Raw genomic sequence first — 60,948 nt, 5'->3', positions numbered from 1 at the left:
GGGTTAGCTGACAACGTCACGAAAACTATGAACGCGTTTCAGTGGGGCAGAAGTGTGTGTGCTGTGATTCTAGATGACCAGATAGCTAGCAACAATGACAAGAAGTAAGTGACTCGTTTCAGCTAGTTTTATTTTTGTTCTTGATACTGTGCCATGTTTTGACTGATGTAATGTCTATGCTAATATATGAGAGAGAGAGAGAGAGAGAGAAGCAGAGAGAGAGAGGCAGAGAGAGAGAGAGAGAAGCAGAGAGAGAGAGGCAGAGAGAGAGGCAGAGAGAGAGAGAGAAGCAGAGAGAGAGAGAGGCAGAGAGAGAGAGAAGCAGAGAGGAAGAGGGAGAGAGGCAGAGAGAGAGAGAAGCAGAGAGGGAGAGAGAGAGGCAGAGAGAGAGAGAAGCAGAGAGGGAGAGAGAGAGAGAGGCAGAGAGAGAGAGAGAGGCAGGGACAGAGATGTGGGTGGTGAGGGAGGTGTAGGGAGCTCATTCATGAGATGGGTGGGCAGAATGGCCATGGCACAGACAGAAGTTTGTCCACTATGCTCTGTCTCTCCAGAATCCTGCTTTTCGATTGACCAAGAAAATGGAATTGACTGATTGAGCGCCAAGGATTTTATCCGTTTACTGCACTAACTGGACATTAGAATTGTGGAGAAACTCAATGCATTGGAAAGTCTTGTAGATGATGGGGAAGAGGGAACCCTGATGCGATTTCACTTGAAGGATTGTACTTATGAAAGGTAACGCAGATGTAATGAGCTAACGAGAGGAGGAAAAGTTTTGATAATGGTTGTTGATGAGTTGATCAATGAATCTGATCAATGATCTGTTTTGCTACGCTTTATGTTGTGTATATTTAGAAATGAACAGTAAAATAGTAGTGACATTACATGATAACAATGTGTGTATTTCATTGGGATTCAAATAAATCTATACAGCAACTAACAAGAGCTTTATAATGTAGTCCTGTGGAGGCTGGTTTTTCAGAATGGCTTGAGACTGGAGTTGAGTCCTGGCCATGTGTTGGTAGGTGGATCTATTGTGCGACAAAGAGACCCTGTCAGAGAATGTGCCAGTGCTGACTTTTGAGTGGGACAGAAATGAAATATTGCTGTTTGGAAACTAAATATTATTTCATTTTATTTGGTTGTTTTGTGCTGGAAAATATTGTCTTAGAAAACATTTGGTCCTATAAATGTCACAATATTTAATTTAATTTGATTTCATGAAACAGTTTAATTGCTTAATCGGTGACTTATAAAACAGTTTATAGATAGTTCAACAGGATCTCTGGAGGCCATTCACTGTAGAGATGAGGACACTGGTCAGATCAACTCTATTACTGCTATTACTGCTGTTATGGCAACGGCTGACTGCCATCGATGTCCCACTGGAAAGTAAGTCAACACAACCTATTGTGGCCCTGCTAGAAGGTGATATACTGTAACAGTGTACAGTGCTGTATATTTAAGCAATAAGGCACGAGGGGGTGTGGTATATGGCCAATGTCAATTAGAAACTGGGTGATTTGAGCCCTGAATTATGATTGGCTGAAAGCCGTGGTACTGTATATCAGACCGTATACCACGGGTATGACAAAAAATTACTTTTTACTATTTTAATTATGTTGGTATCTAGTTTATAATAGTAATAAGGCACCTCGGGGGTTTGTGGTATGTGGCCAATATACCACGGCTAAGGGCTGTGTCCAGGCACTCTGCGTTGCGTCGTGCTAAGAACAGCCCTTAGAAGTGGTTTGTTGTCCATATACAGTGCATTCGGAAAGTATTCAGACCCCTTGACTTTTTCCACATTTTATTACGTTACAGCCTTATTCTAAAATGTATTACATTAAAACAAATCCTCATCAATCTACACACAATACCCCAAAATGACAAAGCGAAAACAGGTTTTTAGATTTTTTTGCAAATGTAAAAAAAAAAACAGAAACACTTTATTTACATAAATATTTAGACTTGAAATTGAGCTCAGGTGCATCCTGTTTCCATTGACCATCGTTGAGATTGTCGTGGAAATTCTACACAGGGACACTCAAAGTCAATCTTAAATGAATCATTGTTTATTAACAGCATGCTAGAGAGGTCAGAGTCAAACTTAGATGCATAAAGTACCGGTCTGAAGTGAGCTCCACCGGGGTAGTCCCGTTACTTCTCTTGTACTGTATAATGTTTACACAGACAAGTTATATTTGCATGATTTAGCTTATTCATCATTCTGAGATATCCTTTTTGTTCCCAAACAAGGTTCTGGGCATTCTGCCAAATTGCTCACTGATAGTGAGGATTCCTCCCAGGTACGTTCAATCAGTCACATGCATGAACACAGAAATTGGTTATTAAAAAAGCACAAACATAGAATGTTCCATCACCAGATGTTTCTACAACTTGATTGGAGTCCACCTGTGGTAAATTCAATGGATTGGACATGATTTGGAAAGGCACACACCTGTCTATATAAGGTCCCATAGTTGACAGTACATGTCAGAGCAAAAACCAAGCCATGAGGTCGAAGGAATTGTCCTTAGAGCTCCGAGACAGGATTGTGTCGAGGCACAGATCTGGGGAAGGGTACCAAACATTTATGCAGCATTGAAGGTCCCCAAGAACACAGTGGCCTCCATCATTCTTAAATGAAGTAAATTTGGAACCACCAAGACCCTTCTTAGAGCTGGCCGCCTGGCCAAACTGTGCAATCGGGAAAGAAGGGCCTTGGTCAGGGAGGTGACCAAGAACCCGATGGTCACTCTGACAGAGCTCCAGAGTTCCTTTATGGAGATGGGAGAACCTTCCAGATGGGCAACCATCTCTGCAGCACTCCACCAATCAGGCCTTTATGATAGAGTGGCCAGACGGAAGCCACTCCTCAGTAAAATGCACATGACAGCCCGCTTGGAGTTTGCCAAAGGCACCTCAAGGACTCTCAGACCATGAGAAACAAGGTTCTCTGGTCTGATAAAACCAAGATTGAACTCTTTGGCCTGGTTGCCAAGCGTCACGTCTGGAGGAAACCTGTCGTCATCCCTATGGTGGTGGCAACATCATGCTGTGTGGATGTTTTTCAGCGGCAGGAACAAGGAGACTAGTCAGGATCGAGAGAAAGATGAACAGAGCAAAGTACAGAGAGATCCTTGATGAAAACCTGCTCCAGAGCACTCAGGAACTCAGACTGGGGAGAAGGTTCACCTTCCAATAGGACAATGATCCTAAGCACACAGTCTCAATGTCCTTGAGTGGTCCAGCCAGAGCCCGGACTTGAACTCGATTGAACATCTCTGGAGAGACCTGGAAATAGCTGTGCAGCGACACTCCCCATCCAACCTGACAGAGTTTGAGAAGATCTGCAGAGAAGAATGGGAGAAACTCCCCAAATACAGGTGTGCCAAGCTTGTAGCATCATACCTAAGAAGACTCAAGTCTGTAATTGCTGCCAAAGGTGCTACAACAAAGTACTGAGTAAAGGGTCTAAATACTTATGTAAATGTGAAATTTCCACTTTTTTAATGAATTTGCAAATATTTTTAAAAACATGTTTTTGCTTTGTCATTATGGGGCATTGTGTGTAGATTGATGAGGAAAAAAACAATTGAATCCATTTTAAAATAAGGCTGTAATGTAACAAAATCAAAAAAGTCAAGGGGGTCTGAATACTTTCCGAATGCACATACCACACCACCTCATGCCTTATTGCTTAAAAACAGTATCTCAATTAATGTACAATCCTAATGTAATCAGGTCTTTAATTTTGACTTGTCCACCTACAGTCAGACAGCCCCCCACCATTATAAAACAGTCGTTGAAGGAACATGTTGTGGACCCCAGAGACAATATGGTTGTGGAGTGTGAAGCCAAAGGCACCCCCCACCCAATGTAAGAACTGACACATCCAAAACACTTTCTTTATAGTTCAAAACCATGTACAAATTGTGAGCAGCTGTAGTAGAACACTTTTAATTACCTGATCCAAAAGACTTGCCTTTATTCCTAAGTTTCTCATGGAGGCGTAATGGGAAGTACTTCAACGTGGCAAAGGACCCTCAGGCCTCAATGAGGAGACGTTCGGGGACGCTGGACATCTATGCCTGGACTGACCCAGGGGCCTATGAGGGGGAGTACCAGTGTGTTGCCACCAACGAGTATGGCACTGCATACTCAAACAAGATCAACCTACACATCTCTAGTAAGCTGCCCTCCATTCAGACTTTTGAATCCATTGTCACAGAGTACATTTGAAAAGCCAGTGCCTCAAACCATTATAATGCTAAACGTTTGTGGTAGAACCAAGCAAAGCCTAAAGGGACAAATCTCTCCAAAGTCCAATTCTGTCAGCTGTTTTCAGACCTAGTTCTAACGTTAAGACAAGTCCATGTCCCAGCAAGATTCTGCTCCCTGTGTTAAATGTATGTTACATCATCCTCTTATCCCAATATAAACAAATGACCCCTATGTGCCCATGTCAGAGGCCACTCTGTGGCCCAGAGAGGTGTTGGAGCCAGTAACAGTAAGTGTTGGTCTCCCTCTGGTCCTGGACTGCAGCCCTCCTCCAGGCCCTCCCAAACCTGAGATCTACTGGATGAGCAAGTGTGAGTAGGCCTACCTCCTTTTCTCAAATCAGTAGTTTATTTAACTAGGAAAGTCAGTTAATAACAAATTCTTATTTACAATGGAACAGTGGGTTAACTTCCTTGTTCAGAGGCAGAACAACAGATTTTTACCATGTCATCTTGGGGATTCGATCTAGCAACCTTTCAGTTACTGGCCCAACACTCTAACCACTTGGCTACCTGCCACCCCAGGAATGAAATGTTATATTTTATAACTAATGACAACCACCTGTCTCTCTTTCTGAACTGATGAGCTTCTTTTTTAAACGTATTTTTGTATTCTGATACTTATCCCAAACATATTGACTCAAGATGACCTTACCAGGAAATGCATACATAACTTAATATTCAATTTCAGGTTCATCTGGTAGACCTTTCAACTGGCCTCACCAGCCCCACCCCCCAGTCATGCTGCCTATCAAACAGGACCGTAGAGTGTCTATGGGGGTGAATGGAGATCTCTACTTCTCTCATGTCTATGTCAATGACTCTGCCACCGATTACTGCTGCAATGCACGTTTCCCCTACAAAAACATTATCCAGCAGAAGATGCCTATTACCGTCAGAGTCCTTACAAGTTAGTATTGGTTACTGCATAACATGCATCAACAGTATGTGGCACAAGGGTCCCACCATTTTATTTACTACTACCATGTACTAACTTACCTACCTCACTAAACAGTTGCCCCCCCCCCCCTTGGCTCACTGCTGTACGATTTAAGTTGTATTGTTGAGCACACTTACAGATTCCACATTGTTAATTTCAGATTCCACATTGTTAATCACCTAAAATGATTTACAGTTCTCCTCTGATCTAACTGCTCTGCTTTATGTTGTTAATTTAACATTTTTTATATACAATCAGAAATGAACAATCTCCTCGTCTTAACACGATATAACATTCTAGAGCATTCTTCTATAACATTGACATGTCTTGAAATAGAGATCAGACAGTGTTGTTGTGGAGTGAAAATAGCAAAAACATTGCATTTACTCCCAGTGTGGTCCCAATAGTCAATCCACAGCCGTAGTCCCTGCTGTCATGATATCTGACAGTGGGAAAAGTCTTCACTCCTGGATAATTAAATCATCAGGCGTGTTCCCTCCTCAGCACGCATGGTGTCTGAGGCCGCCCCCACCTTCTTGTCTCCGGCCGGAAGGTCTAGCTTCCAGACTGTCCTGCAGGGGGAGGAGCTGCTCCTCGAGTGCATCGCTGCTGGAGTGTGAGTGATCCTCTCAATCACAAACATGAATGTTCATCAAGTGTTTATCAAATGTTACCATTGGGGTTAGTCATTGTATTACTATTACCCAGTGTACTGTTTGTGAATGTAGTGTCAGGTTTCAAATTAAACTAGATGGTCATTTTACATGAAGTAAAATTGTGTTTCTTGCTTTGGCTCTTTAAAAGTATTTTTGTGGTAGTGGAAAAAGTGTTCTGATTTCAGATTTAAGTAGCAGAGAAGTAGACAAAGATTTCATAATCTCTAACCTTTTGACTAAATTGTTTGGAAAGTGGTCAAAGTAGCTGATTTTGTGTCAGAAAGTGACTTTGTTTACAGTGAATAGAATAGAATGTTGGAAGTCATGATGTCACAGTGAGCCCTTAAGAATGTTGAGGAAATCCCATGAAAGTGTATGGAGGACAGAAAAAAGGACAAAACATTTTATAGTTTAAAAATTATAAAAGATATCAAAAAGTTGTATGGAAGCAAACTATTCCAGACCTGTCTACACATTTTAAAGTGATTGGCGTTTCTAGCTTAAATTGTTTAAGAGGAGTAGCATTCCAAAGAATAATAATAAAACGTCTGAAATAATTTGGACAATATTTAGTGTGTCTGCTTTCACAAGCCACAGTAATAAATCACTTCATGAAATTTCTAACTTCGCCACTATGTATGTTTTTTTGCTCAGGGTGTTCACTTTTATAAGAACCCTCGAAAATCACTCTGAATTGACCTATTTCTTTTTACCATATTTGACCATAGTCCAACCCCTGTCATCACATGGACCAAAGATGGAGATGAACTGGACACAACCAACATTAAAGTGAAGAACTACAACAAGTTGTTGCAGATCCCCAAGGTCTCATTTGAGGATGCTGGTGAATACACCTGCACAGCTACTAACAAGATTGGATACCTGGAACACACCATCACTGTCCAGATCAAAGGTCAGACAACATCTTCATACCTACAGTGCCCTCCACTATTGGCACTCTTGGTATGAGCAAAATGGGCTTTGAAAAAAATGTCTTTGCTGTTTATCCTCTTGGATAATATTCACAAAAATCGAACTTTTAATTGAAGTAAAATGATTGAAAAAAAGAATTGTGAAATAAATCTTTTTCTCCGAATCATGTGTGCCAGAACTATTGGCACCCCTACAAATTCTTATGAGTAAAATCGGACAAAAGTATATTCATATTTTACGTTTTTATGTTCACCTGAGTAATTAGGAACACTTAAGTGGTAAGCCATGACTTCCTGTTTCACTGGGGTATAAGTATGTGGTGACCAGTGGTAATTTTAGCATGTAAATCTTGGTGGGGCAAAATAAATAATAATGTGGGATGTATGCCAGCAAAGCCACAACACAACACTAAACAATACATTAATAGCACTATAACGGTGACAAACAGTACCCACAAACTGTTAGGGCCTACATAAAGCTGTCCCAACATCTTACCACTGCTACACCTGGCTATCAGTGGAGCCTTGTCTGGCAGCGAAACAGTTCATTCAGCTTCATTTACTGCCTTTTAAAAAAACATAGCTGATATGGCTGACTTGTTTAAACAAATGTGGTTTCTAATGACCATTGAGATTTACAAACTATGGCATAAGGGGACAACAAGCTGATAAAAGGCAATCCGTAATTTCGATTAAGACATTAATGAGCGAGCTAGGACGGACGTAGTCAATATAACTATTTGTTTAGCACTTTTGAAATGTACAGCGACAGAATTCAGAACATGGACTGTTCTTATAGTATTCTCCCTGTTCACCAAGTCAGAACCGTAGGATAAATTAAGGGGACATATAAGTAGACAATGAAAGCTCTTACAAAATTAAATGATTACATTTCTCTAAAACAGGTTATAGGCTACATGTGCACCACCAAGTCAGAACAGTAGGCAAAATTAAGAGGGGTAAATAGACCAAATTATTAGTGTGAGGCACATTGGCTACTAATAACACTACACAACATACACTTAGTATTATTTTCTTAGCTACAGTATACATATCTCCCTGGCATATTACATAATTTATGCAGCAGCATACAAGACATTTTTGGACTTGTTGTTCTGTGCTCACTTGACCAGGAAGTGGCACGGCGGTCCTTCATGGGCAAATTTAGTCATCAAAGTCTGGCATTCTCTGGATTTATGGTGGTTTCAAGACAACTGGGAACTCTGAAAAAACAAGGTCGAATTATGATGACGTCATTGATCTTCAGGTCGTAGCTCTAGAAAGAGGCCCGAGTTTCCGATTTACTATTCCGAGTTGGATGACCGTTCAAAACGCATTTCGCAGTCGGAGCTCGTTTTTTCCTGGAATTCCCCGTTATCTTGAACTCACTGAAGTCAAGTTTTCGCAGTTCCGAGTTAACAGTTGTTTTGAGTGCGGCACAAATCATGCTTCATTGACACCATGGCCAATGTTGAATGTTTATCATTTTAAACTTGGAAAAGAGACACTTAATACCAGATTTGGGACCACACAACTACTCCACTGAATAGTAGGCTAGTGATTGCTTTGCAATGCTTGCCACAGCCACTGTCACTGATTCCTTCCAAACCACTCATTGTTGAATTTGCAATTTCCAACTTGTTGTGTAATGTTTATGTCGAATGGCCGATGAGCACCGATACCTTTTATCTATAATTTCTCTTTATTATTTATCTTCATAAGACAAGAATTTAAAAGGATTTTCCAGTAGATTGTCGACTTGATTCATGATGATGACTGCTAGCTAAAATTTTGAAAGTATGATGTTGACATGATCAGTCCAATCAAAGCTACTGTAGATATAACATGATTTGATGTAATTTTATCTGTAGCCAATGACCTTGAGCCTTGTTGGATGGTCACTTATAATGTAACTCTATGGCAGCACCAAAGGGGCTTGAATTTTCAAGGTCTACCCTAAGACTTGGCGGTGACGTACTGTCCCCACGAGTGACAGAACACTGAGCTAATCATGGTACAACTAGAGAACATTACCAACACCTACGCTCAGTATTTTCCGCTGGCTGCCCCACCCCCACAGAAAGCACTGAGCTAGGCTGAAACACCTGTATTTTGGAGGCCAAAAAGATCATCAAGGACAACAACCACCCGAGCCACTGCCTGTTCTCCCCACTACTATCCAGAAGGCGAGGTCAGTACAGGTGCATCAAAGCAGGGACCGAGAGACTGAAAAACAGCTTCTATCTCAAGGCCATCAGACTGCTAAACAGCAATCACTAACTCAGAGAGGCTGCTGCCTACATACAGACTCACTAGTCACTTTAATGCCACTTTAATAATGTTTCATATTACATTACTCATCTCATATGTATATACTGCATCTTATACCATCTATTGCATCTTGCCTATGACGCTCGACCATCACTCATCCATATACAGGATATGTACATATTCTTATTCCATCCCTTTAGATTTTTGTGTTTTAGGTAGTTGTTGGGGAATTGTTAGATTGCTTGTTAGATATTACTGCACTGTCGGAACTAGAAGCACAAGCTTTTCGCTATACTCACATTAACATCTGCTAACCATGTGTATGTGACCAATAAAATTTGATTTGATATTAATGACATACTTGACACATTTTTTTTTATTGCTAAAATGAATGACGGGTCGCCACTGGAGGTGACACACAGGCCAAGTTCCCATAGTCATCCATCACTATGGGAAAGACCCGAAAATACATTAATGATGTGTAACAAAAGGTTGTTGACCTGCACAAATCAGGAAATTGCTATAAGAAAATAGCTCAACGGTTGACAATGCCCATTTCTACTATCAGGGCAATAATGAAGAAGTTTAAAGCAACTGGAGATGTTAACAATGGGCCTGGAAGAGGACGTGTGCCTATATTAACCCCACGCATACTGAGGAGGATGGTTTGAGTGGCCCAAAAATGTCCAAGAACCACAGCTGGAGAATGAAAGACGTTAGTTGGGTCTTGGTAAGAAAGTCTCCAAAACTACAATCAGACATCACCTACATTGTTTGGGAGGGTTGCCATAAAAAAGGAGGGTTGCCATAAAAAAGCCTTTACTGTCGTCAAACAACAAACTAAAGCGCCTACAGTTTGCCAATCGTTAGTGGAACTTTCAATGGGACCGGGTTCTATGGTCAGATTCGACCAAAATATAGCTTTTGGAAACAAACACCAGAGGTGGGTTTGGCGTAGACAGAAAGGTAGCAATGCAGAAAAGTACCTCATCCCCACTGTGATGTTTGATGTTGTGGGGCTGTTTTTCTTCCAAAGGCCATGGGCAACTTGTTAGGATACATTGTATCATGAACTCCATCAAGTACCAGCAGATATTAAATCAAAACCTGACTGTCTCTGCTAGGAAGCTCAAACTGGGCTGCGGTTGGATCTTCCAGCAGGACAATGATCCAAAGCACACCTCAAAATCAACACAAAAATGGTTCACTGACCACAGAATCAAGGTTTTGCCATGGCCATCCCAGTCCCCTGGCCTAAACCCTATAGAAAACCCGTGGGATGAGCTGAAGAGGACAGTCCACAAGCTTGGACCTCGGAATCTGAAGGATCTGGAGAGATTCTGTATGGAGGAATGTTCTCAGATCCCTTGCCATGTGTTCTCCAACCTCATTGCGCATTATAGGAGAAGACTCAGAGCTGTTATCTTGGCAAAGAGAGGTTGCACAAAGTATTGAATGAAGGGGTGCCAATAATTATGGTACACTTATATTTGAGAAAAATATTTGCTTTATGATAAGAATGAATTTTTTCTTTCAGTTATTTTACTTCAAGTAAAGGTTCGATTTTTGTGAATATTTTGAATGAAAGACCAAGAGCATGAACAATGAAGAAAAAAAATTCACAGCCCGTTTTGCTCATATTAGCAAGGGTGTCAATATTAGTGGAGGGCACTGTATTCTCCATCACACCAACACACAGATACAGGGATATTTTTATGATATTAACTCTCCCATTGATCTTTCACATCATCTTTACATTTCACTAGGCAGGTTTCCATTGGCCCAGGTTTCTTCAGCCAAAGCAATGTAGATTTTTTTTCATTTGCGACGTGTTATGGAAACGGCAGATATAGGAGACATTTTATAAAGATATAAAACAGTTCAGTTCAATAGGGATGGATTTTTCTCTTGTCAAACTTTCTTTAGTGTGACAAATGATGATGGAAACTGTGTTTTTCGAGAAAAAAAATGGTTGCGGAATAGTTTTGAAGATACGCAGGGCACGTGATGTCTCTGCCGAGTCCCCAACAACCAGATGTTCCAGTTTTCAGGGGAAAGGGAAAGAGATCATGTGACACGACTTCTTCTTTTGGACGTTAACATGGCGACGCTCCATCTTAACTCCTCCTCCACATTTACTGGATTGGTTGAATAGTGCAGAGGAGAACTTCTGACGACAGTTTTTTTTCTTCTTATCAAGACCAGTATGTAAGGGATGCAGTTTCAGGCATTTCTTTTGCGCTTGCTACGTTAGGTTAGTTAAATGGAAACAGACCCAAGCAGGCAATTGACGCATCTATTTTCTATGCCAACTTTCTGAATGTTGACAAAAAAATCACTGGACAAGTTAATGGAAACATAGCTACTGTTTGATTTACTATGGGAGGAAATAGCCCATTTGGTAACACTTTCTATGAACCACTCATATAGTAAATATTCACTGATGTAGCTTCGATATTTTTTTTTTCTAAAATTCTGACCTGAGCCGTGTACTTAACAGCGGCTCCATTCTGGTTGGAGAAACCCAGTAACCTGGTTCTGGCCCCAGAGGAGAATGCACGTTTAGTGTGCCGCTCTGACGGCATCCCTCGGCCCAGTATCCGCTGGTTTATCAACGGAGATTCAATCGAAGGTAAGCACAGCCACCTACCCTAAGAATCCAAGTGCACTGTTGCAAATGACTGCAGGAGATTACACTCAAATTGCTCAATTACACGTTTTATGTATAAAATCTGCTGTTTTTTTCACTTAACTGAAAAGACTGTATAGTAAAGTAACAAACTGTTCTATAACTGCAAGGACACAGTATTTTACTTACTTACTGTACTATATGCTTGTTCCAGATGCCTCTCTGGTCCCAAACAGGCAGGTGTCAGGTGATACAATTACCTTCCATTCAGTCACTGTGGCGAACACTGGTGTTTACCAATGCAATGCCTCCAACCAGTATGGCTACCTGTTTGCCAATGCCTACATCAATGTACTGCGTAAGATACCATATTAATTTGCAGAAAATAACCATAATCCTCTCTGTTTGTTGAAATACGTGTAAACGTTAACATAGAAATTACAGTAGATCATCATGGAAGCATTGGTACGGTCATATGTTCTGTTTCTGTAGATGCAAAACCACGTATCCTCAGGCCCAGGACTGCCCTGGTGAAGGTCATTGAGGGCAGCCGCGCCTGGCTAGACTGCCGCTATTTTGGCTCGCCCGTGCCCGATCTGAGCTGGTGAGAACATGTTTATGATGCTCTTCTTTCAGGTGTGTGTGTGCATGCATGTGTGTAACTGCCTACCTCTTTTTGCACAGGTCTAAGTATGGACTTGGAAATCTAGAGGGAAATCGCTTTAAAGTACACAGCAACGGGACCCTGCAGATCAGAGGCACCCGTATGGACGACCAGGGGACATACCTGTGTACTGTCAGCAACGTCGCCGGACGTGATGAAAACCAGGTCAAATTAGAGGTCAAAGGTGAATACCCAATAATAGCCTAACTGTAACGCTTCTTCATGTGGTTCAATCTACACTGTACATTGCAGGTGTTCTCATGATCCGTATCCTCTTTTTCTCCAGAGTCCACCAAAATCCTCAAACGGCCAGATAATATGAGAGTCCTCCGGGGGACTGATGTCCGGTTGGAGTGTAAGGCCGAACATGACCCCACGCTCACCATCACCACCACCTGGATGAAGAACAAACAGTTTCTCATCATAAGCTGGAGGTGGGCCTGAATATGACTACTCGTCCTTGTAACCATTGAAACCATAGGGTTTCTGTTGCCACCCTAACGTCCTAGTTATGGTTATAGCTAACTTCAAACTAACAGAGTTATAGTCTATACATGAGTATAACTAAAGGTAAATGGTGAATTGTTCAACTGAATTTGTCAAGATGACTTCCTAATGTCATCAGCATTGTGTCCTATTAATTATCTACAGGCTGTCTCTGGATGATTCAACTCTGGTCATCACAAACGTCAACAGACGAGACGAAGGCAATTACACCTGTATCATCAAGACTGAGATAGACAAGACCACTGTCTCCGCCCGCCTGGTGGTGATGGGTAGGACTCTAACGTGACGCTTAGTAAACATACACACAGTGCTTTCAGAAAGTATTCATACCCCTTGACTTATTCCACATTTTGTTGTGTTACAGCCTGAATTCAAAATGTATTAAATAAATACAAATCTCAGCCATATACACACAATGCGCCATAATGGCAAAGTGAAAACATGTTTTTAGAAATGTTTGCAAATGTATTGAAAATGAAATAGAGAAATATGTCATTTACATAAGTATTCACACTTCTGAGTCAATACATGTTAGAATCACCATTGGCAGCGACTAAAGCTGTGAGTCTTTCTAGGTAAGTCTCTAAGAGCTTGACATACCTGGATTGAACAAAATTCTTCAAGCTCTGTCAAGTTGTTTGTTGATCATTGCAAGACAGCCATCTTGCCATAGATTTTCAAGCCGATTTATGTCAAAACTGTAACTATGTCACTCAGGAACATTCAATGTTGTCTTGGTAAGCAACTCCAGTGTAGATTTGGCCTTGTGTTTTAGGTTATTGTCCTGCTGAAAGGTGAATTAATCTCCCAGTGTCTGGTGGAAAGCAGGCTGAACTAGGATTGCTGCTAGGATTTTGACTATGCCAAGCTTAATACCAATAACCTGATGCAGCCACCACTATGCTTGAAAATATGGAGAGTGATACTCAGTAATTTGTTGTATTGGATTTGACCCAAACATTACACTTTGCAGTATTCATTTGTGACTTGCTGCAAACAGGATGCATGTTTTGGAACATTTTTATTCTGTAAAGGCTTCCTTCTTTTCACTCTGTCAATTAGGTTAGTATTGTGGAGTAGCTACAGTGTTGTTGATCCATCCTCAGTTTTCTCCTATCACAGCCATTAAACACTGCAACTGTTTTAAAGTCACCATTCGCCTCATGGTGAAATCCCTGAGAAGATTCCTTCCTCTCAAAATCAAATGAAATTCAATTTTATTGGTCGCACACACATGTTTAACAGATGTTATTGCAGGTGTAGCGAAATTGTTGTGCTTCTAGTTCCGACAGTGCAGCAATATCTAATGAGTAATATCTAAGAATTTCACAACATATACCCAATACACACAAATCTAAGTAAAGGAATGGAATTAAGAATATATAAATATATGGACATTACATGTTATGGAATGTTAATTAATGTTAATTACATTGTATTGTGTGATAGTAGTAGATAGACAGCATGTGGATGCTGTATATATTTGGAATTTGCCACAACAGTTTCCTTCCCTTCCTCCCAGATCGTCCAGACCCTCCTACAAACTTGAAGTTGTCGGACTCCTTCGAGCGCAGTGTCAGGCTTTCCTGGACCCCTGGAGATAGCAATCACAGCCCTATCAAAGGTAACAACTCTGCCTTACACTCTACACCTCAGGAGCAGAACACCCAGAGTAAACATAGTCCTGATGTCATGCTACATGTGCACCAGAGTTTCTTTGAAATGGTCAGAGTTAACCAAAATCAACTGAAGTAATCAGTGTTTTTTTCTGGGCTTTACCTCCAGAATACCTGGTGCAGTATGATGATGACGACTGGTTACCTTACAACTGGAGAAACCTTTCCACGTACCCTGGAAACCTCAACTCTGTCATTCTGCAACTGTCACCATTCATTATCTATGAGTTTAGGGTCATTGCTATCAATGATATTGGAATGAGTAAACCCAGTCGCTCGTCCGCCAACTTCCAGACTGGTGGAGCGCGTGAGTATTTCATGCTTGATGCGTGTGATGATGTGTTATGAATAAGGGATATCTATTGTCTTCATTAATTGTATTGAACAGGAATACAGCTGACAACAATTATCTTCCATATTCAAACCATTGGAAAATGAGCTTTCAAAATCATTTGTATACTTGCTATGCTTCTCAGCCCCAGACACCATCCCTAAAAACATCAAAGGAGTGGGCACATGGAGAAACAACATGGAGATCAGCTGGGAGGTGATACATTCAAATATACACCACCGTTCAAAAGTTTGGGGTCACTTAGAAATGTCCTTGTTTTTGAAAGAAAATAATTTTTTTGGTCTATTAAAATAACATCAAATTGATCATAAATACAGTGTAGACATTGTGAATGTTGTAAATGACTATTGTAGCTGGAAACGGCTGATTTTTAATGGAATATCTACATAGGCGTACAGAGGCCCATTATCAGCAGCCATCACTCCAGTGTTCCAATGGCATTTCTTGCATGGAGTAGACTTCATTTCTCAGAACAAGAATAGACTGATGAGTTTCAGAAGAAAGTCCTTTGTTTCTGGCCATTTTGAGCCTGTAATCGAACCCACATATGCTGATGCTCCAGATACTCAACTAGTCTAAAGAAGGCCAGTTTTATTGCTTCTTTAATCAGGACAACAGTTTTCAGCTGTGCTAACATAATTGCAAAAGGGTTTTCTAATGATCAATTAGCCTTTTAAAATGATAAACTTGACTTAGCTAACACAACGTGCCATTGGAACACAGAAGTGATGGTTGCTGATAATGCGCCTCTGTACGTCTATGTAGATATTCCATAAAAAATCTGACGTTTCCAGCTACAATAGTCATTTACAACATTAACAATGTCTACACTGTATTTATGATCAATTGTATGTTATTTTAATGGACAAAAAATGTGCTTTTCATTCAAAAACAATGACATTTCTAAGTGACCTCAAACTTTTGAACGGTAGTGTATATATACTGATCAAAAAAATAAAGGGAACACTTAAACAGCACATCCTAGATCTGAATGAAAGAAATAATCTTATTAAATACTTTTTTCTTTACATAGTTGAATGTGCTGACAACAAAATCACACAAAAAGAATCAATGGAAATCCAATTTATCAACCCATGGAGGTCTGGATTTGGAGTCACACTCAAAATTAAAGTGGAAAACCACACTACAGGCTGATCCAACTTTGATGTAATGTCCTTAAAACAAGTCAAAATAAGGCTCAGTAGTGTGTGTGGCCTCCACGTGCCTGTATGACCTCCCTACAACGCCTGGGCATGCTCCTGATGAGGTGGTGGGTGATCTCCTGAGGGATCTCCTCCCAGACCTGGACTAAAGCATCCGCCAACTCCTGGACAGTCTGTGGTGCAATGTGGCGTTGGTGGATGGAGCGAGACATGATGTCCCAGATGTGCTCAATTGGATTCAGGTCTGGGGAACGGGCGGGCCAGTCCATAGCATCAATGCCTTCCTCTTGCAGGAACTGCTAACACTCCAGCCACATGAGGTCTAGCATTGTCTTGCATTAGGAGGAACCCAGGGCCAACCGCACCAGCATATGGTCTCACAAGGGGTCTGAGGATCTCATCTCGGTACCTAATGGCAGTCAGGCTACCTCTGGCGAGCACATGGAGGGCTGTGCGGCCCCCCAAAGAAATGCCACCCCACACCATGACTGACCCACCGCCAAACCAGTCATGCTGGAGGATGTTGCAGGCAGCAGAACGTTCTCCACGGCATCTCCAGACTCTGTCACGTCTGTCACGTGCTCAGTGTGAACCTGCTTTCATCTGTGAAGAGCACAGGGCACCAGTGGCGAATTTGCCAATCTTGGTGTTCTCTGGCAAATGCCAAACGTCCTGCAGTGTTGGGCTGTAAGCACAACCCCCACCTGTTGACATCGGGCCCTCATACCACCCTCATGGAGTCTGTTTCTGACCGTTTGAGCAGACACATGCACATTTGTGGCCTGCTGGAGGTCATTTTGCAGGGCTCTGGCAGTGCTTCTCCTGCTTTGATTTCACAGAAGTGTGATTGACTTGGAGTTACATTGTGTTGTTTAAGTGTTCCCTTTATTTTTTTGAGCAGTGTATATAAAAAGAATTGAACTCAACGTTTATTCAATGAAGAATAACAACTTTTATTCTGTACAATTGAACTTCCTTGTCTGGTATGGGGAGAAGGCACTGAACAACAGAGAGTGGAATGGGCCCCACCTGAAGTACTTGGTGTGGTGGAAACGGAGGGATTCCAGGGAGGAGTGGAAAAACGCTACCACTTGGTGGTGTAAATACTACATCTACGACACAGACATTTTCACACCATACGAGATAAAGGTCCAAGCTGTCAATGACTTTGGGCTGGGCCCAGAGTCCCCTGTCATCATAGGCTACTCTGGAGAAGACCGTGAGTATCACCACACAATTCCTTCCTGCAGACACACAGAGACCGTTTTTATACCCATTTACGGGTAAATATAGACCATCCCTACTTGACACCTGGCAGTCAGCCACGCCATAATGAATTGCAACTTCCTCTTGGTGTTTCCCAGGTCCCACTGCTGCCCCCGTCAAACTGCGTGTGTCCAGGATAGAGGCCACTAAGGTCACCGTGCACTGGGACCCTGTGGCTCGCAACAGCATCATGGGTGAACTGAAGGAGTACAAGGTCAGACTACTGGGAATAAGTGGCTTGTTCAGTTTCTGGTTTTCAATTCCAAGTGTAACAAACTGTTATGAGATCCAGGCTACATTTGGTATACATCAGGAAAGCAGTGGATGGAAAGCTCTTCACACATCGGCTGAATGAATGAACAAATGAGGGACTGAGGAACTGAATGAGGGAACATACATACAAATGAACGCATGTGCTGTGTCCCCCTATCCCAGGTGTACTTTTGGCGAGACAGTAGCCAGCTGAGGTGGCTGAGTGTGAGCAGGGCCGTGAAGTCTAAAGCCTTTCCAGCCAGTGGGCCGCGTCTCTCTGGTGTCCTGCCGGGACTCATCCCTTACAGCAACTACAAAATGTACATAGTGGTGGCCAACAACCGATACGAGGGACCTCCCAGTAACACCATAGAGTTCTCCACTCCAGAGGGAAGTAAGGAAAAACATTGTGATGCTGTATTAGATGTGCCACTTTTTCTGTCAGCTCTTTTCCTAATCATGTATTTTCCTTTGTTTATTCTCAGACTTGACCTTTGATCTATGTCACTCGCCTGTTCTCTTCCATACTGCAGTGATAGAATGGCGCTGGAGGGAATAGTGGTTGTTTTACGAGCTCCTGACCAATTGTGTTATTTTGGGTATTATTTTGACTGAAAATTACAGCTATCACTAACCTTAATTTGGACTTCAATGAGTCGGAGGCAAAATACATATTGATTATCCCGGACCAAGCCCAAATCCCGGACAATCGAAGGACGCTTATAAGAAATCCTGCTATGCCCTCCAACAAACTATCAAACAGGCAAACCATCTATACAGATTAAAACCTACAACACTGGCTCTGATGCTCGTCGGATGCGGCAAGGCTTGCAAACTATCATGGATTACAAAGGGAAACACAGTCGCGAGCTGTCCAGTGACACAAGCCTACCAGATGAGCTAAATACCTTCTATGCTCGCTTTGAGACTAGCAACACTGAACCAAGCATGAGAGCACCAGCTGTTCCGGACGACTGTGTGATCATGCTCTCATTAGCCGATGTGAGGGTCCTTTAAACAGGTTAACATTCACAGGGCCAGACAGATTGCCAGGACAGGTACTCTGAGCATGGGCTGACACCTGGCAAGTGTCTTCACTGAAATGTTCGACCTCTTCCTGACCCAGTCTGTAATACCAACATGTTTCAAGCAGACCACCATGGTCTCTGTGCCCAAGAACACCAAGGTAACCTGTCTAAATGACTATCGCCCCATAGCACTCACGTCTGTAGCTATGAAATTCTTTGAAAGGCTGGTCATGGCTTACATCAACACCGTCATCCCAGACACTCTGGACCCACTCCAATTCGCATACCGCCCCAATAGATCCACAGATGACACAATCTCTTTTGCACTCCACACTGCCCTTTCCCACATGGACAAAAGGAACACATACGTGAGAATGCTGTTCATTGACTACAGATCAGCGTTCAACACAATTGTGCCCTCCAAGCTCATCACTAAGCTAATGACCCTGCAATTAAACACCTCCCTCTGCAACTGGATCCTGGACTTCCTGACGGGCCACCCCTAGGTGGTGAGGGTAGGCAACAACACATTCACCACACTGACCCTCAATTAGAGGGCCCCTAATGGGTGAGTGCTTAGTCCCCTCCTGTACTCCCTGTTCACCCATGACTGCGTGGCCACACATGACCCCAACACCATCATTAAGTTTGCAGACGACACAACGGTGGTAGGCCTGATCATGGACGACGATGAGACAGCCTACAGGGAGGAGGTCAGAGACCTGGCAGTGTGGTGCAAGGACAACAACCTCTCCCTCAATGTCAGCAAGACAAAGGAGCTGATAGTGGACTACAGGAAACAGCGGGCCCGAGCACGACCCATACACATCGACAGGGCTGTAGTGGAGCAGATTGAAAGCTTCATGTTCACTAAGGAATGATCATGATCCACAGACACCAACACATTCGTGAAGAGGAAACGACAATGCCTCTTTCCCCTCAGGAGGCTGAAAATATTTGGCATGGGCCCTCAGATCCTCAAAGTTCTACAGCTGCACCATTGAGAGCATCTTGACTGGCTGCATCCGACCGCAAGGCGCTACAGAGGGCAGTGTGTACGGCCCAGTATATCACTTGGGCCGAGCTCCCTACTACCCAGGACCTCTATACCAGGCGGTGTCAGAGTAAGGCCCTATAATTGTCAAAGACTTCAGCCACTCAAGTCATAGACTGTTCTCTGCTACCGCACAACAAACAGTACAGATGTACCAAGTTTAGAACCAACAGGACACTAAACAGCTTCTACCCCCAAGCCATGAGACTGATTAACACTAGAACCATCATAGGGCAATGGCCACTGATGTTTGATTTTGTAAATTTAAAAAATCTGCAAAAAAAAGCATTGTCCTGCTCCTTCACCGACTTTTCCTAAATGTTTGGATTTTACCATACTCATTTGTCAGCGTTCTGAAATCACAAACAGAAAAGTATTGAGCCTTTTACCAGTTTTTTCACACCTATTCCCAACTTAACCCTCCAAGACAATGTGTTGTAGGATGTTGGTACCCAGCCAGGTGCTAATGCGTCTGTCAGAAGGTGGGTGTAGCTGGTGCATAAAGTCAGGCGCAGGAGAGCAGAATGAGTGAGCAACGTACTTTACTCAAAATAAGGGCACAAGGTAACAATACACTTGACCAACAATAAACGGTAATCAATTACGCACGGGTGAAAACAGCACCCGTCGACGTGCCCACCCTGCGCACCAGGGACACATGCTCGGCGCGTACAGCGAAGTATATCATGATGTCATCAATATACACCAATACACCCTGCCCGGGCAGGTCCCTGAAAATCTCGTCTACAAAGGCCTGGAAGACTGATGGAGCATTCATCAACCCGTACGGCATGATGAGGTACTCATAGTGCCCTGAGGTGCTACTGAAAGCCGTCTTCCACTCGTCTCCCTCCCGGATACGCACCAGGATGTAAGCACTCTGAGATCCAATTTGGTGAAGAAGCGCGCCCCGTGCATTGACTCAATCACACTGGCTATGAGAGGTAGCGGGTAACTGTACCTAACAGTGATCTGGTTGATACCCCGATAGTCAATACACGGGCGCAGACCTCCATCCTTCTTCTTCACAAAAAAGAAATTCGAGGAGGCAGGTGAAGTGGAGGGCCGAATGTACCCCTGTCCCAGGGATTCGGAGACATATGTTTCCATAGCCACCGTCTCCTCCTGTGACAGGGGATACACGTGACTCCTGGGAAGTGCTGCGTCTACTAGGAGATTTATCGCACAATCCCCCCGTCGATGGGGTGGTAATTGAGTCGCCCTCTTCTTACAGAATGCGAGAGCCAAATCGGCATATTCAGAGGGGATGCGCACGGTGGAGACCTGGTCTGGACTTTCCACCGTAGTCGCACCAACGGAAACCCCTAAACACCTCCCCGAGCACTTTCATGACCACCCCGTGAGAGCCCTCTGTTGCCACGAAATAGTGGGGTCATGACAGGCCAACCAGGGTAGGCCCAGCACCACAGGAAACGCAGGAGAATCAATAAGGAAGAGACTGATTCTCTCCTTGTGACCCTCCTGCGTCATCATGCCCAGTGGAGCGGTGGCCTCCCTAATTAGCCCTGACCCTAATGGTCGACTATCTAGGGCGTGAACTGGGAAGGGCATATCCACTGGAACAATAGGGATCCCTAAACTATGGGCAAATGATCTGTCAATAAAGTTCCCAGCTACGCCTGAATCTTCGAGCGCCTTATGCTGGGAATACGGGGAAAACTCAGGAAAATGAATATACAAAAACATGTGTGCAACAGAGGGCTCTGGGTGAGCCTGGTGCCGACTCACCTGGGGTGACATGAGAGTGCCCTGCCTCCTGCCTCGACTCCCAGAGGAACCTCCCCAGCACCGACCGGCAGTGTGCCCTCTGCGGCCACAGATGGTGCATGGACCGGCCCCTCCTCCAGTCGCCCTAAGTGCAGCCCCTCCCAGCTCCATGGGCGTAGGGGCAGTGGTGCAGGGGGATGGAATCGACAGACTCCGATCTGGACGTCCGCGGGTAGCCAGCAGGTTATCCAACCGGAGGGACAGGTCCACCAGCTGGTCAAAGGTGAGAGTGGTGTCCCTGCAGGCCAACTCCCGACGGACATCCTCACGCAAACTACAATGGTAGTGATCGATCAGGGCCCTGTCGTTCCATCCCGTGCCGGCAGCCAGGGTCCGAAAGTCCAAAGCGAACTCCTGTGCGCTCCTCGTCCCCTGCCTAAGGTGGACGAGACGTTCACCCGCCACTCTACCCTCAGGCGGGTGGTCGAAAACTGCCCGGAAGCGGCGTGTGAAATCTTCGAATTGGTCCAACACCGCTTCTCCTTCCCCCCATACGGCGTTGGCCCACTCCAGGGCTTTCCCTGAGAGGCAGGAGACGAGGGCGGATATGCTCTCATGGCCCGAAGGAGCCGGGTGGACGGTTGCCAGGTAGAGCTCCAGCTGGAGTAGGAACCCCTGACATCCCGCAGCCGTCCCATCATACTCCCTCGGAAGAGCAAGCCGAATCCCACTGGGACCGAGTGAAGGAGGGGTGAGTAGTGGTGCCCTTGGTGGTGCTGGTGGAGGCGCTGGAGGAACTCCTCTTCTCTCCCAGCGATCCATAGTCTGCAGGATACGATCCATGGCGGTGCTGAGATGTTGTAGCATGGCCGCATGCTGCTGGACGCGCTCCTCGACCCCTATTACGGGGGTGTCTGCTCCTGCTGACTCCATATGATTGGTGTATGATTCTGTCAGAAGGTGGGTGTAGCTGGTGCATGAAGTCAGGCGCAGGAGAACAGAATGAGTGAGCAATGTACTTTACTCAAAATAAAGGCACAAGGTAACAATACACTTGACCAACAATAAACGGTAATCAATTGCGCACAAGTGAATACAGCACCCGTCAAAATCCAGCCATAACGTACAGAATGAACATAGAAACAATCACGCACAAAAACATGGGGGAAACAGAGGGTTAAATACATAAACATGTAATTGGGGAATGAAACCAGGTGTGTAGAAAACAAAGACAAAACAAATGGAAAATGAAAGGTGGATCGGCGATGGCTAGAAGACCGGTGACGTCAACCGCCGAACGCCGCCTGAACAAGGAGAGGGATCGACTTCGGCGGAAGTCGTGACAGCGTCTCTCTCGCCTCTCTGAATTAATGACAAATGGGTGAATGGACGATAATTCCTCACTGTACTTTACAATTGAATTTAAATAAGGCCTGACTGAATGATGAGGGTGAAAAGGATGATTTAATTTAGAAAGGCAATAGTGTAATTATGAGTTTGTTATGCCTGTTTATAAGCAGCACATAATTTGACCATGTGCCTTGCGGTTTGACACCATTCTCTTTTACATTTTACTTTGTTAAAAGAAACTGTTAACAGATGAGTTATTTACTGTAACTCTATTACTAACCTAATTTATTGTAAGGGAAATTAAAACATGCTACGTGTTTATTTAAATATTATATTGATTGATCTGAATGATGAGGGTGAATAGGATGATTGAATTCAGAACAATAGTGTAATGATATTGAAGAATTGTGGGCGTTGTGGGTGGTCTAATTATTTTATTATGAAAGACTGGAAAATTGTATATAATTTCCCCTCAGAGAGTCAAATCAGACACTGAGTACAACATACAATGTTTGTAGTTCACAATAGCAAGCCGAACCAAACGAATGGACGCATGCACTGCCAGCATTTAATGCTGCAGAATTTACTGTAAGTGAGTTGGAGTCAGATGAGGGATCAGATATTCAGCTTGAAATCGACGTTGCTAATTAAGTCTTCATCTGATTTTAATGTTGACTTCGAGCCTCTGCCTCCGATGCCTGAGCCTCCCCGCAGAAAACCAGAACAGAGCCAACTGAGACCGTGATCCCAACTGCCACCCTGACAGTAGGACTCTGGGAGGGATGGCACGGTTTGGGTAGAAAAGAGTGATGAGTTTATGTGACATGCAGATGTTGCAGCACATGTTGCGCATGCACACAGAAAAAGAAATAGTACGTGGCGTGGGACATGTCTATGGATGAACTCAAAGCATGTATTGCACTCTTTATTGCATACGGCGGCAAGACCATGGATGTGGAGTCATTTTTGGTCTGATGGGTAGGGAGCGGACTTTTTCCGAGAGACCATGCCATGCAACCGCTTCAGAAAGATTATACAACACCTGTGGCAGGTGCACACTAAACAAGGCCCATGAAAACTGCGTGCAATGCAACCGATTTGTTTGTGGGGCTTGCTCACACAAAGCCCCGAAGAAGCTGTGTGCTGACTGTGGACCCGAAGCATAAAGAGAAGAAGAGATTGATTCATGCGTAAAGGCACGGGTATAAGGGCCCAATACAGTGTCCGATACAATCAACAAATGACTGTTTTTATTTCTTGTCATGAATATATTTGTACATTTACTTTTAATGCAATTAATCCTTTACAATTGTTTATGCACTGGTGCTTTTGTTTAGGAATACGGCAAATAATTTCACCTATGACCTGGCTCGTTATATTAATTTTATCTTTTTCGTTTCTACTTTGTCAAAAGAATCTGTAACTGGACTTTATTAATTACTATAACTCTATTACTAATCAAATCTACAAACAAAGTGGATCAAATGGAGAACTTTGTGGGGTCATTTTGGTCTAAAAACCTGCTCCAGAGCGCTCAGAACCTCAGACTGAGTCGAAGGTTCACCTTCCAACAGGACAATGATCCTAAGCACACAGTCAAGACAATGCAGGAGTGGCTTTGGGACAAGTCTCTGAATGTCCTTGAGTGGCCTAGCCAGAGCCCAGACTTGAACCCGATCGAACATCTCTGGAGAGACCTGAAAATAGCTGTGCAGCGACGTTCCCCATCCAATCCAGACAGAGCTTGAGAGGATCTGCAGAGAAAAATGGGAGAAACTCCCCAATTTGTATTTAACTAGGCAAGTCAGTTAAGAACAAATTCTTATTTTCAATGACGGCCTAGGAACAGTGGGTTAACTGCCTTGTTCAGGGGCAGAACAACAGATTTGTACCTTGTCAGCTCAGGGATTCGAACTTGCAACCTTTCGGTAACTAGCCCAACGCTCTAACCAGTAGGTTACCCTGCCGTCCCAAATACAGGTGTGCCAAGCTTGTAATGTCATACCCAAGAAGACTTGCGGCTGTAATCGCTGCCAAAGGTGCTTCAACAAAGTACTGAGTAAAGGATCTGAATACTTAAGTAAATTATATTTGTTTTTTATATATTTTTTACATTTCCCTAAATTTCTAAAAACCTGTTTTTGCTCTGTCATTATGGGGTATTGTGTGTAGATTGATGACGGAAAAAACTATTTAATACATTTTAGAATAAGGCTGTAACATCACAAAATGTGGAGAAAGTCAAGGGGTCTGAATACTTTCCGAATACACTGTATGTACATACAGTATCTTCCTCAATTACCCTGTATCCCTGCAAATTGACTCTGTACTGTTACCCTTTGTGTATATAGTAAAGTTATTGTTACTCATTGTGTATTTCTTCCTTGCGTTATGTTTTTATTATTCATCTTTTTTTCTCTCTCCATTGTTATGAAGTAAGCATTTCACTGTTAGTCTACACCTGTTTAGAAAGCATGTGACAAATAATATTAAACGGAATTGTATTTGTCTCTAGCACCCTCTGCTCCAAGATTCTTCAGAATCCAGCAGAGACATTTGGACACTATCTGGGTGGACTGGGACACTCCTGCAGAGCCCAATGGCATCATCACCAGATACATACTGAAATATCAGACAGGTAGGAAGACTTACTCATCGTCAGTCAGGTGAACAAAGTGGGTACAGTAGGTAAACGGGTCTCTAAATCAAGTTCTCTTGGCTCCCTGGTGTGCTCTCCCTCCACAGTGAATGCAACCCGGGAGGAGGAATTGCGTGTTGAGGAATTTACCCCAAACACCACCAGTTTTGCTGTGCGCCGATATGATCGCTACACCCGTTATAGATTCACCATAGCAGCACAGACTAGGATCGGGGTAGGAGAGTGGTACACAGAGGAATCACCCCATTATACAACTGAAGGTGAAACACCACAGGTCAACCACAACACACAATTACAAGCCATTAAACATTCACACACCTACAGATTTTATCATGACAATTAATTGTGTGTGTGTGTTTACATACAGCTAATGCACGGGAGCAGGTGGACCTCTCCACTCAGGGCTGGGTCATTGGTGTGATGTGTGCTGTGGCCCTCTTCGTGCTCATCCTGCTGGTCGTCTGCTTTATCAAGAGGAGCCGAGGGGGGAAATACCGAGGTACTGTAGCAATACTATAGTCCACAAGACTTCTCCATTAGAGGACCAACATTCTTAGATGGAGAGACAGATCCAACAGACCTAATACTATAGTTCATTGACTAGCATAAAGCTTCTAATCCCACAATTGTGCTAAATTAGCTAATGGATAGGATATATTTACCCTAAGTATGCAGTGCTTATATTATATTTGGTCTGAGTAACAAGACAGAGCTTTTTATTTTCAGTACGGGACAAGAAAGAAGTGACATTGGAGCCGGTGGATGATAAAGATCAGGAGGGATCATTTGACTATCGGTAGGCAATATAAAAGAACTGGCTGAAAATCAACTGAGAACCTTGACTTGAGATAAGTATCAATAGTGCCAATGCAGGATTTGTGTAGGTCAAAGTCAACCACGCACATCATGTATAATCATTTTGTGAGGTAGTGCTGATCGTGTCAGTTTCCCTTCAAGCCAACTATGGTATCTAAAACCTTCCACATGAACAGTAATCTACAGTCATATGAAAATGTACTCGACTCTTTCTATAAATAAATGGGCCAATGCGTGACATCAGGGTCAACATTTCGAAATGGTTTGATATACATTTAAACATGATTTTCTTGCACCTTCACATGTATAGTTACAGGAATAAGAGTCTAGATGGGCACATTGAGACCATAACTCCTAGCAACAATAAAACATCTACATGTCATTCAAAATGTCACATGAAACATGGACACTGCATGTTTCTTTGTCATGCCTAGTAGCCAGGTCTGTTTGTGCTTTAGTCAACTTCTCTATCATTTAAAGCCATGCTAAACATTCCAGAAAATGAAAAAGATCAACAGCATTTCTATATTTTTTAATACAATAATATAATACGTGTTCTGTCAACAAAATCATTGAACTCTGACGTTCTTGTCCAATGGGTTTTGAGAAGGAGATGAGGAGAGAGGATGCAACAAATCAAGGAAATATAATTGAGATTCTCCCAAGGATAGAGGAAACAAGCATTTGACAGTTACAGTATTACATTTTTTTGATAGTGCCAGACTGACTGAGCTACCATAATACCCATGGCCTGTCCAGAAATAACCCCTAGCCCCTACTGCCCAGACACGTGTGGAGATCTGAGAGGGATTGATGGAGACATGGTGAGAGCCTCAACTTACCCTTTGATCGGCTTGGAGGAATTTTGGCGGTATTGCTTACACCTGTCCAATCCTCTCAGATCTCCACAAGTGTCTAGGGGTAGAGGCTAGGGGTAGTTTCTTGACAGGACGCCACAACCCTTCGGGTGGATGGTGGATCTACAGCACAACACTTGAAGCATTGATTGGATGTTTAATTCCATTGCTATACACACAGGCTGTGCACACCCACAGCACCCTATCAGGCTGATCAGACAGGTCTGGGTAGCTAGAGACCTGCTGTAAACAGTGAAAGGATATATTTGCATGCCTACTATTCACACGCTTGCTTCATTTCAGCTAGTTAGATGTGCAACCACTGACTAACTATAGCTAGGGCATATCTCTAGTCTAACAATAGGTACTGTTTTGGTTGTTTTGCATCATTTAAGATTGCCAATGGTTAGCTAGGTAGCTAGGATATATCAGTCAGCTAACCATTTACAGTAACAGCAGTTCATAAGTCAATACACACTAAATCTTATCCAGAAATTAAGAAATCTTACTTTATCTTGGCACTGTGGCACGGTATGGGCAGCTATTAATAAATAAATGAATAGAATGGAGTTAGAATGGTGACCTCTTAGGACAGGAAGTGTTGGCTCTGCACTTGACCCAGCATTTCATATTTAACCCCACACACATTTGAACATGCTGCCAAGACAGCAGCTACTATTCCTGGGGTCCATCAGAATTAAGGCAGTTTATACAATACAGTCACAGATTTCACAACACACTGTGTGCCCTCAGGCCCCTACTCCACCACTACCACATATCTACAGTACTAAATCCATGTTTGTGTATAGTGTGTATGCTATTGACCCCTTTCTGTTTGAAACATTGTATTTTGCAATCACATACATTATTTTGAATATGTGTGCCGATGAAAACTGTTTTCACACCATAACATATGGAGATATGAAATGTTAAGATGTTACAGTACACTTCTGAGATCTCATACCAAAAAAAATAAACAATGTCCAGGAATTTCACAGGATCAAGGTCAATGTGTAATTAAATTGTTAAATGCTTAGTATACGATAAAACAACAAACCGTATCATAAATATAAGGAAAGAAAGGTATTGTTTTATGTCACACGATTTTTGCCAAATCTGTGAAGACCCCAAACACAAAAAAACGGCTTAAACATAGATTCTATATAATTCATGATTTGATTCAAAACCTATCTATGTTCCCCCTTATATCTTAATTTATCCACATGAAAATAAAAATCATGAATGTCTTTGTAACAGCTCCAAACAGTTGTACACTGCTCACTGGTACTCTAGTTTATAGAAAGACCCATCCATACTGTAATATGGTGTGGTAATAATACTCAACAGGGAAACAAATCATTCAATTTCCTAACAATATTGTACCATTCAGTGTTGTCATTATTTCAGAACAATGTATTTTTCCTGATAACTCCCCAATCCTTAGAATTGATCTCTCTATTCTGACTACTAATGTTTTCACATTTTTCCTTTGGACAACTGAAGGTCTCTGGAAAGGTATGATAATATGAACACTAACGCAAGTCTACACCATGTACACCATGTCTACTGTATTATTTTACTTGTATATTGACTGTATTTTATATTTATAACCAATAAATTGGAACTAAAATAAACGTTTAGGTAGTCTGCATATCAACATGCTATCGCTGTTGAAACAAGTTAATGGTTTAAGTGACTTGATTAAAATATACTAAAATCGTTGATAATTCATTGAAATGTTCATCAACACTGTAGCTCTCAACACAAATTATAAACAATATTTTTGAACGTTTCAGGGTAAGCTGTGTCACCACCATTCCCTACTCTGCCCAACGGTAAGTATTACAACCAGTCAGTCTATTTTAATGTCTAGAACTGTATGGTGAAAGCTGGGAGCCATAACACAGCCTCTAATATTCTCACTTTTCTTCCAGGGAGGATGAGACTAAAGTCAGGAGGGGTCAGACGACAGTCCACACCATGATGAAATGGACGGAGAGTGACGACAGTCTGGTGGAGTACGGTGATGGACGGGAGATTTAGTTCAACGAGAACGGCTCCTTCATTGGCCAGTACACTGGCCACAAGAAGAGGGATGACAGAGACCCAGAGTTTAGGGAGAGTAAGAGCCAGGAGGCCCTCTCCCCCATGAGCCCCATCTATTCATGTGCATAAGGAAACAGGACTTGGGTGCTGTGGTGACCTGTCATTCAGGGCAGGTGGGGCAGAGCCTGTTTTGCATGTTATTTTGGCATTAATACGTGTCACATTAGTTTGCAAACAAAGTAAAATAAAACAAATTTGAGTTAATAAAGCTGCATGGTCTCTTTTTGGCCTTCTTGAGTAAGGCAGCTCCAAAATGCAGGTGTTTCAGTCTAGCTCAGTGCTTTCTGTGGTGGTGGGGCAGCCAGCGGAAAATACGGAGCATAGGTGTTGGTAATGTTCTCTAGTTGCGCAGTGATTGGCTCAGTGTTCTGTCACTCATTGGGACACTACGTCACAGCAAACTCTACAGGGAGAGCTCGAAAATAATTCAAGCCCCTTTGGTGCTGCCATAGAGTTACATCAGAAGTGGCCATCCAAGAAGACTCAAGGTCATTGGCCACAGTTAAAATGACGTCAATTCATGTTATATCTACAGTAGCCTTGATTGGACTGATCATGTCAAAATCTTAGCTAGCAAGCTAGTAGATGTCATCATTATCAATCAAGTCTACAATCTACTGGCAAATCATTTTCAATCCTTGTCATATGAAGAGAAATTATAGATAAAAGGTATCGGTGCTCATTGGCCATTGGACATAAGCATTACACAACAAGTTGGAAATTGCAAATTCAACAATGGTTTGGAAGAAATCAGTCGCTAACTGCAAGCATTGCAAATCAATCACTAGCCTGCTATTCAGTGGAGTGGATGTGTGGTCTAGGTCTGGGTTTAAGGGTCTCTTTTCCCAGCTTAAAAGGATAAACATTCAGCATTGGTCATGTTGTCAATCCAGCATGACTTCTGCCGCTTTAAAAACAACTGGAAACTCGGAACTGGGAAATCTCAGACTTCAGTGAGTTCAAGACAACTGGAAACTTTTGAAAAACAAATAGCTCAGACTGGGAAAATACGTTTTCAACAATCATGCAACTCGGATTTCGAAGTCGGGAACTCGGGCCTCTTTCTAGAGCTCCAACCTGAAGATCAGTAACATCCTCATTCGCCCTTGTTTTTTTCTGAGTTCCCAGTGGTCTTGAAATCACCATAAATTCAGAGAATGACAGATTTTGATGACTAAATTTGCCCACGAAGGACCCCGCCGCACCACCTTCCTGTTCAAGGGACCACAGCACAACAAGGTGAGTCCAGAAATGTATTGTATGTTGCTGCATAAATTATGTAATATGCCAGGAAGATATGTACAGTGCATTCAGCAACTATTCAGACCCCTTGACTTTTTCCACATTTTGTTAAGTTGCAGTCTCATTCTAAAATGTATTAAATATATTTTTCCCTCATCAATCTACACACAATACCCCATAATGAAAAAGCAAAAAACAGTTGAGAAAATTTTGCAAATGTATATAAAAAAAATAAAAAGTATATAATTATTAATTTTTTTATAAAAAAAAATATATATAAAAAATATATATATATATATATCACATTTACATAAGTATTCGACCCTTTACTCAGTACTTTGCTGAAGCACCTTGGCAGCGATTACAGCCTCGAGTCTTCTTAGGTATGACCCTACAGGCTTGGCGTACCTGTATTTGAGGAGTTTCTCCCATTCTTCTCTGCAGATCCTCTCAAGCTCTTTCAGGTTGGATGGGGAGCGTCGCTGCACAGCTATTTTCAGGTCACTCCAGAGATGTTCGATCGGGTTCAAGTCCGGGCTCTGGCTGGGCCACTCAAGGATATTCAGAGACTTGTTCCGAAGCCACTCCTGAGTTGTCTTGGCTGTGTCCTTAGGGTCATTGTACTGTTGGAAGGTGAACCTTTGCCCCAATCTGATGTCCTAAGCACTCTGGAGCAGGTTTTCATCAAGGATCTCTTTATACTTTGCTCCGTTCATCTTTCCCTTGATCCTGACTATTCTCCCAGTCCCTGCCGCTGAAAAACATCCCCACAGCATGATGCTGCCACCACCGTGCTTCACCATAGGGATGGTGCCAGTTTTCCTTGACGTGATGCTTGGCAATCAGGCCATAGAGTTCAATCTTGGTTTCATCAGACCAGAGAATCTTGTTTCTCATGGTCTGAGAGTCTTTCGTGCATTTTGGCAAACTCCAAGTGAGCCTTTTACTGAGGAGTGGCTTCCGTCTGGCCACTATACCAGAAAGACCTGATTGGTGGAGTGCTGCAGAGATGGTTGCCTTTCTGGAAGGTTCTCCCATCTCCGCAGAGGAACTCTGGAGCTCTGTCAGATTGACCATCAGGTTCTTGGTCACCTACCTGACCAATACCCTTCTCCCCCGAATGTTTAGTTTGGCCGAGCAGCGAGCTCTAGGATTAAGTCTTGGTGGTTCCAAACTTGATGGAGGCAACTGTGTTCTTGGGGACCTTCAATGCAGCAGAAATGTTTTGCATACCCTTCCCCCAGATCTGTGCCTGATACAATCCTGTCTTGGAGCTCTATGGACAATTCCTTCGACCTCAAGGCTTAATTTTTGCTCTGACATGCACTGTTAACTGTGGGACCTTATGTAGACAGGTGTGTGCCCTTCCAAATCATGTCGAATCAATTGAATTTACCACATGTGGAAATAAATCAAGTTGAAGAAACATCTCAAGGATGATCAATGGAAACAGGATGCACCTGAGCTCAATTTCGAGTCTCACAGCAAAGGGTCTGTATACTTGGGTAAATAAGGTATTTCTGTAATTTCTTTATTTTTATACATTTCCTAAAAAGTTTTCACTTTGTCATTATGGGGTATTGTGTATAGATTAATGAGGATTTTATTTTATTTAATACACTTTAGAATAAGGCTGTAACGTAACAAAATGTGGAAAAAGTCAAGGGGTCTGAATACTTTCCAAATGCACTGTATACTGTAGCTAAGAAAGCAATATTAAGTGTATGTTGTGTAGTAAGCTGTTAGTAGCCCATGTGCCTCACACTAATAATTTAGTCGTATTTCCCCTCATAATTTAGCATACTGTTCTGACTTGTTGGTGCACATGTAGCCTGTTTTAGAGAAATGTAAGAGCTTTCATTGTCTGCTTACATGCCCCTGTCATTATCCTATGGTTCTGATTTGGTGTACAGGGAGAATACTGTAAGAACAGTCCATGTTCTGAATTCTGTCGCTGTACATCTCAAAAGTGCTGAGCAAATAGTTATATTGACTACGTCCGTCCTAGCTCGCTCAATGTCTTAATTACGGATTGCCTCTTATACGCTCTTCGTCCCTTTATGCTATATTTTGTACATCTCAATTGTCAGTAGAAACCACATTTGTTTAAGCAAGTCAGCCATATCAGCTATGTTTTTTTTAAAGGCAGTAAATTAGGCTGAATGAACTGTTTCACTGCCAGACAAGGCTCCGCTGATAGCCAGGTTTAACAGTGGAAAGGTGTTGGGACTGCTGTTGGGACTCTGCTGTTGGGACAGCTTGATGTGGGCACCGTTTGTCACCGTTACAGTCCAATTAATGTATTGTTTAGTGTTGTGTTGTGGTTTTGCTGGCATGCATCTAAAAGAAAATTGGGGGAGTTTGCCTCACCAAGATTTACATTCTAAAATCACCACTGAATGGGTGCAATGCTCAACTAACACCTCTATAAACAGTTGTACATGAGACTGACTGAGTCCGGAATGCCCACTGCCCACTAACTGGGGGACACAGGTGTTCCCAAGCAAATCCACCATCTTTTCTTCATTCCAGGCACACAAGATGATGTGGTTGGAGCCTGATAGTGTTCCTCTATTCTCATGCTCTGCATTGACTCTGGGTTGGTACAGCATTTCAACAAGAAAAGTAAGGTTACAGCCTGTGGTATTTATGAAGTTGTGGAAAGTACATGTTTTTCAAGTGGGTGTGGAAGTGTGTGCGTACGTGCATACATGTGGGTGTGTAATATTTCTACTAATGGAGAGATATTGACTGGATGGAGGAATACACTGATAAGTTTATCATGTTGATAAAAGCAGTGACACCTGGTAGAGGAACTATTTATATGATGACAGTGGTAGAAAAACCTTAATGAATGATTCTTTGCTAAATCACTGGTTTAGGCCTGGTAGGATTGATAAGTAGATTTTAGCTCTTTATCTCTACCTGATGGCAGTAAATCATAGTACCATCTTCAGGGCACTGTACCCTTGACTTGTTTGTCTGTTGCTTTGTCTCAACATTGATCTGTGAATCTTAGCTGATGTAATTGGTATGATGACACATTGGCATTGTATACATACCTTTCAGGACTGTGGGCTGCTTCAACATTCTTCAGAGATTGGCAGATTTAATCTTTAGCCTTTAAAATGTCTAAAACACACACCTAAACACACCCCTAATCGATGTCTCTGGGACCATACTGTACCTACCTTATTTCCCCTTGTGCACCTGTATTGTATAATTGTTATATGTTGATCTATGGTTTATAGAATATGGGTTTTAAATGCTATGAACAAGGCTAACGTTTGCACTTTGTTCACTAGCATGACAAGCAAAATAAGAATGATGTTTTGCTTACTTGAACTACAATGTGCATTCTTATGGCATCCAGTCATTTCTGTCTTTTCTGCTAATCATTAATGTACCTTGTGATTTTTGACAATATTAACCGATAGAGATGTACTTTGTACTTATGGTCCTCTAATGAATACAGAAATGGATTAAAACACTGTTCGAAAGTGCTCTGTTATCAGGCTGTCAGGATTTAAACATTTCAAATTAACTACACCTAGGAGCTTAATTAGAAAGGCCATTTTCAAACATAAGATTTTTTGGTTGTTGTACCATAATGATATCACACTGTCATAATCATAATATTCCGACCATGAAAGTTACTGTAATGACAGCTAATGCTTAAAAGTCAGCAGCATATTTCCATCATAGTTAAGTGTGTAAAGTACAGTATCATAATTTTCTCAATGAAATGGTGCACATAGCATACTGTAATAAACCTCCCAGTCAGGGATTATTGAGTTGCAATGTTGTCAGTAATATGAGCATGTCTGGAGAGTCTACTGTCTGTGGAGTCTTCTGTGTATGGAGTCTACTGTGTGTGACTGTTTGCTTGAACTTTAGAGACAGGAAGCTGACTGACATTCAAGATCACTTACAACCATTCACACATGATCAACCTGGATGTCAGTCCGCTTCTGCTTTAGCCAATTTTTTGTTGTTGTCATGCCAAACATGTATGGCACATTTGCTACTATACTGAACAAAAATATAAATGCAACATGCAACAATTTCAACGATTTTACTGAGTAACAGTTCGTATAAGGAAATCAGTCAATTGAAATAAATAAATTAGGCCCTAATCTATGGATTTCACATGACTGGGCAGGGGTGCCAGGCCCACCCACTGGGGAGCCAGGCCCACCCACTGGGGAGCCAGGCCCACCCACTGGGGAGCCAGGCCCACCCACTGGGGAGCCAGACCCACCCACTGGGGAGCCAGGCCCACCCACTGGGGAGCCAGGCCCACCCACTGGGGAGCCAGGCCCCCACAACATTTTAGTGAAATAAGCTTTTTGTGCATATGGAAACGTTCTGGGATCTTTTATTTCAGCACATGAAACATGGGACCAACACTTTACATGTTGCATTTTATATTTTTGTTCAGTATAGATTTGAATAAATAAAATGTAAACGTAAGCAATGTTGCTGGCCTTTTCTAATCTCCGGAGTGATTGGGCTATATTAAATAGACTACAAGCACTTTATTCATGTAGCAACACGTATGATGCCATGACAACATAATCAGACCTCTATGAACTAAATAAACAAATTGTTACATAAAGATTAGAGAAATGTACAAGTGCCGGGATATTAAAGGGAATGAAAACCCAGTGAAAACTCACTTCTTTATGGCTGAGATAAGGCCTCTGTTACAGCCCTGAATCACCGGGCAGCTTGATCTCTTGCTCCCATTAACAAACTACTCAGAACCTACAGTATTCTCCCCCTCCCTTATTACTGCATGGCTGTATTGTTCTGTGTTACGTGACCTCAATTAGTAAAACCAAGGGCCAACCTTCCCAGTTTCAACAAAAGAAGCAAAGGTAATCTTATCTTAAAACCAATCAATACTACCATTTTTATGACAGTTTATCTTGTCGTGTCTCTCATGCAATGGCCTGGAGCTTGCATAATGTTTGTTCTACTAAGATTTTGGGCCTTTTCTGTACTTTTTTGTTTTATTTGTTTATGGCGTGAACTTCACATCAAAGATATCCAAGAGAAAGGCCTACAGAAGCTATTATGTGTGAATGAAAGATAACTACTACAATAGGTCCAGTTCGTGGAATATTTATATTCAAACTAAAAGCTCTTAACTAGTTAAAGAATATTGAAATGTATTTGCTGACTGAATGTTCCAATTCCACGTTGCTGATACAGAGGATAGAGATGGTTTATTTCACCCTCAATATCAATCATCCATGGTTGTTTATCTGACCATAAAGATAGGTCTATCTCTCATACAATTCAGACAGGTTATATCCTTAAATGAAACTAACATAAACCATGACACTGATTAATCCAGATCAAGAGCAAACAATCTCCCCCAGGTTGCTTCCTGATACAGGTATGTAGCCTTTGGCCCAGGAGTATCAGAACGGTATAAAAGGTGAGATGTATTCTCTACCAGACACCGATCCAGTGTCTCACTGAGGACCAGGTAGGACTTGGGCTATATGTTTTTATTAACATTATTATTGCATTATAGTTTTACTATCACCCAACCATCAGTTACAACCTTTTAGGTACAATAATTGCAACACATTAAACTTGAAGCTGGACAGTGCAGACGCACTTGTGCAACCTTAGCCACACACAACATTCTAACCACCATGGTTTGTTCTATTAAATGAAAATGCTTATTTTTTCCAGGTGCCTCTTCGGTTTTGTAAGGAGAGGCCGTGTAACTACAAACTCATCATGGCCCAACTAACACTTCTCGTTGGTAAGTCAAATTCTGGCAATGAAATATTTTTATACATTTTCAGTGGTGTAAAGTACTTAAGTAAAAATACTTTAAAGCACTACTTAAGTCGTTTTTTGGGTTCTACTTTACTTTACTATTTATATTTTTGACAACTTTTACTTTTACTCCACAACATTTCTGAAGAAAATAATGTACTTTCTACTCCATACATTTTCCCTGACACCAAAAAGTACCAAAAAGGACAGGAACATAGACCAATTCAAGCACCTAAAGAGACAATCCCTGGTCATACCTACTGCCTCTGATCTGACGGACTCACTAAACACAAATGCTTTGTTTGTAAATTATGTCTGAGTGTTGGAGCATGCCCCTGGCTATCCGTATTAAAATAAGGAATTTGAAATTATTTATACTTTTACTTTTGATACTTAAGTATATTTAAAACCAAATACTTTTTTACTTTTACTCAAGCAGGATTTTACTGGGTGACTTTCACTTGAGTCATTTTCTACACTGTGTGCACAATTATTAGGCAAGTCAGTATTTTGACCATATCATTATTATTATGCATATTTCCCAACTCCAAGCTGTATAAACTGGAATGCTTATTGGATTTAAGCATATCAGGTGATGTGTATTTGTGTAATGATGGAGGGTGTGGCCTAAGGAGATCAACACCCTATATCAAGGTGTGTATAATTATTAGGCAGCTTCTTTTCCTCAGGCAAAATGGGCCAAAAAATAGATTTAACTGACTCTGAAAAGTCAAACATTTAAAAAAGTATTTCAGAGGAATGCAGCACTCTTGAAATTGCTAAGATATTGCGGCGTGATCACAGAACCATCAAATGTTTTGTTGCAAGAACCGTGTTGAGAAAAAAAGACGCAAATTAACTGCTAAAGATTTGAGAAGAATCAAATGTGAAGCTACCAGGAACCCATTATCCTCCAGTGCTGTCATATTCCAGAACTGTAACCTACCTGGAGTGTCCAGAAGTACAAGGTGTTCAGTGCTCAGAGACATGGCCAAGGTAAGGAAGGCTGAAACCCGACCACCACTGAACAAGACACAAGTTGAAACGTCAAAACTGGGCCAAGAAATAACTGAAGACAGATTTTTTCAAAGGTTTTATGGACAGATGAGATGAGAGTGACTCTTGATGGGCCCGTGGCTGGATCAGTAACGGGCACAGAGCTCCACTTCGACTCAGACGCCAGCAAGGTGGAGGTGGGGTACTGGTATGGGGTGGTATTATTAAAGATGAGCTAGTTGGACCTTTTCGGGTTGAAGATGGACTCAAACTCAACTCCCAAACCTACTGCCAGTTTTTAGAAGACACTTTCTTCAAGCAGTGGTACAGGAAAAAGTCTGCATCTTTCAAGAAGACCATGATTTTTATGCAGGACAATACTCCATCGCATGCATCGAAGTACTCCACTGCGTGGCTAGCCAGTAAAGGCCTTAAAGATGAAAGAATAATGACATGGCCCCCTTCCTCACCTGACCTAAACCCTATTGAGAACTTGTGGTCCCTTGTTAAGCGGAGGATTTACGGTGAAGGAAAACAGTACACCTCTCTGACCAGTGTCTGGGAGGCTGTGGTTGCTGCTGAACAAAAAGTTGATGGTCAACAGATCAAGAAACTGACAGACTCCATGGATGGAAGGCTTATGACTGTTATTGAAAAGAAGGGTGGCTATATTGGTCACAGATTTTTTTTGTTGAAATGTCAGAAATATTTATTTATACATTTTGAGTTGTTTGTTAATTCTCACTTTAATAGATGAAAATAAACAGGTGAGATGGGGAACTTTTCGTTTTTCATTTAGTTGCATAATAATTCTGCACACTAATAGTTGCCCAATAATTGTGCACATAGATATTCTCCAAAGAAAGCCAAAACCTCACTTTTACTTCCTTAAATATTCAGGTTTGAGGTTTATTAACATTTTGGATTGACCGAGAGCGCTGTAGTTGTTCAATAATAAAATTAATCCTCAAACATACAACTTACCTTAATACACTGTGTGCACAATTTATTAGGCATCTTTACTTTTACTCAAGGAAAAGCTAGAGCTGCCCCAGTCAACTGTAAGTGCTGTTATTGTGAAGTGGAAATGTCTAGGAGCAACAACGGCTCAGCCGCGAAATGGTAGGCCACACAAGATCACAGAACAGAACCGCGGAGTGCTGAAGCGTGTAAAAACTGTCTGTCCTCGGTTCAAAACTGCCTCTGGAAGCAACGTCAGCACAATAACTATTTGTTGGGAGCTTCATGAAATTGCCTTCCATGGCCGAGCTGCTGCACACAAGCCTAAGATCACCATACGCAATGCCAAGCGGTGTAAAGCTCACAGCCATTGGACTCTGGAGCAGTGGAAATGCGTTCTTTGGAGTGATGAATCACGCTTCACTATCTGGCAGTCCGACGGACGAATCTGGGTTTGGCGGTTACCAGGAGAACGCTACCTGCCCGAATGTATAGTGCCAACTGTAAAGTTTGGTGGAGGAGGATAAAGGTCTGGAGCTGTACTTCATGGTTCAGGCTAGGCCCTTTAGTTCCAGGGTAGGGACATTTTAACGCTACATTCTAGGCGATTCTGTGCTTCCAACTTTGTGGCCACAGTTAGGGGAAGGTCCTTTCCTGTTTCAGCATGACAATGCCCCCGTGCATAAAGTGAGGTCCACACAGAAATGGTTTGTTGAGATTGGTGTGGAAGACCTTGACTGGCCTGCACAGAGCCCTGACCACCACCCCATTGAACACCTTTGAGATGAATTGGAACGCCGACTGCGAACCAGCCCTAATCGCCCAACATCAGTGCCCGACCTCACTAATGCTCTTGTGGCTGAATGGAAGCAAGTCCACGCAGTAATGTTCCAACATCTAGTGGAAAGCCTTCCCAGAAGAGTGGAGGCTGTTATAGCAGCAAAGGGGGGACCAACTCCATATTAATGCCCATGATTTTAGAATGAGATGTTCGACAAGCAGGTGTCCACATACTTTTGGTCATGTAGGGTACTTTGTTAACTGCAAGCAAATAAGCTTGTTTGATTAGTCTAATGAACAAATGTTTCATTTCCGTTTCAGGACTGTCCGTTTTAATGTGTCTTCAAATGGGTAAGTTTTGTCATTCTTACAGCATTACTCTTGATGTCTATCCAAACTTAATTGTACTGTAGCTACCAAAAATAGGATATCGTTAAGTAACATTCATAGGGAGAAAATAAATAACTTACTGTTGAATAACATTGCTCAGTACATAGCATACAACATTGATACAATCCTAGACAAAGTCACTGTCAATGTCTCTGTCTATCACTTTGTTCTGATGGGGACCTGATGCTAGTATTTTAAATCCTCAACAGTGTCATCAACCAAACTGGTGTGCTACTTCACCAACTGGTCCCAGTACAGGCCAGGCAATGGGAAATATCTGCCGGCCAATGTGGACCCCAACCTCTGCACTCATCTGATCTATGCCTTCTCAATGATCAACCACAACAACGAGCTAGTCACCTACGAGTGGAACGATGATGTTCTCTACCAGTCCTTCAATGGGCTGAAGAAGCAGTGAGGTTTAGCTGCTGAGCTATATGATGTCTTATGTTCTCCATCAGCACTTTGTGCATTTACAATAATTATTACATATTCACATTTCTCTTTAAATGCAATGAAATTGGGTGTTGATGAATCTTTCTTGTCTTGGAAAGAAATCCTGCACTGAAGACCCTGTTGGCAGTTGGTGGATGGAACTTTGGGTCCAGCCAGTGAGTATTGTTGTCATATAGCCATGATTAAGTTGTACATGTTTCAATGTACTTTACTGAAAGAAATAAACATGTTCTTAAGTATCTATTGGTCATTATGCTTTTCCAATGAATAATAACAATTACAAGTATTATGATTACTGACACTGAATAACTTTTCAGGTTCACCATCATGGTGTCAACACCTGCCAATCGCCAGAAGTTCATCCAGTCATCCATCAGTTTCCTGAGAATGTACGGCTTTGATGGCCTGGACCTGGACTGGGAGTACCCTGGAGCACGAGGGAGCCCCCCAGAAGACAAGAAAAGGTTTACACTGCTGTGCAGGGTCAGTTTGACATTCACAGCCACAGTAGTAATAATCAAACATCTGGAAAGCATTATATTTGGATCCTGAGTAACAGATTTAATGGGGCACCATAATAATTATGTTCAACTTTAACTGATCCAGCACAATGTCGTCATATTATTACTTCATACCATTAACAAAATACACTGTCTCATTTGGTTCTGGGGTCCAGGAGTTGCTCGAGGCATTTGAGAAGGAAGCCGCTGACACCAGCAGACCAAGGCTGCTGGTCACAGCTGCAGTGGCTGCTGGGAAGGGAAACATTGATAACGGTTATGAAATTGCAGAGGTTGCAAAGTGAGTTCAAAGGTTAAAACAGAGGGCCTTCATTCACCATAGGTGATTGGTACAGTAATAATTCTTGTGAAGGTTCATCATTTACCAGTTGGTGTTTTCCATGTTACATTTTGTGACCTTTTGCCTTGTGTGACTGTGTAACAGATACTTGGACTTAATCAATGTGATGTCCTATGACATGGGTGGAGCCTGGGACCCATTCACACGCCACAACAGCCCCCTTTTCCGCGGTGCTTCAGATGCAGAGGAAGGAGAGCACAAGTATTTCAACGTTGTGAGTAAAAAATATAAAACTTTACAATATCTATTTATTTTTTTACTAGTTTTGAAACCATAAATAATTTAGAAACCATTAACTATTTGTCATAGTTGTTGAATGTTTTCTCCTTTTCCAAAGGACTTTGCCATGAAGTACTGGAGGGACCAGGGCACCCCTGTTGAGAAGCTGATGATGGGTTTCGCCACCTATGGGCGCACATTCCGCACTGTCTCTGGAGACAATGGTGTCGGAGCCAGAACAAGTGGACCAGCCTCTGCTGGACCATATACCCGCGAGGCCGGCTTCTGGTCCTATTATGAGGTCAGGGAGAGAGGTCAAAGTTCAACACTACAAATACAGTTGTCACTGGTGGTGCGATCTCCCAACTCTACCAATGTGGAGTTAATGCTATGTTTTGGAACCAGGGAGATTGTGAAACACTAGGATGTAAAAAATAGATTAACACAATACATCAATGCACACTTTCAGTATACTGTACTCAGGGCCAATTCAAAACAACAGGTATTCTTTATGTCAGGATCAGTTTTCCAACATACTCATGACATGTTTATTTTTATTTTCCACCAGATCTGTACTTTCCTGAATGGAGCAACTGTTGAGTTGATTAAGGATCAGATGGTTCCCTATGCCACCAAAGGAAATGAGTGGGTGGGATATGACAATCGGGAAAGCTTTGAAATAAAGGTACGGTATCATATTACTTAATACACTGCCAGAAGGAATCTCCTTTCAGTTGATTGCTGTAAATTCTAGCAGTTGAATGTCTATTGCTCATTTCAACCATAATATCTTTGTTATTGGTTACATGGTGATTGGTAGAAGGCTATATGGTTTTGGAAAATGAAATATTTGGTCATTTTATAGGCACGCTATCTAAAAGAAAACAAGTTTGGAGGGGCCATGATCTGGGCTCTGGATCTGGATGACTTTGCTGGACAGTTCTGTGGGCAGGGCAACTATCCCCTGATCAGCCATCTGCGTTATCTTCTGGCCTCAGGTACGCAGCCATTACTAGAGCACTGAGGTTTATGTCTCATAAGAGGTTTGGTTGGTATAACAATGACATTGTATCATTCCATGCTTGACAATAACACACTGTGTTTTATAGATTTGCCACCCCTTCCTTCCACAACACGTCCGCCACCCCTTCCTTCCACAACACGTCCCCCACCACTGCCAGGAACTACCACCAGCAGTGTACCACCCACCACCTCCACTCCTCTGCCCGGCAGTGGCTTCTGTGGGGGGAAAGCTGACGGCCTGTACTGTAACAAGGAAGACCTTAATGCCTTCTACCAGTGCGCCAGTGGACACACCTACCTCCAGAAGTGCGCCGCTAACCTTATTTTCAACGAGAAATGCAAGTGCTGTGACTGGAACATGAGCCCGGCATAGGTGTTTTCTGTTAATGTACACATTGTAGCCTGAGTAACTGATATACTGTTTACCTCAGTTTCATGGTACCAAGGCTAGTTTAGATTTAAATGATAAAATATCCACTCCAATTACAATGGAATAATAAAAAAAAATAAACTATTTGTAATGTTTTTATGTAATGGTTATTGATGCTGCTTATTGTGACTCGATTCCAAGAGATTGTAATCTCTTCCTTTCATTTGAAATGTTTGAAACCTTTGTTTGTTGTTACACCGTTAACCCAACTGTAAAGTACTTCCATGTAGTTAGTATAAGTCACGTGTCAAACTCATTCCACAGGGTGTCTGCAGGTTTTTTCTCCTCCCTTGTACTTGATTGATGAATTCAATCAATCAAATGTATTTATAAAGCCCTTCGTACATCAGCTGATGTCACAAAGTGCTGTACAGAAACCCAGCCTAAAACCCCAAACAGCAAGCAATGCAGGTGTAGAAGCATGGTGGCTAGGAAAAACTCCCTAGAAAGGCAGGAACCTAGGAAGAAACATAGAGGAACCAGGCTATGAGGGGTGGCCAGTCCTCTTCTGGCTGTGCTGGGTGGAGATTATAACAGAACATGGCCAAGATGTTCAAATGTTCATAGATGACCAGCAGGGTCAAATAATAATAATCACAGTGGTTGTAGAGGGTGAGTAAATGTCAGTTGGCTTTTTATAGCGGATCATTCAGAGTATCTCTCCTGGGCCAAACTACACTCAATCATAGGACCTACTGAAGAGATGAGTCTTCAATAAAGACTTAAAAGTCGAGACAGAGTCTGCATCTCTGACATGGATAGGCAGACCATTCCATAAAAATTGAGCTTTATAGGAGAAAGCCCTGCCTCCAGCTGTTTGCTTAGAAATTCTAGGGACAGTAAGGAGGCCTGTGTCTTGTGACCATAGCATACGTGTAGGTATGTACGGCAGGACCAAATCGGAAAGATAGGTAGGAGCAAGCCCATGTAATGTTTTGTAGGTTAGCAGTAAAACCTTGAAATCAGCCCTAGCCTTAACAGAAAGCCAGTGTAGAGAGGCTAGCACTGGAGTAATATGATCAATTTTTTTTGGTTCTAGTCAAGATTCTAGCAGCTGTATTTAGCACTAACTAAAGTTTATTTAGTTTTATCCGGGTAACCGGAAAGTAGAGCATTGCAGTAATCTATTCTAGAAGTGAAAAAAGCATGGATACATTTTTCTGCATCATTTTTGGACAGAAAGTTTGATTTTTGCAATGTTACATAGATGGAAAAAAGCTGTCCTTGAAACAGTCTTGATATGTTCGTCAAAAGAGAGATCAGGGTCCAGAGTAATGCCAAGGTTCTTCACAGTTTTATTTGAGACGACTGTACAACCATCAAAATTAATTGTCAGATTTAACAGTAGATCTCTTTGTTTCTTGGGACGTAGAACTAGCATCTCTGTTATGTCCAAGTTTAAAAATAGAACATTTGCCGCCATCCACTTCCTTTTATCTGAAACACAGGCTTCCAGAGGGCAATTTTGGGGCTTCACCATGTTTCATCGAAATGCACAGCTGTGTGTCGTCCGATAGCAGTGAAAGTTAACAATACGTTTCCGAATGACATCACCAAGAGGTAAAATATATAGTGAAAACAATAGTTTAGTACACATCTGGTGGATAGGGAGTCTTTTATTTTGTTCAACATAGGAGGGCCAAGCACAGGAAGCAGCTCTTTCAGTTGTTTAGTTGGAATAGGGTCCAGTATGCAGCTTGATGTTTTAGAGGCCATGACTATTTTCAGCAATGTGTCAAGAGCTATAGTATTAAAAAACTTGAGTGTCTCTTGATCCTAGGTCCTGGCAGTGTTGTGCAGACTCAGGACAACTGAGCTTTGGAGAAATACGCAGATTTAAAGAGTCCGTAATTTGCTTTCTAATGATCATGATCTTTTCTTCAAAGAAGTTCATGCATTTATCACTGCTGAAGTGAAAGCCATCCTCTCTTGGGGAATTCTGCTTTTAAGTTAGCTTTGCGAGTGTCAAAAATAAATGTTGGATTCTTCTTATTTTCCTCAATTACATTGGAAAAATAGGATGATCGAGGGCTCTTCGATACTGCACGGTACTGTCTTTCCAAGCTAGTCAGAAGGCTTCCAGTTTGGTGTAGCGCCATTTTCGTTCCAATTTTCTGGAAGCTTGCTTCAGGGCTCGGGCATTTTCTGTATAGCAGGAAGCTAGCTTCTTATGACAAATGTTTTTTGTTTTTAGGGGTGCGACTGCATCTAGGGTATTATGGAAGGTTGAATTGAGTTCCTCGGTTAGGTGGTTAACTGATTTTTGTACTCTGACATCCTTGGGTAGGTCGAGGGAGTCTGGAAGGGCATCTAGGAATCTTTGGGTCATCCGAGAATTTATAGCACAGCTTTTGATGATCCTTGGTTGGGTTTGCAGCTTGATGTTTTAGAGGCCATGACTACACTGACTGTGCTAGTGGCATACTCCACTAAACTGGCAGGGTGGCTAACAGCCTTCACCCTATCTCATTGTGGAGATAGGGGAGTTAGAGTCTTGTCTATGTTTGTAGATAAGATGAGAGCACCCCTCCAGCTAGGATGGAGTCCGTTACTCCTCAGCAGGCCAGGCTTGGTCCTGTTTGTGGGTGAGTCCCAGAAAGAGGGCCAATTATCTACAAATCCTATCTTTTGCGAGGTGCAGAAAACAGTTTTCAACAAGCGATTGAGTTGTGAGACTCTGCTGTAGAGCTCATCACTCCCCCTAACTGGGAGGAGGCCAGAGATAATTACTCAATGCCGACATCTTTCTTGCTAATTTACACGCTGAAGCTATGTTGCGCTTGGTGACTGTTTCATCCTAACATTGTTGGTGCCGACGTGGATAACAATATCCCTATACTTTACACTCACCAGTTTCAGCCTTAGCTTGCACCATCTTCAGATTAGCCTTAACGTTGGTAGCCCTGCCCCCTGGTAAACAGTGTATGATCGCTGGAGGATTCGTTTTAAGTCTAATACTGCGGATAATGGAGTCGCCAATGACTAGGGTTTTCAATTTGTCAGAACTAATAGTGGGAGGCTTCAGCGTCTCAGACCCAGTAATGGGGAGAACCGGTTGAAAGTTTCTGTCGGTTGAATGAGCGACACCGGTTGAGCATTCCTACAACATTTCTTTCCAGAAACCATGAGTAAATTGTCCGGCTCCGGGGACTGTGCGAGGGGATTTATACTACTATCTGTACTTATTGGTGGCACAGACGCTGTTTCATCCTTTCCTACACCTAAATTACCCTTGCCATACGATTTGTCTGAAGCTGGGCTTGCAGCACGGCTATCCTCGCCATAAGGTGATCGTTCTCTTGTATATTATGAGTATAGCGACCGCAATTAGAAGGCATAATGTTAATGTTACTAATTTGCGCCGGCTGGTGGAGGTCCTGACAAACCACGTCCAGATAAAGCGTCCGGGATGAAAAAGTTGAATGAAAAAAGTTGAGCGAGGGGAAAAAATAAAAATATAAAACGGTAATTAAAAAGTAAAAACCGTAAAGTTGGCAGGTAGCAAAGTAAGGTTAGCAACAAACCGCACAGCAGCACATAAACAAGTCTACAAGTTGTGACTGGAAATTATGCGAAAAAGGTCACTAATTAGCAAAGAACTCCCCTCACCCAGTGTTGCCAACTCCTCAGTAAGGAAAGTAGCTATTGGCTGTCCTAAAAGTCACTAAATGACGTCATCGCCTAATATGCATAATTGGCCATGTGCATGTAATTGTGATGGACGCTGTAGGAGAGAGGAATAATGTCGTGGGAGAGACAGAAAGTGAGTAAAATACACCCTAAATATGTTTAGAACTACATATGAACTTTCTTCTGTCGATTCTTGGTTTTTTTTATGTCACAATTCCAACCCTCCTCCTTTATCCGGGTTTGGGACTGGCAAAAGTGACCCAAAAGAGACACTCTGGCGGAGTTACTTTTTTTTTTTATAAAAAAAAATATATATACATATATATTATTATTTTATTTTATTTTTTCTTAATTTGGTTTGGTTTTTAACCTCATGGTCCACTTAGAAGCCTACAACAAGTCACAGTAAAACATGAACATTTTTAACCATAACATTAAAAAAAAAAAAAAATTGTATACAATCTACATTAACAATCTAAATGGACCAAAAAGAGACAATAGAAAAAACTGTCAATGGCAATGTGAGAAAATGATGGTAACTAGTCTGGCCCTAATTCAGGTTAATTGTTTTTTTTTTGCCCCAGATCCCCCTCCACACACACACACAGGCTGTGCTTGCTCACAGAAAGAGTGGGTCATCGTCATTTTGGTCAAGGCTCTCTATGGCAGGTTCAGCAACTGAAGGAGCTGACTTAAATGAGTAAGCAGCTAATGTGCCAAAAAGCTGCAAAACATTATCAGGCAGCTGGTGCTCATAGCAAGCCTCACCAGACAGCTTCAGTCCACATTGAATGTACAGGATGGAGTTAAGGGTCTGCAAGGACATCCGATTTCTAAGTTTGCTTTTTACCACACTAATCTGGCTGAATACTCTCTCGACTTCAGCATTCGAGTGTTGCTGGACAAGCTTGTCTATCTCTGCAGGGGAGTAGCCAAGGCGCTTGGCTATTTTTTTCTATTTCTCCTGGGCTCTTATTGTGCTTTAGAGTTTCTTCCACATTGAAAACTGACATGTACTGCGACACTTCGATGTTGTCCGGCAGTCTCACCCTCAACTCATTAGTGAGGGAGATAGTGAAGGCTACACACCGCTTTCGGACATTGTTTTCATCCTCAGGCGCAAGGTGGAGCTCAGCTGCCTTTGACTCAAAAAGGTAACCAAGGTACGGTTTGGGACTGATGTATCAATCTATTGGCCCTTTGAGTACATCAACATTTGCCAGTGGATTCAGCACCCTGCTGCTCACAGACTTGATCAGGCTAACCAAGCTGTCAAGTAGCTTAAGAGGATCTACTTGCTCTCCCTCAAAAGCCTTGATGGCCAACTGTACCTCACCCAGCACTGACTTCAAAAAAGTCAGATACAATATGTTTTGAGGATCACTGTACATGGAGTATAAAACCTCAGCCATGTAGCAGCGTTCACTGGACTTGGTGACTGCGAAATGTAGCCTAAGCTCCTCCCACTGGTCCAAAATGCATGAAACCGTGTTTTCAATGGAGAGCCAACGTGTGGCACACACCTTGGTTATCTGTAAAGGTTTCTCCCCACAGTTGATGGTCTCATATATGGCCTTGTAGGCCTCCCTGCGCTTTGGAGACACTGAAAACCAGTTATAAGTCTCTTGTACCAAGTACTCCACACTACAGGGGATGGTGTCATTGGAAGCATGACTTACAGCAAGCTGCAGAGTGGCACTCTCACAGCGAATAAGAACCAGATATTTTAGGCCATACTCCTCCTTCAGCACTTTATGAACCCCATTGTTAATCCCCGTCATAACAGAGGCATTGTCAGTCCCTATCCCCAGGAGATTTTCTTTTTTAAGACAACACTTCTCGAGGAAAGCCACAACAGCACGGGCTATAGATTTGGCATCTCCTCCCTCCATCTCAACAAGCCCCAGAAATGTTGATACAATTGTCTGCTTGGTGTCACTAAATTACCTTATCACAACCCCCAGGTACTTAGAAACACTTACATCCGTGGACTCAGAGGAGGCTGAAACGCTGGTCACTCACATCTGCGACCAACTTTTTCAGAAAGTATGGTGCTAGAACACCGTTAATCATTTCTGTGTATTTTGAAGTGGGTAGCACCAGTGGAGTCTGAGAAAGCAGCTCAACATGCTTCTCCAATGTGATCACATGCCAGCATGGAACAGTGTTCAGCGATAGCTAATGCCATGGTGGCCTCAGCCTTTTTTGCAGTAATTTTTTTTAACCATAAATGGCAGCTTGTTTTGGGTGGAACTGTTACAAGGCTTTGCCTTTTGAGTATGTTTTTGAGTTGTCATGTGTTTTTTTGTGTTTGGCGTAGAAATCAGCCTTACAATACAGGCAGTATTCCCGTGTATCATCAATAAACGGCTTCAACAAGCCTTTGAATTCAGGGTTTGATTCCCACTCCTTTCTGTATTTTTGAGTGTACAGATTAGACTGAGACATGATGAGCTAGCCAGCTAGATGTTTAGCTTATGTCACAGAGAGGCACACACACAGTGGACAAGGTGAGTAAGTGACTGAGGCTGTGTGAGTCAAATGCAGTGATTTATTTTAGACAAAGAACATTTTACATTCCGCCCTGAATGTAAGCCAGGACAGGATCAGCCAGCGGCGGCTTCCCACATGAGCGATTCATTTGCAGTCTGGACGCGGAGGAGTGAACATCTCCTACTCTGTCTGCAGCTGGGAGGGACTGCAGCGCGAGGACTGGGCCGCCTGTGAGCGCTTTGGGACGGGGGTGGGGACCACGGCAGCACCCACTGCTCATTAAGAAGAGTAAGAACGATATGTGCATTCATGTCAGTCTCCAATAACACCAGAAAAAGTCGCTAGATTTGTTGCTAGTTTTTTTGAAAATGTGTTGCTAAAGGGGTCTGAATACTCGCTAAATATAGCAACAAAGTCACTAAGTTGGCAACACTGCCCTCAACTGGTTGTCTAGGTCTTAATTGAAAGGAAAACCCCAAAACCCAAGGAACAAACACTAGGCCCTCCATGTAACGAGTTTGGAAAACCTTGGTATAGGTAGAAAAAATAAACTATTGTAAGGTTCCTTGTTAATGATTTGGAATGAATTTAGACCTACTGTCTGTCTAAAATAATGTCTGACCGTACATTGGAACAATTTGGACACATCAACTGGAAACAAAGATGGCCATCACCTCAGTGCATCATGTTTATTAACCATTATGTTCACCACTCGCTCACATCAACGATATCTTCAGCTTTATTGGCCCAGTACCTCGCACATCGGGCAGCAGTATTTCAAGACATTTTTTTGAATTTCAGTTCTCAAACAGATAAATCAAGTATTGCACCTCAATTAACCGGTGTTAAATATTCACTAAAAAAAACCTCAAGTACCTCATAGAAATCTGCAAGTAAGATATCACGCTTAGTCAAAATATAGCGATTTCAAGTTTCATACCATTAATGTGCATTGAAAATAAAATGATTTATATAATATCTTTATATTTGTTTAGAAACCATTCCACAGGGAGGAAATTTGGCCAGCAGCTCTCACATGCACGCTGCATGCACTTCACCCATCACAATGATCTCCAATTCAAGTTTCATGTCAATGATCAATAACATATTACATAGATTTTTATACACATTAAAAACTGTTTCTATGGCCATAACAAAAATCAAACTCAATCTCTCTAATGCAATACCGTCACCAGTATTTTTTTTTTACAACACAGAGATCAAAATCTCCATGTTACATGTCTGTTCCTTGTGAGAGCTTGCCCCCTTTTGATGTCTGAGTAACATTGTATTATCAGTGAGTACATCAATTCAATCAGACTGCCTTCATTCAAACTAGAGCATTGGTAGTTTGTTGTTTATTATATAAGGATCACCAAGAGATGTCTGTACTTCATCCAAAATAAAATGAGGGACACAACCTGAATGGGTAAATAGAATCTGACACAACAAACTTATTTTATCTACCGTAAATTCCGGACTACAAGCCGCAACTTTTTTCCCAGGCTTTGAACCTCGCGGCTTAAACAATGACGCGGCTAATATATGGATTTTTCCCGCTTTCAATTTTTTTTCTCCAAAAGAAAACACATTCTGTGACGTGCTCAGTTTTTTGGCGGCATGAAGCTTTCATTAGACCAATGAAATTGCCGAACGGGTTAAGGTCAAACAACTTTTTTGTTTACTGTTTAGATTAAATCGAGCGCTCTCTAACTTCCCATCATTCTGATTACGGTAGTCATTTTGTCACCCTCATCATGGCAAAGACACGGAGAAATGCATATGATGCAGCTTTCAAGTTGAAGGCGATTGATCTGGCTGTTGGAAAAGGAAATAGAGCTGCTGCACGGGAGCTTGGTCTTAATGAGTCGATGATAAGACGTTGGAAACAGCAGCGTGAGGAATTGACTCAGTGCAAAAAGACAACTAAAGCTTACTGCTAATTTTTTATTTTTTGTTACAAGCCGTGTTTCGTTAAAGCCTATTTATTTTTGTTACAAGCCATGTTTCGTTAAAGCCTATTTATTTTTGTTACAAGCCGTGTTTCGTTAAAGCCTGTGTAAAGTTCATTTGTTTCAATGTACCGGTAGGCACCTGCGGCTTATAGACATGTGCGGCTTATTTATGTTCAAAATAATGTTTTTTTTTTAAATTCAGTGGGTGCGGCTTATATTCAGGTGCGCTTAATAGTCCGGAAATTACGGTAGATTATGAATGTAATAGTGGCCCCCAAATACACTAGTGCTTTAGAGCTCATGGCCAGCACCGTGGGGAGAAGGGAGCTCCTTGATGTCACAGTTCTGGATCAGATTGAAGTAAAAGACCACCAGTTCCTCGTAGTTCTTCTTAGAAATCCTCTCGTTAATACCATGGAACCTGCAAATGTAGAGAATGCATAAGCAGTGGAACCATAGCGAGCAAACTACAGTGTTAGTAAGGTGAGACTTTATCTTGTTTGTTCAATGCAAACAGAGAACATTGTTAAACTTTGCTTGTCAAGACACTGTGCATGTAGGGCTGACTTACATTTTCTGGTTCAGCCATGTCACATGGCTAGATCATAAGACTGAAGTTTTAATCTCCCGGTCAACAAAAGGGCAGTGTTAGAACAATCTCCTCAACCCCAACAGGCCATTGAAAGATACAGTATGTTGTACAGTACGTATCCAGTTACTGTGACTACATTCAACACCTGATAAAGAGAGAGCTCTTCTCTACAGAATATCCAGTTCTCCAGCTACAATGAGTCGTACCTCTGGGTGTCCCCTGGTTTGATCCAGGTAGGTGCAAAGCGATAGATGTCCTTGGCCAGGTCAGTGTAGTGGCGGCTGTCTGTGTTCCCGATGCAGAGACCTGCACGTTGGAATATGATAGATTTGTATGCAGAATACTATGTCATAAAAATGTGAACATGTTACCTGAAAAACCCATACCAAAAGCAGGATCCCCCCTTTCCCCAACATCACAGTGGGCAAATCAAACAAATACCACTCCCTCTTCAAACACTCCCTTCTATTCCGTTTCTTACCAGGTGCAACAGAAACTTGTGGGAACTGGTCCAGCAGGGTCTTCTTGATGGTCTGGAACCCAAAGGATGTTTCATCATACGAGCTGACAGGCAGTGGGTCAAAGCCATTCACCAGCTCCATCTTCACTCTCTCATCTCCCACTGTGGATTGGATGAACTCCAGAACCTGACAGGAAGACACAAACCCTATCATTTTTAAAACTGGGGACAGTTTCCTTGAACTGTACTTCAAAGTTGCCAGCATGACTAAATAGTTTATAAATTCAGTGTCTCGGTTTTGTGAGATGGACCTATGATTTTAGCTTTACAGTATAATAGAACATGAATTTTGAATATAGCATGCTGTTAAAGCAGATATGTAGATGCGTAAAATGCTAATCCCCACCTCTTGTACGGTCTGTGCTGGATGTATCCGCAAATTCACATAGGCCTCAGCAAGGGAGGGAAGAACATTCACCTGTGAAGAATAGAAACATCCAAGTATTGTTTTTGCTTAATAGATGCAGTCCAGGACTATATAACATAAAACAATTGGAATTTTGATCATATACAAATTGACATTTTTTTTTTTTTTTAAAAGAACGTATCACACAAAATGGATGATGTAGTACAACCGTTTTGAAAGTGTTCTCGAGCCAAACTACTGCTGAAACTATAGAAAAACTCAGAAGCATCACTTTAACCAAACATCTTCATGCACTATAACTCATGTATTATGACAAGATATTGTACCTTAACACCTGAGTTGAACATGGTGACTGCAGTTGTGGTTCTCAAAAAAGCATTTGTGTCAGGACTTCTTTCCATTACTCTGTAACATAAACAAATGTTATTTAGGTTTTATAACTCAATCAAGTATAATCTGCATGTAATTGAAATAACCAAGGTTGAACAAACCAGAGAAATTCAGTGAGGGAAATTACCTGCCAATAAGTGGAGAGAACAGCCACATATTTGACATGAGAAACTTAATTGGGAGTCCAAACTGTAAGACAAAGACATTTCAAAGTGATTTAAAAAGCTATGTACTTATTTTAAAATGGTGTTAAGACTAGTACTAAACACGACACTCTATATCGCAGAATATCCCATAGGATAATTGAAGCCAATGTAGGACAGAGGTTAGAAACACAGCATTACCCTGTGAGCTAAGTGTTCAAAGGTCCTGCGCTCAGGGCCTTCACCAAACAATATGGGCATAGGGTTGTCCTCCAACCTGACAAAACAGATCACGTGTACTTAGAGAATGTGGGCTTAGGTTCACAACATGACATGACACAATATACTATGATGCAGACCTAAAACAATGTAGAACTAGCCGACTTACAAACGTCCTCCCTTTACGGAGTTCACTCATACTCAACTGAGAGGTGTATACAGCTTACTTACTTTCTTGTGTTCTTATTTCTATTTTTTGTGCATTTTTGTATTACTTTACATTATAGTACTATGGATATTGATTATTGCATTGTTGGGATAGCACTTGCAAGAAAGGCATTTCACTACACTTATGCGTGTGACAATAAAACCTGAACCTTGGGCCTTATAAAATATTTGTCTCAGGCTCTATAATGTTCATGGCTGACCAAGCAAGAAAAGTGGAATTCCCCTTTATTCAACTGTACCTGTAGGTGTTAAGCAATGGCTATACATAGAAGACCCATCTAGTCTGTGACGGGTGTGATTCCCAAATCCCCTCTCACCTTTTGACAGCTCCAGCCAGGATGCCGATGCTGCTCTCTCTGGGAGGCATGGAGGAGTGACCCGGGGCCTTAAAGACACTCAGTTTCACCGTGGCTTGTCCCTTCTCACTGATCCCAATCCTGACACATACACACACAGGCAGGCCCACACACCTTTAATAAACTGTGAGTGCAATCTATGACATAAACCTTATAAGTAGCACTTAATAAAATGCATTTATAAAGGCCTTTTTACATCAGCAGATGTCACAAAGTGCTATAGAGTCTAAAATATGAGACAAGAGTTAATGAATGAATGAATGAATGAATGAATGCTTACAGAGCAGCAGGCCCCTGCAGACCACTGATGACTCCATCCAGCACAGCCAGACCCTCATCCAGTACAAACGCAAGCTGCACCCCTTTCTTCTTCAGCACCTTCACTATGTTCATGGCCCCCTGCAAGCCACCCACCTACAGTACAAAGAGAAGATCATGCTTCTGAATTCTGTCCCTTTTGGTTTCTGAAATAAAATACCTCTACTAACTTCACAAACCTCTTCATCATGACCCAGACCAATGAAGAATCCCCTTTGCGGAGAATAACCTCTTATCAACAGGTACTCCAGCGCCTGGAGGATTCCCTACAGTGAAAAAAATAGGCTGTTTAAATTCGGACAATGTGAAATCGTATTATGGGATGAGGAAAAACAGTAACCACATTGTTAATCAGGCCCTTGGCCTAAATCAGGGATGGGCAACTTTGATGGGGGTGTCCCCGCTCTTGACAGCAGAAAGAATTGTTACGTTTTAGAGTTCATTTTGGTGAATTCTATACATTTTGCCACAGGGTGTAGAGAAAATGTTTCAGTTTGCTGCAATTACAGATTTTGCAATTTTCTAACTAATTTCATGCAATTCTACAAATTGTTCCATGGGGCGGGTATTTTTTGTTGTTGCTGTTTACAGCTCATTTCATGCAATTCTACCCATTTTGCCGTAGGGTGGAGAAATGTTTGCAGTGTTTAATATATCTGACTGAGACTGACTAACAAAATCAATGGGAGGGCCCCCCCAGAAGGTAACTTGACCATGATAACAAGTTTAGATTGCTAAGTTAGTTTTGCAGCCAGTTATCTAAAATAATGTAGCTGACATGGGCTAAATGACTGACTATCAGTGACTCACATAAAAAGAGAAACTGCTGATGCACAACAACATTTCTAAATTGCACCTTGTGTATTATACTACTTCTAACTGGCAACAGTAAATTGAGACCCCAACTGAGTTCCCAAAATTGACCTGAGCGCCTTCGTGCCACCAGCTGCCCTTCCCTGGCCTAAATCATAGCAAACAAATCATAGAATAATCTCCACGCTCTGGTTCTTGGAAAACCCAAGTCCCATAAACCTCTACCTACATTCAAAACTCACCATGACGGACTGCTTGTTATCGATGGTCCCTCTACCATAGATGAATCCATCCATCTCCTTTGCAGAGAATGGTGGGGCCTCCCATCCATCATTCTCATCAGCAGGCACCACATCTATGTGGGCCAGTAGCATGTAGGGGACCAGGGCCAGGTCAGAGCCAGGCACCCAAAACAGGTGGCTGTAGTTGGCCACAACCTCATGCTGGACCAGGTGGGAAGAGAAAACTGTAGGGAAAACTGGAAGAGGGAAAACATGTGTTTAGTTTAGGGCAGTGGTTCCCAAACTTTTTTGGTCCACAACCCCAATCATGTGAAAATAAAAATTCTGTAATTAACAGCCAATGTTAACTTTTTTACTTGGACCTATGGCAGTCTTCTCAACTCACCATCGCTTACTTTTAATGTGGGGCTATGACGTTCAACCTGGATCAAAATGTGGGTTTTAATGCAGACGAGAGCACTGAATCCAACTTCACACAGTTATGAGCTGGCGATGGGCAGCATGAGTTTTATGGTGCTTTCAAGACAACGAGGACAATGATCTTCAGGTCGGAGCTCTAGAAAGAAGCTGTGCCTGGGTCGCTTTTAAAATACAATATATTTTTTTTAAAGTTGAACACTTTTTTTGGTTACTATATGATTCCATGTGTCATTTCATAGTTTTGATATTTTAGATTCTTCAAAGTAGCCACCCTTTCCTTGACAGGTTTGCACATTCTTGGCATTCTCTCAACCGGCTTCACCTGGAATGCATTTCAATTAACAGGTGTGCCTTATTAAAAGTTAATTTGTGGAATTTATTTTCCTTCTTAATGCATTTGAGCCAATCAGTTGTGTTGTGACAAGGTAGGGGTGGTATACAGAAAATAACCCTATTTGGTAAAAGACAAAGTCCATATTATGGCAAGAACAGCTCAAGAAAGCAAAGAGAAACGACAGTACATCATTCCTTTAAGACATGAAGGTCAATCAATCCAGAAAACGTCAAAGACTTTGAAAGTTCTCAAGTGCAGTCTGTGGCGGATGAATCAGAAATAGTTGGGTAACATAGATAATTAAGATGTTTTATTTGCATAATATGCTTATGTGAGATACTTGTCATTAGAATGTATCCCTTTGGACTCTGGTGTTGGCAGAGTCCAAAGGGCTCAGCTAGGGCTCAGTCACTTGGGGCCCAGAGAGGGGAGAGGTCAGGCTTGTCTTTAACATATCCCTGGTGCTATGCAGAATATCAGAAAGGGAAGAGGACAGAATGGAACATTGTCTTCATATGTGAATGTGTCTTTACCTATTCTTAAACCATGTGAAGGGATGTCGTGATTAATGGGGAACCAATTATTTGTCTCCACAATGTCTGTGCGCAAGTCCCTCCCCTCAGTGAGCCTGTCCAGGAGTGGGATCAAGAGGGGGTTTACTTGAGATGGGAGTATCTAGAGTTGACAATTGATATGCCATTGGATGAGTTGGTGTTTTTGTACTATTAAGTACCAGGAACGAGATTAGAACCTCGTCATAGGGACCAAACTGAACAATAATTTATAGCGAATGTTATCTGGCTAAGAGATACTCCTTTCTCAAGTATAAAGTCCCTTTGTGAACTGTTCCTAAGATCTGTGGTTCGTCATGTAGGTTGAGAGGGGTGTATCTTGGCTATAAAAGATCTTTGTACTTTTGTGTTGTCACTTTCAATGGGTCATTAGAGATAGCGCATCATTGAAAGTGAAGTGCTTTTGCAAAACTCTTATTAAAGATGTAGTTTAAGTATAACTCTGACTGGTGTGTGAAGTTTGTCTCTCTCCTCATTTGGTAATGCAGAAATTAGCCACCACAAGTCACAAAAACCATCAAGCGCTATGATGAAACTGGCTCTCATACCAGCCTCAGAAATTGCAGCTCAAATAAATGCTTCACAGTTTAAGTAAGACATCAACTGTTCAGAGGAGACTAGAGGTCGACCGATTAATCGGAATGGCCGATTAATTAGGGCCGATTTCAAGTTTTCATAACAATCGGAAATCGGTATTTTTGGAAGCCGATTTGGCCGATTTTTTTATTATTATTATTATTTTTAAAATAATTTAACGCCTTTATTTAACTAGGCAAGTCAGTTAAGAACACATTCTTATTTTCAATGACGGCCTAGGAACGGTGGGTTAGTTGCCTTGTTCAGGGGCAGAACGACAGATTTTTACCTTGTCAGCTCGGGGATTCAATCTTGCAACCTTACGGTTAACTAGTCCAACGCTCTAACCACCTGCTTTACTTTGCACTCCACGAGGAGCCTGCCTGTTACGTGAATGCAGTAAGAAGCCAAGGTAAGTTGCTAGCTAGCATTAAACTTATCTTATAAAAAAAACTATCAATCAATCATAATCACTAGTTAGCTACACATAGTTGATGATATTACTAGTTTATCTAGCCGGTCCGGCGTTGCATATAATCGCTTAGGTACATGTTGCTCCAACCATAAACATCAATGCCTTTCTTAAAATCAATACACAAGTATATATTTTTAAACCTGCATATTTAGTTAATATTGCCTGCTAACATGAATTTCTTTTAACTAGGGATAATGTATCACTTCTCTTGCAACAGACTCAGGGTATATGCAGCAGTTTGGGCCGCCTGGCTCGTTGCGAACTGTGAAGACTATTTCTTCCTAACAAAGACAGCCGACTTCGCCAAACGGGGGATGATTTAACAAAAGTGCATTTGCGGGAAAAAAAAGCACAATCGTTGCACGACTGTACCTAACCATAAACATCAATGCCTTTCTTAAAATCAATACACAGAAGAATATATTTTTAAACCTGCATATTTAGCTAAAAGAAATCCAGGTTAGCAGGCAATATTAACCAGGTGAAATTGGGTCACTTCTCTTGCGTTCATTGCACGCAGAGTCTATGCAACAGTTTGGGCCGCCTGGCTCGTTGCGAACTAATTTGCCAGAATTTTACGTAATTATGACATAACATTGAAGGTTGTGCAATGTAACGGGAATATTTAGACTTAGGGATGCCACCCGTTAGATAAAATACGGAACGGTTCCATATTTCACTGAAAGAAAAAACATTTTGTTTTCGAGATGATAGTTTCCGGATTCGACCATTTTAATGACCAAAGGCTCGTATTTCTGTGTGTTATTATGTTATAATTAAGTCTATGATTTGATAGAGCAGTCTGACTGAGCAGTGGTAGGCAGCAGCAGGCTCGTAAGCATTCATTCAAACAGCACTTTCGTGCGTTTTGCCAGCAGCTCTTCGCTGTGCTTCAAGCATTGCGCTGTTTATGACTTCAAGCCTGTCAACTCCCAAGATTAGGCTGGTGTAACCGATGTGAAATGGCTAGCTAGTTAGCCGGGTGCGCGCTAATAGCGTTTCAAACGTCACTCGCTCTGAGACTTGGAGTAGTTGTTCCCCTTGCTCTGCATGGGTAACGCTGCGTCGAGGGTGGCTGTTGTCGATGAGTTCCTGGTTCGAGCCCAGGTAGGAGCGAGGAGAGGGACGGAAGCTATACTGTTACACTGGCAATACTAAAGTGCCTATAAGAACATCCAATAGTCAAAGGTATATGAAATACAAATCGTATAGAGAGAAATAGTCCTATAATTCCTATAATAACTACAACCTAAAACTTCTTACCTGGGAATATTGAAGACTCATGTTAAAAGGAACCACCAGCTTTCATATGTTCTCATGTTCTGAGCAAGGAACTTAAACCTTAGCTTTCTTACATGGCACATATTGCACTTTTACTTTCTTCTCCAACACTTTGTTTTTGCATTATTTAAACCAAATTGAAAATGTTTATTTATTTGAGGCTAAATTGATTTTATTGATGTATTAAGTTAAAATAAGTGTTCATTCAGTATTGTTGTAATTGTCATTATTACAAATAAATACATTTTAATTAAAAAAATATATATATATTTTTAAAAGCATCGCCTGATTAATCAGTATCGGCTTCTTTCGGTCCTCCAATAATCGGTATCGGCGTTGAAAAAAATCATAATCGGTCGACCTCTAGAGAAGACTGCGTGAATAAGGCCTTCATGGTCAAATTGTAGCAAAGAAATCACTACTAAAAGGACACCAATAATAAGAAGAGACTTGCTTGGGCCAAGAAACAAGAGCAATGTTCATTAGACCAGTGGAAATCTGTCTTTGGTCTGGAGTCCAAATTTGAGATTTTTGGTTCCAACCGCCATGTCTTTGTGAGACGCAGAGTAGGTGAACAGATTATCTCTGCATGTCTGGTTGACACCGTGAAGCATGGAGGTGGTGGTGTGATGGTGCTTTATTTAGAAAGCAAGGCACACTTAACTAGCATGACTCCCACAGCATTCTGCAGCGATACGCCATCCCATCTGGTTTGCGCTTTGTTTTTCAACAGGACAATGACCCAACACACCTCCAGGTTGTGCAAGGGCCAATTGACCAAGAAGGAGAGTGATGGAGTGCTGCATCAGATAACCTGGCCTCCACAATCACCTGACAACCCAATTGAGATGGTTTGGGATGAGTTGGACTGCAGAGTAAAGGAAAAGCATCCAAGAAGTGCTCAGCACTCATTCCAGACTGTTGGAAAAGCATTCCATGTGAAGCTGGTTGAGAGAATGCCAAGCATGTGCAAAGCATGTGCAAAGCTGTCAAGGGTGGCTACTTTTAAGAATCTCAAATATAAAATACATGTATTTGTTTAACAGTTTTTGGGTTACTACATGATTCCATGTGTTATTTCATAGTTTTGATGTCTTCACTATTATTTTACAATGTACAAAATAGTAAAATAAAGAAAACCCCTCAAATGAGTAGGTGCCCAAACTTTTGACTGGTACTGTATATATAATTACTTTTTGCAACCCCTAGTGTTGAGTGTTAGGGGGGTAAAATGAACATTGCTTTTAGAACTGAAATGATACAACATAATCCCAGAAGCACAGTGCACTTGGTTTTAATGTCTGAAAGCCTTACCATTGCTGAGATATTCCAATTTGGCTCAAAAAGGTCACAGGAGATAATGCACAGATCAATGGCAAAGCCTTTGCCAAAAATTGCACTAAAAAGTACAAATTAGCTGTTAATTTATACACATATTTCATGTTGTTCACAATAAATCTGACAAATTAGCATTTTTCCAACCGAGTTATTTATTTCAACCAACTAATGCAATTAATCACACATATGCTACTGAACTAACCAGAAGTAATACTTTCAGGGTTTTAGTGTGCTTATAAAACAGCAACACTTATGTAATTCCACTAGACACTAATTTTTCTTCTGCACACCCCGCTTTAAAACCTGAGCTAGAGACACTGATCTAACAGACTGCTTCAGACAAGATTACCTGAGAAAATAGTTTTGATACTATTTCTACACCATAGCAATATATGCATACAATTCAATGTATTCCAAAGTCCACAGACTTCCAAACAGGGAGATGTGAATTCGAAACTCGTCACACACCTATCCTCGACTCACCAAACCTTTACCTCTCCCTTAGACTACATGGAGTGTGTGTGTGGTGGCAGCTAACCTTCCTGAGCTACTCTAGCAAAGGTGAGATTGTAAGTGTTTATAAATGTGTGCACAACAAACCATTTTCCAGACATAGATTATTGGCCCATTTATTAGCAGCAAAGAAAATATTCCATACAGGCAGATGTCATTACACTAGGTGCATATCTGAAGTTCCTTAGTTCATAGTGAACACGCAAAAAAAAGGCCAACCAATAAACTATGTGCACGAAAGAAAGACAAACAGAAAAAAAACATTAAAAAAGGAAAAAATATTACATTTGATGGTTCAAATGTTGACTGTCTTGAGAGTTTAAGCTCTGAGCATCATGATCATGGGCTCAAACATTACCTTGACATCTGTCCAGGGTTTCCTTTATGAAAATGTGGCGCCGGACATTTGACCTTAACAGACATTTGAGAAATTTTGCGGACCAATATGCATTGGGTGCATAACCTGATTAGAGAGTTCATCCACAGTGCTGAGAATGAAATTAATTATCATAATCTAAATGTGATTTATCTTAGCAGAAAATGCAAGCCGAGGATGCATTGATACGTATAGACGTTGTCCATACAATAGGCCTATGAGAAGGGGAGACAAATAGAATATGACTCCCATCTAAACTGGAGGAGGAAATTGTCCAAAAACAAACTTATGTTGCACTGACCCAACAATGATAAAGTGAATATCACCGGGGATACGGCCGATGCTCTCCGCTGGTGCCATAAGATAGGCTATAGGCCCACGGTGGTTCGCTCAATTAAATTGAGTATTTATATAACTAAAAGACTGATTTGAGTCTGTCTCTTTACAGCAAT

The 60,948-nt window shown here is 41.9% G+C and overlaps 3 protein-coding genes across 4 annotated transcripts in view; 2 read left to right on the top strand and 1 right to left on the bottom strand.

The window, feature by feature from the left end:
• Positions 1 to 387: 387 nt before the first annotated feature.
• LOC115168111 (neurofascin-like) lies at positions 388 to 29,368 on the top strand. Its single transcript, XM_029723034.1, has 27 exons — positions 388 to 735; positions 1,273 to 1,392; positions 3,777 to 3,882; positions 4,002 to 4,192; positions 4,473 to 4,595; positions 4,975 to 5,193; positions 5,728 to 5,839; positions 6,608 to 6,792; positions 11,583 to 11,714; positions 11,926 to 12,069; positions 12,204 to 12,315; positions 12,396 to 12,559; positions 12,662 to 12,809; positions 13,027 to 13,151; positions 14,405 to 14,506; positions 14,668 to 14,865; positions 15,035 to 15,105; positions 17,070 to 17,292; positions 17,438 to 17,553; positions 17,775 to 17,985; positions 25,267 to 25,389; positions 25,497 to 25,670; positions 25,778 to 25,909; positions 26,137 to 26,206; positions 28,587 to 28,598; positions 28,880 to 28,918; positions 29,018 to 29,368. Exons 1-27 carry the CDS (start codon positions 729 to 731, stop codon positions 29,124 to 29,126), a joined length of 3,468 nt encoding a protein of 1,155 aa, XP_029578894.1. The 5' UTR covers positions 388 to 728; the 3' UTR covers positions 29,127 to 29,368.
• A 6,460-nt stretch (positions 29,369 to 35,828) lies between these two features.
• LOC115168110 (acidic mammalian chitinase) lies at positions 35,829 to 42,440 on the top strand. Of its 2 annotated transcripts, XM_029723033.1 has the most exons (12): positions 35,829 to 35,928; positions 36,141 to 36,213; positions 39,288 to 39,317; positions 39,566 to 39,770; positions 39,911 to 39,967; positions 40,130 to 40,295; positions 40,489 to 40,613; positions 40,758 to 40,887; positions 41,011 to 41,193; positions 41,461 to 41,577; positions 41,758 to 41,890; positions 42,002 to 42,440. In XM_029723033.1, exons 2-12 carry the CDS (start codon positions 36,189 to 36,191, stop codon positions 42,286 to 42,288), a joined length of 1,458 nt encoding a protein of 485 aa, XP_029578893.1. In that variant the 5' UTR covers positions 35,829 to 35,928; positions 36,141 to 36,188; the 3' UTR covers positions 42,289 to 42,440. The 2 variants fall into 2 exon arrangements, with proteins under 2 accessions (XP_029578893.1, XP_029578892.1); XM_029723032.1 differs by lacking the exons at positions 35,829 to 35,928; positions 36,141 to 36,213 and having other exon boundaries at positions 39,245 to 39,317.
• An 8,178-nt stretch (positions 42,441 to 50,618) lies between these two features.
• Positions 50,619 to 60,948, bottom strand: part of LOC115168107 (N-fatty-acyl-amino acid synthase/hydrolase PM20D1.2) — a 12,278-nt gene continuing 1,948 nt past the window's right edge. Inside the window, exons 3-13 of the mRNA XM_029723026.1 lie at positions 54,612 to 54,847; positions 53,736 to 53,822; positions 53,519 to 53,652; positions 53,200 to 53,319; positions 52,637 to 52,712; positions 52,420 to 52,481; positions 52,229 to 52,307; positions 51,882 to 51,953; positions 51,497 to 51,662; positions 51,222 to 51,321; positions 50,619 to 50,844 (exon numbers count right to left, since the gene is read on the bottom strand). Of these exons, the coding sequence (XP_029578886.1) occupies positions 50,715 to 50,844; positions 51,222 to 51,321; positions 51,497 to 51,662; positions 51,882 to 51,953; positions 52,229 to 52,307; positions 52,420 to 52,481; positions 52,637 to 52,712; positions 53,200 to 53,319; positions 53,519 to 53,652; positions 53,736 to 53,822; positions 54,612 to 54,847 (1,262 nt within the window). The 3' untranslated portion in view covers positions 50,619 to 50,714. The remainder of the gene's footprint in view (positions 50,845 to 51,221; positions 51,322 to 51,496; positions 51,663 to 51,881; positions 51,954 to 52,228; positions 52,308 to 52,419; positions 52,482 to 52,636; positions 52,713 to 53,199; positions 53,320 to 53,518; positions 53,653 to 53,735; positions 53,823 to 54,611; positions 54,848 to 60,948) is intronic.

Source organism: Salmo trutta, chromosome 30 (genome assembly GCF_901001165.1).
Source record: "Salmo trutta chromosome 30, fSalTru1.1, whole genome shotgun sequence".
In the NCBI taxonomy this organism is placed as follows: domain Eukaryota; kingdom Metazoa; phylum Chordata; class Actinopteri; order Salmoniformes; family Salmonidae; genus Salmo; species Salmo trutta.
This window is presented reverse-complemented; position numbering and strand designations above follow the sequence as displayed.

What these genes read in the sequence shown, in the direction of transcription:
- LOC115168110 (XM_029723032.1), top strand. Translation starts at nt 39,260, where the DNA reads ATGAACAAATGTTTCATTTCCGTTTCAGGACTGTCCGTTTTAATGTGT. An exon ending in GGTTTACACTGCTGTGCAGG is followed by an intron (nt 40,296 to 40,488) that starts GTCAGTTTGACA and finishes TCTGGGGTCCAG; the next exon opens with GAGTTGCTCGAGGCATTTGA. An exon ending in GCGTTATCTTCTGGCCTCAG is followed by an intron (nt 41,891 to 42,001) that starts GTACGCAGCCAT and finishes TGTGTTTTATAG; the next exon opens with ATTTGCCACCCCTTCCTTCC.
- LOC115168111 (XM_029723034.1), top strand. An exon ending in CAATCACAGCCCTATCAAAG is followed by an intron (nt 14,507 to 14,667) that starts GTAACAACTCTG and finishes CTTTACCTCCAG; the next exon opens with AATACCTGGTGCAGTATGAT. An exon ending in CCGAGGGGGGAAATACCGAG is followed by an intron (nt 25,910 to 26,136) that starts GTACTGTAGCAA and finishes TTTTATTTTCAG; the next exon opens with TACGGGACAAGAAAGAAGTG.